The sequence below is a fragment of the Poecilia mexicana genome, unplaced genomic scaffold (assembly GCF_051168715.1).
Source record: "Poecilia mexicana isolate PSO_F unplaced genomic scaffold, ASM5116871v1 scaffold_1, whole genome shotgun sequence".
NCBI lineage: Eukaryota > Metazoa > Chordata > Actinopteri > Cyprinodontiformes > Poeciliidae > Poecilia > Poecilia mexicana.
Window position 1 is genome coordinate 25160097 of NW_028263370.1, and position 68190 is coordinate 25228286.

A 68190-nucleotide genomic window follows, 5' to 3' on the forward strand; every position below is an offset into this window, starting at 1 on the left:
TAAGTCTGGAACAGGATTTATTCTATTAATAAACTGAACCTGAATTGAATCATCAAGAACTTCATGAAGCTTGAGTGTCTTTTGGTTCTGGGTTAGGGTTGCCACCTTTCTGTGGGGGCGCAAAGCACAACCCACATATTGAGGCCTTAGTTAATGTGGCGGTGGTCGCAGGCAGCATGTCTCCCCCTTCTCATTACCCACTTCCCTGTCAAACTACTTCCAAATAAAGGCAACTATAGCCAACAAAACCTTCAAAAACCAACAGTGATCCAGAGAGCAATCATTCATACTTAGAGTACTACTCCAAAATTGTACTCCAATCAGAGCAGCACACTTTAAACACGTTTAATTAAAAGCAAGTGTAAAATGTATTTGGGAAACTATTCAAGTACTGAGTAACTGATCATAATACCTAATTTAATAATCACAATGTGTCCTCAAACTGAGCTCCAAAAGTATAAAAGTTATGTGAAAATTCTGGTAAAGAGTATTACTAAAATATTTATAAAAGTGAGGAGTTGGGTTTGGAGGCTGGTTCTAGATCAAATTTACCACGAGGGCCAGGATAGTCGGTGTTTTTCCATGGCGACACTTGAAAAAGAACAAAACAAAAAACCAGAGCAATATTTCACTATTTGATACATCAAGTGAGCCAAAGAGCCACTTGTGTCTCCAGAGATCCAGGTTGCAGATCCCTGGCAGATGGAAAGTCTGATCCCACCTCAATACAGCAGCTAAAAGTAAAGCACTATAATTTTTAATTCATTGATAAAGTAAAATTGTGAAGGTTTAAAAAAAATCCACCTCTGAATTTTAAGAAAATACATTCATTTAGCATAATTTCTTCTGTTCCCCTGAGTCTTCCCTCTCAAGTCTCCATCTTTACAAGAGGTTTTGGTTCTAAGGCCGGTGGAGAATCGGGTTGAGGACGTTTTGAAAAGACCCGAGTTGATAGCAGCTCACCGCGGCTGCGTAGTGTCCGTCTCTAGGCAACAGCGTCGGTCCGTAGCGTTCAGGGTCCCTTTAGCTCACACCACGGCAACTTAGCTGACCTTAATATTTCCTGTGTTTTATTTTGGTCATTATTGTTATAATTAGTGTTGATATGTGTGTGATAGGCGAGTCTATCGGACATTTATAGAAATACGGAACAAATCGCGTATCGGTTCAATACGGGACGGTTCCGTATTTTACGGGACGGTTCCGTATTTTACGGGACGGGTGGCAGCCCTATTCTGGTTTGTGGTTAGAACCCAAAAACAGGAACCAGAGCCGAGCACCGACAGGCGGGAATAAAACCGGAAGGTCCGACATCGACTCCGACTAAGCCCCGCCCCCTGCTCGGTGCTCACCTTCAGCCGAAAGCTTCAGTAAATCAGAATTAACGCCATTAATCTAAACATATTGTGAATTTTGTAACTTTCTATGCAACACTGGTTGATTCCTCTGACGTCATAATGATCCGGTTCATTCAGTGCTGCGGTTCCAAGCCAGTGAACGGTTCTTTCCGATCCTCTCTTCGTCCGTGAATGCCTCGCAGACAACGCGCGGTCTGGCGTTCATTAGACCTGATTGAAGTCACCTGGAGGCGCGCGCGGCCGCTTTAGCGGAAGTCACTGAGGTCAGGAACTGTTCCGTGCACGTGGAGCGCGGTTCGGTTCGGAGGGATGCAGAAAGGCCTGAAGAAGTACTTCGTGAACATGGACGAGTACCTGTCCAGTCTGGGTCTGTACCGGAAGATGGTCGCGCGGGACGCGTCCAGCCTGTTCCGGGCCGTTTCCGAGCAGGTGAGCCGGTGCGGGGGGTCAGAGGTCACCGAATGGAGATGATAGGTTTGGAACAGGACCAGTGTTTCTGTGACTGTTCCGATTTGACCCATTCGGTTCGGTTCTGTCCCGCAGCTCTACTTCTCCCAGAACTACCATCAGAAGATCCGACTAGACTGCGCGAGTTTCATGCGGGCCAACAGGTGCAACTTTGAACCGGTGAGTTGGGCCCAACCGAACCGAACCTAAGCTCCCACTGGGGTTTGCCCCAGAGCTGGATAGCATCCTCCCGCCGGAGCTATGCTATCCAGAATTGGGTCGGTGTGTCCTGCTTTTGGAGATGAAGAACCTTGGTGACCTTTGACCTGGACATGTTCTGATTGTTTGGGCTGAAAGAGTGCTGGGTTCAGTGGTTCTGACAGAACCGGAGCCCCGCCCCCTGCCAGGTGCTCACCTGTCTGCTGAGCCCCGCCCTCTGACAGGTCACCTGTCTGTTGTCCCTGCAGTTTGTGGAGGGTTCCTTTGAGAAGTACCTGGAGCGTCTGGAGGATCCAAAGGCGAGTCCCTGTGAGCTTCTGTCTCACCTGAGCTCACCTGGATCCCACCAGCTCAGTGTGTGTGTGTGTGTGTGTGTGTGTGTGTGTGTGTGTGTGTGTGTGTGTGTGTTTTCAGGAGACGGTGGGTCAGGTGGAGATCAAGGCTCTGTCTCAGCTCTACAGGTGAGGTCACATGACTGCTGCAGGTCACATAGTCACCTGGCTGCAGGTAACTTCCAGTCCACCTGCAGGCGGTGTTTCCTGATCTACCGTTACCCCGGGAAACCGGCCACCATCATCTCAGAGAACGACTTTGAGGACAAGGTGGGGTCACTGAGGTCAGGTGTTCAGATTGGCTTCTGATTGGCTGCTGGTGACCTCGACCTCTTCTTGCCTAGGTAACCCTGTGCTGCTCCATCAATGGTCACTATGACATCATCTATGGGCGGAGCTATCCAGCCTCGGCAGCGCTGTGCCAGTGTGAGTGGGCGTGGCCTCAGGCGGGGAGGGGGTGTGGGTGTTTCTACCTGCTCAGGTGTGTCTCTGTGTGCAGCTCTGCTGTACGAGCTGCTCTACACTCAGGTGTTCGGCGTGGAGGGAGGGGAGCTCTGGCAGGCCATGGAGGCCTTCAGGGCTGGAGGTCGTCGCTATAGAAACAGCCTGTCTGTGTGCAGCGATGTTGACGTGGGCTACGACGCACCTGAGGACCGGGTGCACAGGTGAGCCAACCTTCCAACTTCCTGATTGGATGTCTGCGGTCACATGATGTCAGCGTTGGTTTCACCTGCAGGGACGAGGCGGAGGCGGGCGGAGCAGCAGAGGAGACCAAGGTGAGGCTGCCAGCCTTAGGCTCCGCCCACATGTAGCCCCGCTTCCATGACAACAAAAAGAAGATGGTCGAGGAGTGATGATGTCACCGTTTAAATGCAGGAAGAAATAAAGATGGTGGCTTCTGCAGGTCTGGTACAGAATCTCCAGAACCGGATCCACAGGTCCGGCCCGGTGTCTGCTGAACCGGGAACGCACCAAGTAGGCGATTCCATCGGACCGGTTCTGGAGGACCGGATCTGGAGAAGCCCCCTAAGCCTGCATCGTGGCGCCCCCTGCTGACTGTCAGATTTTTTTTTCCTGGCAGTCTGACCGAAGCGGAGTGTCCGGCTCACTCGGACGCATCGGGAAGGTCAGACGATGAAATAGCAGCCTTGCTATACCTGTGGTGATGTCGTGTCTGCTGTCGTTTAGCCGTCTGCTGAGGCTCCACCCACCTCCAGACTCTGTTTGCCCTACAAAGTCCTGAAGTCTCTGGACGGCGACGTCTACAGGAACCTGGAGTTTGACGTGTGGCAGGACACCTGCAAAGGTAATGCAGGAAGTCACCAGGCCAACCTGTTGATCAGACCAACAGAGAAATCAACCAATCAGATCAGTAGAGCTCTGATTGGTTGAGAGGTTGGGGATGGGTTACTGCATTTTGTTCGACATCCTAAATATAAAGTCCAAACTACTGCCAGATTATTAATCCAGCGCCGTTTCTCTTCAGAACTAGACTAGTTCATCTGACTCCTCTTCAGTTTCCATCTCATTCACAACTTGCCTTTTTGCGCAGCGTGATTGGCAGAAAATGTTCAGGTTGGGAGGGGTGAGGGACCAGTGATGCATTCGTAGGGTGTCGGATAAACCATACTCAGTGATTTTGATGACTAAAGCTTATTATTTGAACAACAATTTATACTTGATTTTTGCGATAGAACCATTTTAACAATCGGAAAATGAAAAACTGCCAATACATCGTCCAAACCTACTGTGCTGTGCTGAACTGTTGGTCCCAGGTGAACCGGTCAGCTGATCACAGGTGAGACACCTGGATGAAGTCAGGTTGTTTGTAGTAATCTGATTACTTTGCTGTGACAGAGATGCAGAAGACGGACTACATGGTGTTCGCGGGTCGACAGTACTTCCTGGGAGACAAGTGCCAGGTAACGACTCACTTCCTGATTTGCTGTTCTCCAGACCTTCTGCAGCTGGTCGAGGTCCGGACTGGGAACCTGGACCGGTTCTGGAGGCTCCAGAACTAGGATCAGCCTCGGTTTCCTGATTTCAGGTTCGTCTGGAGCCCAAAGGGAAATTCTACAATGCCTTCATCCAGGAAGTGGGAACCCACTCGACGGCCGTCACCGTGTTCATTGAGGAGCTGGGAGAGAAGTAAGCTGGGTCTGAACCAGAACCCTGTTAGAACCTGGTTCTGGATCTGGCTGTTAGCAGCAGATTGAAGTTCCTGCTGATGTGACGCAGACACCTGGTTCCGCTGACGGATCTGAAACCAGTCAACCCAGTGCCTGCCTGGAACGTGGCGGCGCCAGCCAGGAAAGGAGATCCAGGTGAGGTTCTGGTTCTATTTGGGTTCTGGTTCTGTTGGGGTACACCGTGACCCCTCTGTTCTCTCAGCAGACCCAGAGTCTCGAGGTCAGCGTCATCACCGCCATCGTTACTTCAGGAAGTCCCGCGGTAGCAGCGGGGCAAAGGGGACGGAGCTACTGATACCGCCGCCCATTTCCTATGGAGGCCCCGCCCCCTCACCCCTCCCTCCTCGCTTCCAACCCACAGGTCACCCTCGCCCACCCCTCCCCCCGTCACCAGGGGCCCTGACCTACGACCCTTATGCCCCCCCACACCACCACACCCCTGCAGCAAGAGCCCCACGCTACGGCATGTCAAGGTATAACGCCGTCCAACATGTCCGCCGTCTGTTACACCCCACCCCCAGCTGCTTCATGTCTCTGATTGGCTGGTTTCTGCTCTTCTCTCCGACCCGACCTGACCTCGGGGTTCTGGTTCTACCCTGAAGTCCTACTCGGTTCCTGAACCGTCAGCTGATTGGTCCACATCTGACCTATTACCACCCAGGCAGAAGATATTACCAGGACTACGAGAATTACGCCTTCCGGTCCCGGTGAGTCCACACGACCAGAACCAGAACAGGTCTTTCAGAACCTTCTCCTCCATGTCTTTGTGTTGCTAGCCGCAGTCGGCGCCACCTGCTGGCCGTCAGTAAGGAATGTCAGTTTGGGTTTCCCGCTGAGGCGGTGGAGGAAGCGGCTGACCTCGACCCGCCCATGACCTTCTACCAGCTGGAGGACGCCGGCGATGCCGTCTTCCCCCCCCTGCAGGTGAGCAACCAGAACCAGAACCGGGTTGCTTCCAGATCACAACCGCAGTACTGAACATCGCGGACAGGAGGGGTCCCATCGGGGGTCCCATCGGTCGTGGGTGGGGTTTAAATGATAAGAGTTTGTCATTTAATTTCCTTCAGCCTGAGGTTTTTCCAGGTGTCGATAGCAGAACTGCTGCATGTTGGCATCGTCGGGGCAACGAGGCAGAGGGGCAACATACCGATATCGTACATTGGAGTATCAGGAAAGATTTGTACTGTAGAATACTTGGATATTTCCAAAAGTACTTTAGAACAACTTTTACCAACCCAGCCTTGTTTGCTAGTAGAGCTAGCTGCGGCCATTAGCGCTGCTGTTGAGTCCATTACTGTCTCCTGATTGGTTAAACCTGCTGATGGTGCTCCCACACAGGGCCCTGCTGTGGCTCCCCCCATCGGGGGCCCCTCACCTCCCTCAGGCTCCTCCTACCGGGTGCAGCGGACCGCGGTGGGCCGCCCACCAGCCTCCACGCCCGGCGCCACGCCTGCCTGCTCCTCGGAGGACGACCAGGCGGACGTCAGCACCGTGGAGGACCAGGGTGAGTGGCCGACCTTTCAGAATAAAAGCCTGGGTGAGCGTGCCGTGTGACGGCCATGTGATCGGTTTCAGCCGAGTACGCAGAGGAGTACGTGTTCGGCGCCCAGGGTGAGGATCGGCACGTTGCTGCCATGTTTCCTGCTGGGACAGGAAGTGACATCGTGTTGTGTTGTAGATCAGAGCTACCAGATGCCAGGCGTCTACACAGCCAATGAGCCCGCTGCCACTCAGGTAACGACGCTTACACCTTGCCCTGCTTCCCTGATTGGCTCCAGCTCCTCTCTCCTGATTGGTCCAATCAAACTGCAGCTGCCCTGCCTACTTCCTGTTTCTTCCAGTTAGATGGGCGGGGCTAACACTAGCCCTTCATCATTCAGCATGAATCACTACAGACACGCCCACAAACACCTCAGAGTTTCCTCCATTATGGCCATCAGTCCTCCAATGAAACCCAGACATTTCATTTTTATGACCTTTGACCTTTGAGGTTGGCTGTCAGGTTCCCAGCCATTCAGGTCGTTTTTTCTGTCTGATCTTTGATTCTTTGACCTTGTCTTTGAACTTTTTGGTTGTTTTTCCTTGCAAAGCTTTTTTGCTGCTGCATGTTGGAAACATGCTTCATAAATAAATATATTTGATTTTTGTCTTATTATGAAAGGACGAACAGGAAAGGGGTCCGACCAACTCTCCAAGCAGATCAGACATAACCTACAGCTACACTCCACAGGTAAGCACACCTGCTTCTGCCCCCAAACTCTCTGAGGAGCCTGTTCCCCTCCTGGCCTGTGGGGGCGCTGCACCAAGAATCGACACAAAAACCTCTGAAGACACTGAGGCAACTTCCTTCTTCACCAAATGGAAACAAGATGGAGGCGTCAGATTTTAGCTGTTGGAGGATTTCTCTTTCGTCTTTGGCTAAAGACCAGGAGCCATTTCTGCTGCTAGCGCTAGGCTAACACGTTAACTTTGGTTGGATTTACCCAGAATGCTCTCTCCGGTCTGCTTGGTGTTCACATTCAAACTGAACCCAGACTGAGGTTTGGAGGACCAGAGGTCAGAGGTCAATTAGCGTTCACACCAACGGAACTGGATTTTGACTAGACAGATGGACTGAAGTGGAGTGATGCAGCTTCAGACGTGAGGTCACTTCGTTCATGTAGCAGGATTCCTACATAAGGGTCGTAGTGCGTACCCACTTCCTGCTTTAGCCCCGCCCCTTTTGGGTTAGGGGTTGATAAACTGAGCAGAAATAAAAATAATAGTCACAAACTGACAGGAAAATAAAAGAAAATGTTGCAAATGCAAAACAAATTTCAGATCTTAAGATATTAACATGTTGGTTTAAATATTGGGCTTTTGTGATGTTGCAACGTTTAAGCACTCTGTAAAATAAAAAGATTTCACTTTAAAAATGGAGGTGGTTTTTAACTAACCAGAGGATTAAATGTATCATAATTTAACTCCTCATCCCTGTTAGAAGACCACATTTTATTATATTAAAACTTAAATATAGAATAGATTTCTGGTGTAATATCCACTTTTGAAAATCTTTCTAAAAACTTTAATGAAGTCAATTTAAAAAATGTTTATTGTCTGAAAATCTCATCACAAAACGCAGGAATTGATATTTATTTTTAATTTCTTCTGTAGAAAGTCGTTGCAGGGAAAACTTTATATATAATTATGAAATGAATATCTTTTTGTGGGGGTGGAATAGAAAGCTGCTTGGTTCTTATCGTCATAAGAAAACTGATGAATTATCATTGTAACAGTTTTGGTTCATAAAGTCACAACATTCATAGTTTCTCTTAAAAAGTTACTTTAGTTTTTTATTTTTCAAATGTAGCATCAGGCTTTTCTTAAATAAAATTTATATTGTCATTAATTTGACAGTTTTGCTCCGATGTCTCCAGCGATGAGTTTGGAGCAAAAATATCTTTACTGGCTGCCTCGACTCGTAACCTGAACTCCCTGATGTTCACCTCTAGAGGGCGCAGGTGGGACGGCCCCACCTGTCAGGTGAACTGCCTCAGGTGTGTTTGTTCCAGGTGGTGAAGCCGCTGCCGGTCATCTGCTCCTCCCCCTCCTCCTCCTCTTCCTCGCCTCCCTCGCCGTCCCGGGTCCCGGCCGCCACTCACCTGCCTCCGGCTGCACACGCTCAGACTCGCCCAGGTACGCCTGCTGTCAGTGGGCGGGGCCGCCGGTCAGCCGGGAGATCTGATTGGTTTTCTCTCCTCAGTTTCCATGACGATATCCGCTGCCACTCCCTGGTTGGTCAGCGAGTCGGGCGAGCCTCTGTGCACCGTGCTGGCTCCGCCCCCTTACTCCTACGACCCAAACGGCAGCGACTTGCCCAGAGGTCAGAGGTCACATGGTTCAATCTGGCCCCAGGGGTCGGCTCTAGATCTGATGATGTTTGTGTTCAGACTGCAGGGTCGTCCAGTACTACTACAACCTGGGAGTGCAGGTGGGTAACTGGGGGTAACTGGGGGTAACATGGTTGTTGCCACGTTAACCCTCTGCCCCCTGACCCCCCAGTGGTTCCACCAGAGCTGCTGGCAGCAGCAGGCCTACCCTCCCCCCACCTCGCCGGAGCCGGCCTACCCCTACCAGCACTACCCCCACTACCTGGGCCAGGAGCCCCCCCCCCACGGTGAGTCGGGTCCAGAGTTGATTGACGGAACATTCTCTGTAGAACCGGGTCGTTTGGGCCGGAGCTCAACCCTCTGACACCAGAGTCTGTTTGAAACCAGTCTGAACTGGTGAACTGGGATGTGATGACTCCTTCCTGTGCTTCTGCCCCCAGCGGCCCCCCCTCCCTTCCCTGAGGGTGGCTGTGGCCGGGCCCAGCAGCCACCCTCCTCCTACCCAGAATCCTCCAGGGCATCGGACGGCCAGGCGGAGGCCCAGCCCAGCGGTCGGTACCGGCGCCACCTTCTGACGGTAGGAACTCGATAGACAGGAAGTCTGAACCTCTGATGCTCCTCCTACTTCTCAGGCCCTGCCCCCTCAGTGGAAGGACCCGCCTCCATCATGACCCCGGCGTCTCCAGGCTCCGCCCCCTCAGGACTGCTGTACCCGGATCAGACCGCCCTTCCTGCCGCCACTCTGCTGCACCTGCCATTTGAAGCTCCGCCCCCTGCTGGCTACCTGCCAGCAGCGCCTCAGCCTCCTCTTCCTCACCCCCCCCAACTGCCCCACTCCTCCTACCATCCTTGCGTTCCTCCTCCTGCCCACTGGGGGGCGCTGTCAACCTCAGGCCACGCCCCCCGTGTCTACTGCCCCGTCCCCAGTCCTCATGTGGTCGGCTACATCACCGCCCCCCACCTTCATCACACCCCCACACACTACATGTCCCCCTCCATGTGAACGTTAGCTTGTGGCTAACGGCTCCCTTTATTTTCAGTGGGTGTCGCTAGCAGGTTCAGGTTCAGGATTTGAGTTCAAACTAAAATAAGTCACATGACTGAGATGCACTAGGATGGTTTTCTCCAACATGTCTGCCACAGTCACTTCCTGTTCAGAAGATGGAGGAATCAGAACCGGGTTGTTCTGAATAGCAGCTAATCACAGTGGGAGGCGGGGCTAAGGGGCGGGGCTAGTCCCTCACCTTTGCGAGGGATTTCTTTGTGTTCAGTTCTGGTGCCGGTTTGTTTTGGGTGAATAAAGTTTGTTCCACAGCAGAATCGGGTCAGTTTCATTTCTGGGCTGTAGGGGGCGGAGCCCGACCCGGAGTGACCTCAGCCCCTCCCCCACTTGTTTAAAAAACTAGAAATGAGCAGAAATATTTTAAACCAGTAGAAATTTATTTACAAAAATCAACACAATATTTACAAACATGATGGAAGCTGATGTTGGACCAGACCAGAACCCCTCTGTCTGGTTCTGGTCCGACTGGTCAGGGGGAGGAGCTTACACAGGAAGCAGGTCTCAGCAGAATTCTGTTGCCATGGAGACTAATGATGACCCTAATGCTACTTCCTCATTACTAACGGTGTTCTCATGGCATCAGCTCAGCGGGAATCTCCACGGTCCAGAGGTCGCGACCTCCCGGGGCCTTCAGGGGCCCCTTCAGCCAGCGGGGATTGGACAGCCGGGTCAGGTGCTTCTGCTGTAAACCAATCAGAACGGCCGACCGCTGCAACTCTGCTAGCTCCGCCTCTGGCAGGGAGGTGGGGCACTGCCAGGTCCCGCCCACATCCACCAGGCCTGGCAGGAACAGATGGAGATGCATTCATGACCGGGCTTTACACGCTGCCTCAAACGCACCACCACCCAGGGTCCGCAGGTGGGTGATCCGTCAGGACTGCTGATGCGTTCAGGGCAGCGTGGAAAGTCCAGCAGTCGCAGGTCACCACTTACCACCATGTGCTGACTGGTGGTGCATTCGGGGTCACCTACCTGCAGTGATGTCAGTAACCCGTTACTCTAATCCAGCCAGTTTTTTCAGTAGCAGGTAATCTATTCTCTTTAGTAATTTAATCTGTGCGTCTCGCCACCGTTTCTATACAGCAGCTGAACCGTGGAGGAGATGCACATCTTATCCTGGGAAAACAGGAACTACTTTGGGTTTCTGTCATCAAGTCTGATTATTATAGGCGACTTTGGGCTTGTTTTTAAATTTGCTTGCAAATTTAATGAGTTGCGTTCGGTTTTCTGGGCTTGTTTTTGAACGTGAAGCTGCTCATTTAGAAATAAGCAGAGACACAATAAACCCCAGAATTTGACTGACATCATTTCCCAGATGATCCATCCCGATGTGTCTTTGTTAATGTCCAGGCAATAGAAATATTTATATAACCTGTGAACGACGTCGAGCTTCGCGCTCCAGAAATCTTTAAACATCGAGACGAACATGAACAGATCAATAAACATGAAAACAGCCATGAATGAACGAGTTCACAGCTGAACGTCATTCGTTAATGTTAAGTGTCACTAATCTGTGCAGCCATCTGATTGGAGGAGCTGCAGGGCCGTAACACAGAGGGGGATGGAAGGGGGCTCTAAAATCCTATCTAGAGTTTTACAGACGGTGGAACAAAGAAAAACACACTAAAATTATTAAAAGTTTTTTTTGGGCTGTTGTAATCATTAAACAGTCTATTCTTCAGTTCAACCTCATAAGTAGAGACACATTGTCGATGTTTATGAAATAAATGTTGATTACGTAAGTGTTGGTGAAACTGTAATTTCTGCATTGATTGGTTGTCAGCAGATGCTGAAAGTAACTAAAAAAGTAACTTGTAATCTAACTTAGTTACTCTCCAAATCAAGTAATCAGTAATCCAATTACAGCTACTTTTTCAAAGTAACTATGCCGTCTCTGCCTACCTGCCACCACGCCGCGGCCGAAGCGTTCCCCGGACTCCAGCAGCTCCTGGACCCCGGCGGCGCTCAGCCCCCAGGCTCCGCCCAGCGCCGCCCTCCACTCCTCCCCCTCCCAGTCTTGCCAGGCGATGTGGACCGCCAGGATGCGGTTCTCCAGCGGCGCCAGCAGGGGGCGCCAGCGGCTCTCCACAGTCTTCACCCCGTCCAGAACCAAACCGGCGTATGGCTGCCGGAACGACAGACACCACAGCTGGACCGCCATGCTGCAGAGGAGCATCATGGGAGATTTGAGTTTCACTGGTCAGAGTTTACCCCACCTGCAGTCTAAAAGCTCCGGGAGCGACTTCACTGTGTCTGTGGAGGCAGCTACGGCTAGCAAACGGGAGAGAAGCCAGAATCTCGATTGAATAAAGAAGCAAAGGTCTCAGGAAGAAATGAACACTGAATGTTGAGGCTGTAGGTTCCTTGGGGCAGAAGAAAGTAGATGACCGCATGGAAGAAATTGGCTTACAAATGAAGCAGCACAGTGCTATGTTAGCGGCTATTGCTAAGTCAGTTCAGCTCCAGTTGGAGGATCTCAAAGACTTTAATAAGAAAGTGATAGAAATGGAGAAACAAGTGGATTCATTCTCCAAAGTGAGCCTGCAGCTGAAAGAGTCCTAAACAGTGAAAGATATAAAAACGGTGGAGCCTAAAAACATCTGAGAAGAAGTGGCAAAGGTCAGTGAAGAGGTCGACGTCGTCCACAGGGTCAGACAAATCATTCTGTTTGTGAGGCGAGACGACATCTGGAGGAAAACTAAACTTCTCCCGTTTGCACAGAAGGAGTTTGCTGCAAAGCAGCGGCAGCTTGGCTCCGTTGAAGGCGGACGCATCACGGATGTTTCTCAGTTGAGGACGGAGATGCAGATTAACGGTTCTGGACGGCTCAGTTACGGGAATAAAGATGAAGGGTTTTTCACTCCTAAACCTTTTCCTGCATGTGTTCTACTCTTCAGATAAAAACTGGCGACTAAAAGACAACAGGAACACTACAGCAACGTTCTGGTCGCAGCAACAGGGAATAAAATCCCTTCACTCCCAACTAGTGGCCTGCTGTGACCTCTGACCTTAATCCTACTGAGCATCTTTGTAAGAAGCTGAAACATCTGGAAAAGGTTCCTAACCGACATCTGGAGCGGAGGAGACCCGGCTGACGGGAACCGTTTGTCTTGTTTTATGAGTTTATTTTTTAAATATTGAACGATGTTTGAAAAGAAATGTCTGACTTTAATAAACTGAATTCATTATTACGTTTGTCAGATTCAAGTTGTTTCTGTTTTTTACATGTGTAATTACTGAGAAACGTGGATTATTAAATGTGAAGCTGCTAGTGAAGGAAAAAATGGCTGAAAGATAATTGGCTTCAAAGATTTGGCGTTTTTTGGTGAAACATTAAAAGTGATGCATCCAAATCTCTTAAAACAGATTTATAGAATAAATTGGAAACAACTAAACATTTGTTTAATGAATGTAACGAATAACTAAATTTATGGGAACTATTTCATAACTTTCTGTTTTCTAAAGCCATAAATGTGGATTTTGTTTTAACACCAAATATTCAGTTTGGTTTATTTCTAGTGAATTATTGTAACAAAATATGATATCCATTCATGTCAATATGCAAAACGCTCGGCTCATTCGCTGCTTTCAAACACAAACTTTCCTTTTCAAAACAAATCCGATCAGAAACGCAACACAGTTAACAGTTAATGGAAACGATTAGTTTCTAAAAATATGCTTTTATTTGATTTTTATTCATTTTACTGCTTTGTTTCATTTTTATTTGTTTTCTGTTATTGACCATTTGATGTTTTCTTTGTGTATTCAATAAATACATAAAAAACGTTCACTGCAGCAGAATGACGTCACCAGGTCTCACTGCGCCTGATTACGTCATACTGATTAATTTATTAGAATTGCAGGAAATATTGATAGTTGATCAGTTTTCTCTCCGGTCCGAAGTCTCGACTTTTAACTTCAGGTTCGGATTTTTCTCTTCATACAACCAGGACCAGGACCAGGACCAGAACCAGAACCGGGCTGTTCACTGTTCATCAGTGAACAGCCCGGTTCTGGTTCCAGCAGCTGGCAGCAGGAGGAGGAAACACTGTAAACAACCCAGTTTTGGTTCTGGTCGCTTTCAGTCTCTCTGCAAGAGGAGCTGATGCTCAGCAGAACCATCTGCGGGTTGAGGATCCAGAACACCCGAAATGGACCCGATTATAACCCACCTGAAGGTTTCGAACCCGACCGGAAGTCCTCCCCTGACCGTCAGCCTGCAAGAAACCAGGTGATTCGCTTTTGATCGCAGTTGCTAAGTCCAAGCGCACGCGCAGAAAAGCACCGCAAACCGATGCCGAACCTTCAGAATCGATCCGCAGAGTTCGGAACCGGCGGTTCCTTCTCCGTCCTGCTGTTTTCTTCTCACCGTCCCGGATCTGCGGGGCGGTGTCGCCCTCTGCAGGCCGGAAACGGTAAGGCTGAGGTTCATGTAAGTTCTGCTCCCTGACCAGAACTCAGTACACCTCGCGTAAATGGACCTCGCTGCAGCAAACAGGAAGGGGCCGGACGGACCACTGTCAGTCTCAGACCTTGTTTGGAAATGGGACCATTGTACTCCGGAAGTGAAGGGGGCGCTATTTCCTATATTTTCCGCGGTCTTCCGTTTAAATTTTCTTTTGAAATCTGTGACATATCTTCATCTGTAGGAAGGAGTTTCACTCTCACCACGTATTTGAATTTTTCTCTTTTATTTACTTCAGCGCAGCTCACAGTTTTTAACAAATTCTGTAGATTTTGGTGTACTTCTATCTCTGCTCCTTAATGTTGTAAAAGATATGTTCTTCACTTTTGTGAGAACATACCTTTTCATTTTCTTAAGGAAGTAGAGCTAATTAAATGACATAAACAAGACCTGAAAGTTATTCCAGTTTCACTTGATGGAATATCTTCTTATTTTAATAGGCTTTTATTTTGAAATTATACATCAGATCAGGTTGAGATTTGCTGGTTGTGTCTAGAGGTGTCCCTCTTTTTAGCATTGCTTAATGTCACCAACAATTCAAAACCTCCTCCCCACCCCATTGTTTGAAAAGGGGTGCGGGTTGGAGTCCCCCCTACCCCCTCCTCTCCGCTGTTTTTATTTTATTTATTTTTTTAATTAATTTATTTATTTTGTTTCGACTCGGCGGGAATTTTAATGTTTTTGATTGTTTATTCAATGTTACAGGCTTATGTTCCCTGAAAGCACCTTTTAAATAAAATATATAATTATTATAAATACTCACTGCTTCAAATAAGGACGTTGCCATGGTTACTGCTTCACGTGGTGGCAGACTTCCGGGTATTTGTACTAATTTACATTCATATGTGGAGGCAGAAAAGGTGCGCGGCCTGAAGGTTTCGAACCCGACCGGAAGTCCTCCCCTGACCGTCAGCCTGCAAGAAACCAGGTGATTCGCTTTTGATCGCAGTTGCTAAGTCCAAGCGCACGCGCAGAAAAGCACCGCAAACCGATGCTACTGGGTTTATATAAAGAAAAGGTGCGCGGCCACGTGCGCGCGCATGGCTTCATGCGTCCCAATTTTTTGTGCGCCGCACTTTTCTAAATTTTTCCGTACGCCAAGTTTTAGTGTGAAAACTGTGTCTTCTTTCATGCATCAGGCCCCAGATCTCACCGGAGGTCTTTCTTTCCCCTCGTTGGCGTTTCCTGGGTCCAAACTCCGATCCAGCCTGACGGACCCGCTGCATGCAGTCATTCATCACACCACTAGGTGGCTCCAAACATATGTGTTGATTAAAAATCTCATAAATACATACAATTATAATTATTTTGGTTAAAATTCACATAAAAATACATATAGGCTTTTCTGTTACACCTAAAATCAGCATGATACTGCCTAAAATCAGTTTTAAAAAGTGGAAATTCGGAATAATTTTAACAATGACATAACAGCAACTTTGATACATTTACTCTTTAATGTATTTATTAAAAAAAAACAACAAATAAACATAGTGGTTATGTTACAGTGTTACCACTCCCACGCCACTAGAGGCAGTAGCAGGCCCGAAAAGATGAGACTAAGGAGCAGATATAGAAATACACAGAACTACAGAATTTGTTAAAAACTGTGAGCTGCGCTGAAGTAAATAAAAAAAGAGAAGTTCAAAAACATTCTGAGAGTGAAACTCCTTCCTAAAGGTGAAGATATATCACAGATTTCAAAAGAAAATAAAAACGGGAGACCGCAGATAACATAGGGAATAGCACCCCCTTCACTTCCGGAGTGCAATGGTCCCATTTCCAAATAAGGTTTGAGACTGACAGCGGTCCGTCCCGCCCCTTCCTGTTTGCTGCAGCGAAGTGGACTTGCTTCCAGTGGAGTGAGCCAGCTGAGCTAAAGCAACTGCAGCTCATTCATTTAGGGTTAGTTAGAATTCACCTTCAGCTTCACTGCAGTTCCTCTTTTGACCGACAGGGGGAGGCAGGCGGAGAAATATTCATGATGAAATCAGAGATTTTAGAGCTCAGTGTGTTTCTGATTCATTAGCGGAGCAGAAGATCCACTGATGAAGATCCCAAGCCCAGCTCCTGAAAATCAGCCCCACAGCATGATCCTCCCTCCACCAAACTTTAGACCCAGTGCACTTCTACGTTCAATCAATCTTTATTTTATAGCTGTGTTACACAAGAACAGGCAAAAACAGTGAAATAAAAGAATTAAATCCCAGTGAGACAGGAAGCAGCAAAACCTGATGCAGTGAAATGACAGATTGTATTTTCTATACAAGGGACCCAGAGGAAGCATGAGAAGGGCTTGGGTTCCAAAAGGGAACCTTTGGGTACCCCAAACTTCAGAGGAGGAAAACTGATCTAACCAGACAGAAAATACATTTAAAGGGCTAGTAATCTGTGGTGGTAATAAATGGCACATGGTGCCATTTATTACCTAATTCAGTTGCTGTTCCCTTCAGTTGGTATAAAGATGCTGCACTGACCCAAAATGACTTGAGAGAAATTTGATTTTAGAATTTAGCACCTTGAAATTGGGCCTCTATCTCTTTAACAATTCTTGCTCTTTCTCTCCTCAACGTCTAACATTTTTACCAGCAGCAGTTCCTGCAATGGACTCAGCAGATGTTTACCAATTGCTGCTGGCTAGTCTGAAGGAGCAGCAGGTCTGAGGAGGAGCTGCGCCTGGAAGGCGGAGCTAGGTCCACCTTGGTGTTTTGCACAGCTGAAGAAAGGGATTTCTCAAACATGAACGAATCAAGGGAACACTCTAGGTTTGATTCTAACATACTGGAAAGATAAAATTTTACACGATAAAATTTTTTAAGTGTGACTGGTCACTTCACTCAGCAGGGAATCGGATTGTTATTTGATGATCAGAGCCAGACCAAAAGGTTCTCACTAAAACTCAGTCTAAAGGTTGGAAAACCTGAATCTAGAGGTATATCTTTACCTGACCTCTTCAACTGATTTGGTACTTTTACAAGAGTGTCTCTAGATGGGGTTAAAGGTCAAAGCAACCTGGTTCTTCTGTTCTGAAGGCCCAGAGGATGGAAATGTTCCCAAATCATGGTTGGTTAAGGTCGGACAGAGTTGCAGCATCAGAGTTCAGGTGTCTTGGTCAGAGTCTGACGCACTCAAACTCAGAGCTGGCCTCATGCGCAGCGGCCATGTTGATGAAGAATACCTCCTTGGCATCAGCTGGTGAAGTGCCAGGCAGCGGCGTCTCCTTGCCACTACCCAGGGCAGCAGCCTGAGGGCTCTGGTTCATCGGGGAGTACTTCTTTTCAGAGTGGTTCAGGGGACCTTTGAATCTGGCTCCTCCTGTGGCGCGGCGGCCGTGACCTTCTGCCTTTGGTCTGAAGCGCTTCAGCCTGACGGCGTCTTTGGCGTTCTGGGTGCAGGGAAGCAAGATAGCCACATCTTTACGGAACTTGGAGCTGAGGCCGAAGTAGATCAGGGGGTTGTAGAAGCTGGCGGACTTGGCGAAGAGGCGAGTGAAGATACTGGTCAGATTAGGCACGTGGAAACCGCAGGCAGACCACATGGAGACCACTGCATAGGGAGACCAGGCCAGGATGAAGGCCGTGCAGATCACTATGGAGACCTGGAGGAGGAGACCAGAGCCGTTAGACCTGCTGAGTCACAGAGACTCAGAGACTGGTGGGAACTCACGATGGTGACATCTCTCTCGATCTTCCTCTGCCGGTCGGTCAGGTCTCCGTTGGCAGAAAGGGCGTTGCCCCTCTTCACCGTGTTGATGATGGACACGTAGCAGAAGAACATGATGAGGACTGGCACGAAGAAGCAGAAGACGAAGATGGAGATGATGTAAGACCGGTAGACGGCAGAGTAGCTGGCTTTGGACCAGTCGATCTCACAAGTACCGTACCCCCGATCTGCAGAGCAGCAGCAGTGAGGGGCAGCGCCGGAGGTGGGTTTGGATCAGAACTGGGTTCCTACCTGTGTAGCTGCCCCAGCCTAACAGCGGCGCTGCGGACCAGAACCCGGCTGTGACCCAGATGTAGAGCAGAGAGATGAAGACAGAGCTCCTGGTGATGCGATGAGCTGAAACACAAAACAGAGCTACAGGGTCAGAAGGACCTTCCAACCGAGGTTCTGAGAGTACCAAGATGAGTTCTGCTGGGCCCAGACCTCTGTTGGGGTGGCACCCTTTAATGTAGCGGGTGAAGCTGATCACCGTCAGGGTGTAGATGCTGCTGAGACCAAACACCAGTGTGAAGAACCCGTCCACCTGAAAGAGAACCACAGAGGAGTTCTTTCTACCTAAAGCAGGTCAGAGGAGTCCATCTACTCCAGTAGAGATACCTGGCAGGTCCAGATGGAGGAGACGAGGTGGCTGCTGTCTTGAAAGACGTTGAAGATCTCAATGATGCCTCTGGAGTAGCCAAACACAGAGATGCTGGCATCGGAGATGGCGAGGTTAAAGGTCAGATAGTCAGTGGGCTGCAGAGACGCTCTCTGTCTAAGGAGGACAAAGAGGACGATGCTGTTCCCAAACCAGGACATCCACCCTGGGGACAGAGAGGACAGCGAACCCACCGATCAGGGTCAGTCAGTGCGCTGCAGAGGACAGTGAATGTCGGACCGAGGTCCAGGAGGTTCTGTAGAACCTCCAGAAAGTCCAGAAAGTTCCTCTGGTCCAGAACCCACCCAGTAGCAGGAGGTAGACCCCGATGATAGTCTCTCCCTGGTCAGATAGAGGGGGATCCCTGCCCCCCCCTGTGCTGAAGCTGTGATTCTTCCAGGCGGGTCCGGGTCCGGTGGCGTTGCTAAGGGACATGTTGTTGTCTGCGGTCTGACGGTCCGCTCAGCAATGGCTCTGCTGGTAATCTGAGGTAAATTTAGCGGCTGATCCTGGTTCAGCTTCCACCTGGCGTAGAACCAACACCCAGCCCGGGAGGTCACAGGTCAGGTCACCATGGAAACCAATCTCTGATTGGCTGGATGATCAGGTGGAGCTTTCAGTTCTGCTATGCTTCCTGTCTGGGTCAGAAACACCTGAACTCAGATCAGCAGCAGGTTCCTCTACTGAAACCTCCTCCTTCTCCTCTTCCTCCTCCTCCTCCTCCTCCTCGTCCTCCTCCTCATCCTCCTCCTCCTCGACTTCTATCTGCACAGCCATGCCCTCTTGCCGACCGGGTCCACTGAGTTAAGGGATACGATGGAGAGGTGGGTAAAGGAACATGATCTATTCCAGTTAGTAAAGCTAACTCTTACCCTAACCAACATTAAATAATAATGTTGGTTCATGCAGATTAAACTGATTAAAATTAAAATTTGAGGGAAAGAAAATAAGATCCAAAGGAAAGCAGGTGAGATGAGAGAAGATCAATAATATCAGCACTCAGATACAATATTTAGAACATTATAACACAGGAAACAGTGATTTTTGTGACGATGAAGAGTGAGTAGAACATGTTATGAAACATTATCAAAACCTTGAAAAGATGAAAGATACAAACAAATTGAAGAGTTGGAGAAAAAGAAATGCTCTGCCTTTATATTGGACTTTATTTATAATAATTATTATTACTACAATAATTTAACATAGTTATAATAAATTCGTTGATTTTATTATTACAACTTTATTTTTTTGGTTATCTAAAGTAGGTGTTAGAAAACTGATTGACGCTCTTCACCTATCGGTGGCAGTAATGCCGCATTAAGTTGTTTGTCAACCACAAGAAGACGAAGAAGAAAATTCACACAGGAAGTGCGGTGGTCTGTTGCTAACGACGTTGTTAGCTACGGGTGTCCGGCCGAGAGCTTGGAGCCCCGGGTAGCGAACCTAATCTGTCCGGAATGAGAACTTGGAGCGCCGGAAAACCGTACTGCATTTGTCCGCAATGAGAGGTGGGAGTCCCGGGAGACTGCCTGAACTCTGCCCAGCCGGAGGGCTCTGAGCCGGGGAACCTAACCGATCCCGTCCGGCCAGAGAGCTTCGAGCTTTTGGGAGAATTTACACCCATCGTGGCTTCAGGACTACGGAGGGCAGGAAGACTGATCGCCGTGATGACGACCAGAACCGGGGCAGGTAACGGCAGTGTTGCGGTGAGCTCCGCGGGACCCGAACCGACCGCTAGACAGGACACGGACGGCGAACCTTTCGAGGACCTGGAGTTCAGCACCGAGGTGGTCTACAGCGGCTCGGATCAGGACTCGGAGTCCGGGGACGATGAGGACGCCGTGGGTTCCGGCGGGGACCGGAGGGGCGTGAAGCGGGAGCGGAGCGAGGACGGTCAATCTGGCCGGTCCTCCGGAGGCCCGAACCGGGCTTACAGCGACGGAAACCCCGCGCTGTCTGGAGCCAAACCCGGGAAGAAGACCCGAGGCCGGGTCAAGATCAAGATGGAGTTCATCGACAACAAGTTGCGACGGTACACGACGTTCAGCAAGAGGAAGACCGGCATCATGAAGAAGGTGAGTCCGGAGGAATTCACGGGAAATCCCCGGAGTTCAACACACCGGGCCCGGTTCTCTGGACCCAGTTCGTTGATGCTGGTCATGTCACCTGCAGCTAAGATGGTGACCAGATTGTCCAACCCAGAGACACCTGAGGAGAAACAGACAGGTGTGTGGAGGTTCTGTGGTTCTGGGTTGGGAATGAATCAAGAAATAATGTTAGCTGATCAGAACTGGGTCAGGTTCTGTCCCGTCCATGGTTCTGAACCGTCGCTAGTTCTGGTTCTGACCCATCCCTGGTTCTTACCCGTCCCTGGTTCTGACCCGGTTCTGGTTCTGACCCGTCTGCAGGCCTATGAACTGTCCACCCTGACTGGGACCCAGGTTCTGCTGCTGGTGGCCAGTGAGACGGGTCACGTTTACACGTTCGCCACCAGGAAGCTGCAGCCCATGATCACCTCGGAAACGGGCAAGGCGCTGATCCAGACCTGCCTCAACTCGCCCGACTCGCCGCCGCGCGCCGACCCGTCCGGCGACCAGCGCATGAGCGCCACCGGCTTCGAGGAGACCGACCTGACCTACCAGGTGGCCGAGGCGGACACCACCGCCGAGGGCGCTAAGGTACGGGGCAGACGGATCGCCGGTCCGTCCGGGCCCGGTTCTGTTCACGGCGTCTGCTCTGTCTCGGTAGGATCCTGTGAAGCCGACCTTCGGCCCACCTTCCTCCTCTTCCTCCGGCCCCCTGCAGAGCGGCGCCCCCTCCTGGCAGCCTCCGGCCTCCTCCAGCAACGGCGCGGTGCTGAAGACTCCTGCAGGTGTGGTTCTCCCTGGAGGACTCACCTTGATGTCAGGTAGGAGGGCGTGGTCTCTTCTAACCAATCAGAAGCAGCCTGGCTGCTGAGACATTGAGAGACAGCAGGCGCAAATCGTGGCACCGGGCTGCCACGACCTGACACAGGCTGCAGCGATCTGCTACTGGCCCCTGGCTACTGGCCCCTGGGACGGTGCCTGTTGCATGAAAAGGACAGCAGGGGGAGCTCTGACTATGTATGTGACAAAATATCCTGTATGTAGAGAAGAAGAGAACACAAGAGAGAAAAGAGAACTGAAGCTGAGCTACGTCTGATTCCTGCTTATTTCCACTATTTCAACATAGCAGCACCACAACAGAGCCTCGGCCAGCTGCAGCTTAACCATCAGACTGAAAATGTATGATTTTATTTTAAACCAAAAACAAAACCAAACAAAAAATTGCACGCACCGTCACGGATTGGGTGGGATATACACCGCAGCTTCTGTCAGATTGAATATCAATGAATTTATTAAAACAAGAAAGAAAGGAAGAAGGGAAAGAAAACGTTGTTTTCTTTTGCATTTCCTCTTAATTGTTGCGTCTCTTTGCAATAAGCTAAATACGCCCTGGTCTATTTTTTACAGTCACAAATATCAATTTAAAATGTCTGATATAGACACATTTAAAGAGCCTCAGTGAAAACATGCTTATATACTCTCAACTCTGGTGCAAAAAACCTGATTGAAAATCGATTTATTTACTGCGGAAGTGTGTTGCTCTCACATTATAATAATTATATTGTACAAACATGATAATATATTGTATAACTGTAATATTCATATTGTACAAACGTAATAATTATATTGTAAAACGTGATAATTTCATATTCAGAAGGTTGTACAAAAGGGTATGGTTGTGTAGGAGATTTCCTATGCACCCTGAATGCAACACAGGTGTGCAGCTCGGTGACCCCCACAGAGAAAAATCAGCGAAAGAAGCAGCTGAATGACTGTGTTCATAAACCTGTAAGTTTAATGTTATCATTCATTATGTTTCTGTTGGAGAGGTAATGTACCAGTATAGTGTATTTACAGCTTGATTTATCTTTATGTAGCTGGTTCTAATTGGCTTGTATTATTCTGTTTGTTTACAGAACCACACACACACACACACACACACACACATACCTGCTTCATGCACATTCTGGCAACCCTAGATCAAGATTAAAAGTTGAACTGGACTCCTCCTCATCTGTTCTGCATCCACACAAATCTAATAATGGTTCTGATCGGACACTCTGAAGCGATTGCTGCCAGCTCAGATCCAGAACTCTTCCCAACAAAGGTGGCGGTATTATGCTGGTAGTGCAGGCACAGTGAAGGCTATGGCTAACGGGAGTTTGTCATGTTCATGCATGGTTTAAAATATTGAGAAATACTGATGCTGTTTTGATTCTGATTGAAATCAGTAATAGGATCCACAGTCTGAGCTGAACAGAAAATCTTCAGCAAAGACATCTGAGCCTTTATGATTGAAGAAGCTGTCATTCTGTAATAATCGCCTTCAGCCATTTCCCAAATCAAAAGCTACAACCAGCAGCCAATTTCAGCTTCGTTCCAGACGGTCAGTCAGGATCCTCCACGTCTAGAGAGTCGGACTGACGTTTCCTGTGCCGTCCCATTCTGTTCAGACTACTGCGTTCTGTTGGAGTTCAATCATTTTTATCTCTGTGCATCACCAACGTCTGTTTGCAAGTTTCTGGGACCAAAACCTCAGTTCGGGATGAGTGTACACTTAATCGATTAGATTTGAATAAGTATAAAAACTGTTTTTTAATGCTGAAAATCATGAAATGTTACAAGAAATACATGTCATACAAATGAAACAGACACACAGTTACATTCGCCGTCCAGCGCTGGGCCACACTTAGCAAACCTTAGGAACCAAGTGAAGCAGATTGTAGCGAGTTTAGCTTTTCTCCACAATCCCAAAGAGTAATCAGTGTCAGTCTGTTTACCAATGACTGGCGACAGACACACACAGCATGGTGGTAACCCTCAGCATGTGCATGTAAGCAAATAAAAGATAAAGGAAAACACAGAATACATAAAAGTTTGTACAATATAATTATTATAATGTGAGAGCAACACACTTCCGCAGTAAATAAATCGATTTTCAATCAGGTTTTTTGCACCAGAGTTGAGAGTATATAAGCATGTTTTCACTGAGGCTCTTTAAATGTGTCTATATCAGACATTTTAAATTGATATTTGTGACTGTAAAAAATAGACCAGGGCGTATTTAGCTTATTGCAAAGAGACGCAACAATTAAGAGGAAATGCAAAAGAAAACAACGTTTTCTTTCCCTTCTTCCTTTCTTTCTTGTTTTAATAAATTCATTGATATTCAATCTGACAGAAGCTGCGGTGTATATCCCACCCAATCCGTGACGGTGCGTGCAATTTTTTGTTTGGTTTTGTTTTTGGTTTAAAATAAAATCATACATTTTCAGTCTGATGGTTAAGCTGCAGCTGGCCGAGGCTCTGTTGTGGTGCTGCTATGTTGAAATAGTGGAAATAAGCAGGAATCAGACGTAGCTCAGCTTCAGTTCTCTCTCTCTCTCTCTCTTTCTCTCTCTCTCTCTCTCTCTCTCTCTCTCTCTCTCTCTCTCGTTCTCTTCTTCTCTACATACAGCATATTTTGTCACATACATAGTCAGAGCTCCCCCTGCTGTCCTTTTCATGCAACAGGCACCGTCCCAGGGGCCAGTAGCCAGGGGCCAGTAGCCAGGGGCCAGTAGCCAGGGGCCAGTAGCCAGGGGCCAGTAGCAGATCGCTGCAGCCTGTGTCAGGTCGTGGCAGCCCGTGGCACCTAAGCAGCTGTCACCGGAAGTGCCGCGATAGCTGCCGGTGCCACGATTTAAGCTCGGCTGGAGACATTAGACAGGAAGTGGTTTTCACTTCCTGTTGGCGTTCACTTCTCAGCAGCATCGTGGTTCTGTTCTCTGCTTCTTACGTCGCTCTGTGGCTCTGCCCCCTCCCTTCACCTGTCCACAGGTGCCCAGCTGCCCCCCGGCACCCACACCATCCCCCTCAGCCAGCTGCAGGGCCCCGCCCCGGCCGCCACGCTTCAGGCTCCGCCCACTCAGCCGGCCACGCTGCTCCGCCTCCCTGCTACCGTTTCTCTGACAGGTCAGCATAGGCTCCACCCCTTCTCTCTGAGTGGCTCATGGCAACAGCTTAAAGCATTCTTATTGGTCCAAACCAGCTGAGGTAACATGATTTGGATCAGAACCAGTACTTCTCCAGTCGTGAGAGGAGGACTTCTCTCACTACTTAAAAATTGTCCTTGTTCATGGGTACCTGATGAGCAATCCTCCGGCCACCAGGTGGCAGCAGCGTTCACACTGATCCGGTCCCAGTGCTCGTGAAGCAGTGAAGCATCTCAGCCCATTGCTTTGCCTCTTTGCTCATCTGCTTCTGTGTTCGGGGATAAGCGGCTCGGTCGCTTCCGGTCTTTTGATCGATTTCTCAGTAAAACAATTCATACAATCAGGTCAAGATTGTAACTTTCAGTTTAATTGGCAGCTAACAAAATGGTAAGATAAATAAATAAACACATTCTTGTGTGCAGGAACGAGTTTTTCATTGGGGGACACTTACCGGAAACCTGAGAGAACCGTAAATAGTTGGCAGAAATGTCATAAACAACGATGTCATCATGTTACTAAGTAACACATTACTGTAACCTGACCCCTTGTTTCAATATTATTGTAGGCTCCTGACCTTTGACCCATTCTGGCCCTGCTGTCTTTGGTCCATGTGGACTCAAGTGTGATTCTGGTTCTGTCTGTTCTGCAGGAGCCGGAGTCTCTCAGCAGCTGCAGACCATTCAGGTTCAGCCCAGCAGTCAGCAAACGTCCAATCACAGCGGCTCTGACACATGCAACCCCGCCTCCTCCACAGGTAACCCCTTACCCACAGGCAGGTGTTCAGAAAGAAAAAGACTTTTATTGTGACAGGGCTCTGATCTACTTCCTGTCTGTGTCTTGGCAGCCGGTCTCTCTGTGGTCTCTTCCTCCTCCTCCTCTTCCTCCGCGGCGGGTCACATGATGTACCCCAGCGGTCCCACGGTGATGTACGCCACCCCAAGCCCCTCTCTGGCCGACGGCGGCTTGACCGTCCTCAACGCCTTCCCCCCCAGCCATGCCCCGTCCCACGACCCAGGTATGATCCGTTCACGGCCGGGCCGGGTTGGAACCAGAACCAGAACTCTGATTGGTCCCTGCGGCTCTGTGTGACAGGTGCAGTCCAGCAGGTCTTCCTCACATCTCTTCCTCCGGTTGCTGCTCAGATTCCGGTTTCTGCTGTGCAGCTGCACCCGGTAACACACACACACACTCTCTCTCTCTCTGCCCCTGTGGTACCGGGTTGAACTGACCCCAGAACCAGAACTCTGACGACTGCTTGTTTGTCCAGATGGTGATCGGCGCACCCGGCAGCGGCGGGGGTGGCCTGGCGGAGCTGCAGGTGGTCAGTCTGGACGTTCACCAGTCCAAGGAGAATTGAAGGTCATGTGACCTCATCACCTGTCGAAGGAATCCTTTCCATTGGACTGATGACTACGTAAATTATACAGGAAATTTTCAAAATAAAAGCCTCGATAGAGGAAGCTGGCTGGAAAATAATGGAATCATGATGTCATCATGATGTCAGACCGACACAGACCTGAAGATGAGCAAACTTTATTTACACACTGCTGTTTGACGGACAACACTCCTGAAACCAGCAGAGACTGAGTTCGGAACTGGTTCAGGGACTGGGACGGACCAGTTCTGATCCTGTTCTGACTGCTGAGTGAAGAAGAGCAGTTTCACTGATGATGTAGCAGAATGGATCAGTGCATGGTTCTGATAATTCTTCTCTGACCCGGTTCTGACCCAAACAGCTGATCAGGTTTACATGAAGACTGTTGTGTTTTTACTGAAACGAATAAAGTTTTTATTGCTTCTGGAAACTTATTCATGCTCTTCCGTTTGTTCCTTCTAGGCTCTGATTGGTTGATTCTATGGTTACCAGAGAACTCTGACTGGGTTAACAAAAGGTTAGCCTCAGCTAGCTTAATGCTGACCTTTGACCTAATTTAGACAAACGCCAAAGGCAGAACTCGGTGCTGGACCGGTCCTGGCGGTCCGACTCTGGACAGGCAGACATGTTAACATAGATAGTCATCAGGTAGATCTGCTGTACAGATGAAGAACTTTGCATTCTAGATGTAAAGACCCAGGATGGATCTCAGCTGCTCTGGTCAGTCAGTGTAAATAATAATTAACTTTTGTAATTGTTCATTAGGGCACGTCTGTGGAGTGGGTTAATATTTATTTAATAAAGAAAGCTACATTATTCAAGTGGTAGAGGGACCATTTGATTTAAACATCCTGAGCTTTGTGTGATTAGGTGGGCTAGGGCGGAGTGGCGAGGTATATGTGTGGAAGTGTTTTGTTAATTATTTGACTTGTATTGTAAATATTTGTTCTTTGACTCGTGGTAAATATTTGTTTGTGAGCGAGCCAACGGCAATTAAGCGCAGCAACGGCTGGTCAGCGAAGGCGCTCACTGTCGCTCTCATGTTTCCACAGCATTTGTTAAAATAAAAGAACCTGCGCAACACCACACTGATTAATTTTCAAGTGTGCAACATTTGCATGAGTTCTAAAATATTGCAGAAACAATCTTTAAATTGTGAAATGTTGTTCAGTTTGATGTATTTTTCATTATAAAAGTGCACAAAGGAGCATTATAGTAGATTCTTCCTGCCAGCAGCTGTTGGATAATCACTGTTCCCAACAGAATCATTAACTGTTTACATCCATTCTGTCATTTGCTCTTATTTACTCATTTTTAAGCGTTTCGGCTGTTATTGCATATCTGTTTGGTGTACTGCACTTATACGTTGTTCTGTAACCAGTATGTCTTTTTTAATGTTCAGTACACATGAACATACATTTAAGTCATCCCACCCAGTAGCACATTCCTTGAGTTTGATAAATGTAGTGTTTTTAAGTTATAATACCGTACACTCTTTTATCTTTGTGTATATCTGATCAGAATTTTGCCACTGTTGGGCAAAAATAGCTATTTCTATTTTAGTGTTACACAAGCCTCTCTTTCCTTCCCAATATGGCTGATTCGTATGTGCCGCAGTCGCGTTATGATTTAACCTGCTTAAGATTGGCGGCAAGATGGCGGAGGGAGCGGCAGCGAGATGCTGAGCGCTGGGTAGGAAGCTCCTTAAATAAGTAGTTGAACATCTATGAAGTCCGGACTTGACACAAAAAAGGAGTATCGCCGTGAACTAATAATAATAACTTAACGCGTCCAGTGATTACGGGAAAGAGAACAACGTCAAGCAAGAGAAAAACGACGACGATAATGGCTAACAACAAAGCTAACAAGGATCTGCTAACCACGACTATTGCCACGCACAAAATATATGGACACTAGTGGTGGGTCCGGCAACACCGATGCGTCGGCGCATGCGTCAAGCCCATAGACCAAAACGTGTCGGTGCTCGTATTGGTTTCAGCAAGTCACGTGACCGATACAGGAACTGTTTCGAAATGACATTAAAGCGCCAAACCATAGACATAATATATCAAAAAAACTGTTCTCAACAAGCATGTTTGCAAAAATAAAAGTCGCATCGAATTTTCACTTAAGACTTATAAAATAGTTTTATGATTTTGGTTATGGCTGTAGAATTTAAACTGAGGCAACACTGAACAATAAATTGTTGGGTAAATAGTGGAAAAAGAGGAGATATTAAAGACATGCTAACCTAAATGGCTGCAAATGCATCCATTGCTCAAAATGAATCAAACTCATGTAACACAGATTCACCTCTGCAACACTTTGAGACACCAAGCTTTATACTTTTCAAACCCTTGTTATTTGGTCAGTTTGATTTCAGAAGAGCCGATGACATTTTTATCACAGAAACATAAAATTTACTGTATTAAAATGTACTCATCTTGAAGAAGACTAGAAGAAGACTCACTGCGTTCACTGATGGCGATGAGTTCAGCCAAAAGTAAAACATTCAGGAATCCCAAAGCCACACAGAGGCAGAGCCTCTTTGGAGCCGTTCGAACCTTAACGAAAACCTGAACCTTAGCAGAATCTAATTAAATACATACTAGATTTCTCTGTAACTTTATTCTTACCTGTGTGTTTAGATGCAGTTTGTCCAACAGGTTCCATGTTGACGTAAATTTCCTCCATGGCTTCAGACTCTGTGCTGCTTTTAACACTGACTATAAAATCCACTGCAGTCGAGGAACTAAATGAAAAACTGGGAAAGAGGTGAGATGTGTCTGGTGTTCAACATAAAAAGTAACATATTTTAGAGATAACAGCCAAATAAAGTAACTCATGAGTGCGGTTTCACTATTATTTTCTTAAATATCTTACACAACATAAGATTCTTGAAGGTTTCAATAGTTTCCTAAGTTCATATTTGCTGATTCGGTTCTGTATCAATGAATATTTCTCCTTTTTCTTTGTTTTCCTTCAGCTCGGTTAATCCTACTCATAATAAACACGTTACACTTTTCTATCAGTGAAGAAAATAAATTAATTTTACATTCATGCACAACTTTGCAGCCTGCCGTATGGTATCAGAAATTAGAAATGGTTTTAAATCACTGATATAAGGATGAAAAATGAGGATGTTGTGATGTTCCTGCTCCTGGTGTCCAAAAATAGTTCCTAAAGGGTAATAAATTGTTGGAGAAGATGACTGGTTCGCTCGTTGGATCATATGGACCCAACAGTTTTACGGGTCTCATTCTGTCCTGATAACTAGTCATAGCCCAGTAAATACAACTATCATCTTTGTAGTTTTATTTCTAAATCCTCGTTTAACCCTGTTCCTTGTCTTCTTACTGTCTCACTCCAGTAGCAGAAACACTGACATTAAGAAACAACAATCCCTGTATTGCATTATTACCAAACTTCTATAACCGCTGGATCGAATAATTATGAAATTGTACATATTTATTCATAATTTAAAGACATATACTTTTAGGACTGCCGTTTAGTAAAAAGCTGCATGAGCTGCTGGCTACTAGTGTCTAAAACTCAGTCACCATGTCTTCTCGTCTTCTGAGGGAGATCAACAGTTTGACAAACAGTTTGCTTTGTGAAGCACCGCCTCACTGGGAGGGAATGGAAAGGCTAACAAGCCAATCAGCTGCATGTTGGGCGGGTTAAAGTAAGAGAAACCTGATGCTGCATTCAAAGCATGAAGAAGACCAGCAAGCAAAGCATTCACAGAGTGGATGTAGTAGAATATCAGAGTACAGGAGACACAGGATAGAAGATTTGACTGAATCGAGACGTGCAGAAGTTCAGACTGGGAAGCTAACTGGAAAATTGCTAGCCAAGTATGTGGAGCAGGAAAATAGGTTGTAGTTACTTAAATTTATGCAAACCAATTGCCCCAAAAGATTCAATTACTGCAACGTGTAAAAGACAAGTGTAGTTACATTGTGTGATTTTGGCAAACAATATTCTTAAACTCATCCAAAATATTATTCAATGCAAAATTTATTTTACTTTCTGCCAGCAGCAGCAGCAGCAGCAGCAGCAGCAGCAGCAGCAGCATGTGTTTACTGCATGTCGTTACTTGACATAGCGGTTCTGTTCCAAACCTTTTGGTTTGCTTGAGTAGAAATGGAGTAATGTCTGTGAATGTTAAAATGTTAAACATTTACCACCCAAAATCCTCACTACTTTCAAATAGTTCACTTTGTATTTTATTCTAGTTGTTGCAGACTCAACTTAAATAGATTCACTTATAAAGCATCTTTTTTCTTTTTTAAATCCAAAAGTTTCTGCCGCTTGTTGAGAGACAGCAGGCGCAAATCGTGACACCGCACCTACTACTGGCACTTCCGGTGGCAGGTGTGACAGCTGCCACAAGTGCCACTGCGTTCGGGACTAGCTGCCAGTGCTGCCGCTGCGTTCGGCTGACTTCGGCTGACCTCGGCACCTCTTACTGGCACTTCCGCTGACACCTGCCACAAGTGCCACTGCTTTCGGGACTAGCTGCCAGAGTTGCCACTGCGTTCGGCTGACTTCGGCTGACCTCGGCACCTGGTACTGGCACTTCCGCTGACACCTGCCACAAGTGCCACTGCTTTCGGGACTAGCTGCCAGAGTTGCCACTGCGTTCGGCTGACTTCGGCTGACCTCGGCACCTCGTACTGGCACTTCCGCTGACACCTGCCACAAGTGCCACTGCTTTCGGGACTAGCTGCCAGAGTTGCCACTGCGTTCGGCTGACTTCGGCTGACCTCGGCACCTGGTACTGGCACTTCCGCTGACACCTGCCACAAGTGCCACTGCTTTCGGGACTAGCTGCCAGAGTTGCCACTGCGTTCGGCTGACTTCGGCTGACCTCGGCACCTCGTACTGGCACTTCCGCTGACACCTGCCATTAGTGCCACTGTTTTCGGGTCTAGCTGTCAGTGTTGCTACTGACTTCGGCTGACTTCGGCTGACCTCGGCACCTCGTACTGGCACTTCCGCTGACACCTGCCATTAGTGCCACTGTTTTCGGGTCTAGCTGTCAGTGTTGCTACTGACTTCGGCTGACTTCGGCTGACTTCGGCACCTTCCAAGGGTTGCCACGACCTCATACTGGCACCTCCCACGCCTCACGGACCGCTCTCGCCTATTTTTGCTGACGAGATTTAGGGCGGCCATCTTATAGCGGTCGACCGCTCCACTCAGCGTTATATGTTTAACAGGCACAATGACGTATTTGAACATTTAATCTTTCATAATACGCTGTTTTGTTACTGGAAACCTTATACATGCAGCCATATTTATAAACAGTTGTATTTTTAAAGTATTTTAAATTGTATTATACATACTTCAGCATATTTAAATATGCTTAGTGGGGAAAACAATAGAATAGGAATAGAATATTCTTTGGTGACAGCTTCTGTGTCAGATTTAATATGAATGAATTTATAATTAATGAAAATAATGGTGGATCTGGCACAACGTATTGCATTTCCTCTTAAGCGTTGTGTTCCCTTAGAAAAGCAAATATACCCTGGTCTATTTTTTATACAGTCTCAAATTTCAGTTTCCAATAAACAGCCTCAGTGAAAACATGTTGACAGTTGCCATAAGCTGTCACTTGTGCCACGGGCTTCTGGGTAAGGTGCCACTTGTGCCACCTTACCACTGGGTAAGGTGGCACAAGTAAGGTGGCCATGAGTGCCACAGGCTGCTAACCTCATTCTCTATCTGTTTCAGACAGAATGTAGCATATGAATAACTTTAGATCAAACAAATAGAAATAAAATATATCTTAATTACAACATAATTCTCATACATATTTAAATATACAGCCGGTGTTCAGACTTAAACAGAGAAAGACAACTCCTGCACTGTCAGATGGGACCTCTTCTGCAACAGCTGATAATAGCTACCACTAGGTACCTACCACTACAACTGACACTCGGTTGCCATGGTATGTCAGTGCTGACAAGCTCCTGTCAGTTCCGGATTATAATTATTTTCATACAGGGACCTTAATATAATGCTATTGATTATTAAACCGGGTAAGTTCACTAATATTGACTTATTAGTTAATATTAGTGACAGTGGCAACATGAGATATTGACAATTCCAGAGTGACATTATGTTCAGCCTGGTTCCATGACAGTGCAGGATGTCATAACTTTAAGTGTTTTATTTAAGATAATGAAATTTTTCAAAGAACATGTTATCATAATTTTCCAAAAATGCCTGTTAACCAGTTTTAAAGAGTTATTGCTTGTTATTATTTAATAAATTTAATCTGCTATTTTTCATTATTTGTCAAGTTTATTACAGATTTGTGTGGCATACATGAAGGTTGCTTCTCTGTGTTTGTTTCTGGTTCTGTTCATTGTCTTCAAAGTTTTCTTATTCAAAGATGAGAAAATGACTAAAATCTGAGCTACAAAATGCATTTCAACAGCATTTTCAAGGCAGCAGGAGGACTTTCACTTTCAAGTTAAACCACCTTCAAATTTTTTTTACACCAATATTGAATATTGATAAGTCAAAACACAAAGTATTTACACCTCAGAAACTTTGACAATGTGTGAATCTTCAGCAGCATTAAGAACAAGATTGTTACATATTTTTGGAAATAAAAATTACTTTGGGTTATACTTAAGATGAAAATGCTTTTTTCAAAGAAAATTGTGCTGCTTACATATTATTTTATTTGGCAGATATGTTTCAACATTTTTTCAAGTTTATGTCACAAAGTATATGCATAGTAATTGATTTGTCAATATTTATTAGCCATTGTATGTAAATACTTTAAACAGCAATTTGAAGTCTACTGTAAAATTCATGTTTAGTCAACGTGTGAATTTACTACATCAGGATCAAATAACTTATTATTCCTCCATGAGAAATTATGATCATTAAGCTTAAATTTATTTTTCAAACTTTAATAATTTCTACAATATACGTTATACAGAGTCTGATTATTATTACTATTATCCAGTTGCAACATTTGGCTTCCTGTTGCACTATCTCAGCCACTGTTCTGCGATATAAACATGGGCAAGGGTTGAATGTCTTTTTGATTAAGTAAAAAGTCCTATTAACTATCAGTGATGTGTGATTAACCAGATGTGTCCTTGAACATAGTGACAGGTTCCACTGTAATAGTGACACTTTATAGTATATTCAATTGGCCATCTTGCTTGAATTAAACTCAGTCAAAAATATTCAAAGTGTTAAATGGATAAATAACCAATTACCATTGAATTTTTTTTTATAAATACGCATTATAAGTAACACGTTTTCAAAAAACTGTCATTGCCATCCCCCAAAACATCGGCACCAGTTGTGACAGCTCTGAAACATCCTGGACACCTAACGGTAGCTCTAGTGGAAGCCAGACTCAGCTGTTACAAAGGTGCCGAAACCAATGGCATCCCTTATACCTGCTGTGTATTTAATTAATACAAAGACGAAAGGAGTCGGCTGGATTATTCAGATGAACTTTAGTGAATAAATAGGATGAACGAATCATACATGATATACAAAACGTGTAGGAATTCAGCTAACATAAGTATTTCTGCGAAAAAAACCTCTTATTAAATTCTGTCTTCTTCGTCTGTCTTTAAGTTCTTCTTCTACTAGTAATAAAGCATCATGGGATATGTAGTCCATTTGCCTAAGTCAGCGGCAACACTGACAGCTAGACCCGAAAACAGTGGCACTAATGGCAGGTGTCAGCGGAAGTGCCAGTACGAGGTGCCGAGGTCAGCCGAAGTCAGCCGAACGCAGTGGCAACTCTGGCAGCTAGTCCCGAAAGCAGTGGCACTTGTGGCAGGTGTCAGCGGAAGTGCCAGTACCAGGTGCCGAGGTCAGCCGAAGTCAGCCGAACGCAGTGGCAACTCTGGCAGCTAGTCCCGAAAGCAGTGGCACTTGTGGCAGGTGTCAGCGGAAGTGCCAGTAAGAGGTGCCGAGGTCAGCCGAAGTCAGCCGAACGCAGCGGCAGCACTGGCAGCTAGTCCCGAACGCAGTGGCACCACCGGAAGTGCCAGTAGTAGGTGCGGTGTCACGATTTGCGCTCGGCCCTGCTGCGCTTGTTTAAGATGAGTACAAACAACAAGTTGTTGAGAATGAAGTGATGTTCACTTGAACTCTTTTATTAAGCAGAATGTTTTATTTTACAGTGAGGAAGGCCGGAGCTTTAGCAGACGGCTGGAGGCATCTGATCCACTTCAAACTCAGTACCTGTTTGCTCTACAGCGAAAATTTGGTAAGATTAAATTTAGTCGACTAAAGAAAGGCAGACGGTTCGTTCTCCAACGAGTGAAATCTCTTGAGGTAGTCAAGTTTCTTGTTTGTTCAGATCTTGGTGGTCATTTCCACAGTATTTTTACTAATTAACAGTCGATTCTTTTGTGTCTAGATACAATCTGATCATTCAGTTCACAATTGAAGTTTAATCATCAGGATTCTGCAAATTGAATTTTTTCATAGTATATTTTATTCATTCCTTTCACAGTCAAAGCTCCCTAAAAAGGATAAATTACCTTTCTGTGAACTATAATTTTGATTCCTTTGAGTTTCATGATATTTTACGAAATCTGACTGATATGATCTTCTTGAACGCATACTGATGCTTCACATTGATCATTTATACACTTATCAGTTACAAGAGGTGTACTGTCTGTTAGTGAACATTAATGAACAGGTAGCATCATTAGGACAAAGGAAAAAATAAAGCTGTAGATAATTTTAAAGGTAACAAAACAATTTACCATGTTGGAGCAACTCTTGGAGTGAGGTTGTACAGTGTAAAAAACTTTAAACTTTGGGGAAAACTGAAAGATAAATATGAGCAGCAGCCTCACCTGGGCCTGTTTAGTCTCTGTCACATATTCTCAAAAAATAAAATTTACAGATGATGAACTTTTACTGAAATGTATCACACTAGCAGGTGTTACAGAAAGTATCTGTAGAGTTTAAAATTTAAGTGACTGTTTTCGGAACGGAGGAAGGAAATTACAAACTCATAGTCAGCACCGACTAGTCGTGCTGCCATAAATATTGCAGTAAAACAGATAAACTGTTGTTTTCCTTCAAAAGGATTGCCTGAGGCAGTCATGAACAGTTGCAGGGTCAGAGGTCAGCCCCTCTTGCCTAGCTATAAGTCTGTTGTCCAACATCAAATAACGCACTGTAAGCTAACACGCGCTGGACGCATAAATGGTATGGTGTGGTGAGGAGGGTAAAGGTCAGTCCTCTTCCCTTCTGAGATGGTCAAAAGCAGAGAGGTTTTTTGTTCAACTGCATTTATTATTATTATTTTTATTATCCCTCATATGACCGTCCCGAGTTGGTCATGTCAGCTCACACAAATGGTGTGGTGAATCTATAGGCTGCTTTATGCTTGGGGACACACGCACACACAAATGCCATGGTGTGCAGGGCCGGGGTCACTCCACTTTGAATGTATTCACCATCTCCACTCATCCCTTTCACTTCTCAAGCTCAGCAACCAATATTGTTTGGAATATAATATATTTATTTATCTGTTTTGTTTGGGATATAATATATTTATTTATTCACTGCTAATTTACAAGTAAATTATTCCGTTTCTATTGACAAATTCAAAGTCTAAATAAAGTCTCTGTTCGGGGAGGGGATTCAATCACGAGATGGTCACGAGGGGTGGGGGGAGGAAAGGGGGGACATCCGGTCACGAGGTAGGACATCCGGTCACGAGGTAGGACATCCGGTCACGAGGGGTTGGGGGGAGGGGTTTGATATCAATTAATATCAATTAATTAAGGCCATCAATCAATCATCCGATTAAAATTTGACAGAAGGGTGTCTATATATCTCTCTTTTATAGATTTCTCCCTCTTCTTCCTCACATCTTGTCTTTAGGAAACTTTCAAAACAAAAGCAGAAGATTTAGGATGTATCTTACTTTGACAGAGTGAAAGAATATAAATAATAGTCTTTACCACCTGTGTAAACTTTGCCGGTGAATGTTATAACACATAATATAAGTTTTATAATATGTGTTATATTGTTTCATTTCTAATATAGGCTCTTGTGTCAGATAATCTAAGTCAATGTTAGAGAATAATTAATTTCTTTATATTAACAGAATCTCAGTTAGCCTTCATAGCGGGGCTGAACCCGTATCACACCAAGCACTGTAGCTAATATTAGCTGGTATCTCGCCGGTGGACATAAATACAGTAAAGTAATATTATAATCACAATATATACACAATAATATGTCCATCTTACTTGTGAAATGTTGTCTGCGGAGCCCTCACATCAATAATCCATCGATCAGAACAACAATATCCCTCAGTGCTGAGGCATCTTCTGCTGTTTTGGTTGAGCAAAGTAGGAGGGTATACCGCTCCAAGATGGCCGCCGTATTTCCTGCGCCGGAGCGGTCCATGAGGCGTCTATGCTTATATTATGTCTATGCGCCAAACTGTGTTTATGAGGAAGCGAATCTGTCAAAAGCATTTGCCAAACGAATTATTGATCTTTTACGGAACAGCGTCACCTATGGCGCAGCCTCAAAGGAAAGGTTTCCTCAGTGTGGGAACATTTTGATCTTATATTGGAAAATAAATGTGTTTTCATTTTGTTTTCATCCGGTTCTTGTCAGTTTCTACTTGATCTATCTGAATCCAAATTCAGCTGAAACTGACTCTTAGTTTACTTTCATATCATGTTCTGCAGGTCAAGTGTCGCATATGTTTGACTAAACTGTCTTATTTAAATAAATCCACCTCCTCAAAGCTGAGGCATCATGAGAATGAAGTCCCAGATAAACTCATATGCAGCTGTTCTACAAATTACTCAGTTGCTTTTTATAAATTATTTCATATACAGTGATCCTTGGCTGTAACGCGGTTCACCTTTCATGGTTTCGCTGTGTTACGACCACTTATAGTGCAATAAAAACAACCAGTATAAAAGGGACAATATTTATTACAAAATAAGAGGATGTGTATTTGCAAAAAACAATAGAACAAAAATAAATGAAAAACAATGGAAAAAGAAAATCAAACAAACAGCAGGGTGCAGTGACAACTGCAAAAAAACAAAAAAAATTAACACCCATTAAATCTTTGCAATAAAACCATTCAATTCAATCCAGTTAAAAAAATACACAAAGCCTACCTGCAGCGTTGACCAACCACAGGTAGGAATCATCAGCTCAAAACATGAAGTGTGGCCCTATATAAAAACATCACACAAACTAAATATAATCAAATTAAATCAAATCAAATTAAGAGTTTTTTCTTTACAACAAAAAAAAACAACTGACAAACAGTGGGACGTGTGGGCCAACACACCTGGTCGAACACAGAGGAGATTGACAATCTGACAGCTTCCCTTTTATGGGAGCTCAAAATGTGGAGGAAGCGACCCCTGGTGGTTCCACCTGTTACAGCTGCTTCGCAGATTTTTTTATCCAGTTTTTTTTCCACAGTGTTCTGCGTCCTGATTGACCAGATGATTGGTAAAAACAGTCTCTGCACTTCTTCTCTACCTGAATGCCAATAAAGTTACGGTGTTTAATACAGATTGGAAACTGAAACTTTGAATGCCAGCTGGAAAAAACTGGCCAGAGGCAGCAGAACCGGACCAGAGGCTCAGATCCGTCGCTCTGCTGTAGATCCAGCTGTGAATCTCTGGGCAGCTTGGAGGAGACGCTTTACTGACACTCCGGATCACATTAAGGCCCGATTGATGAACATCCGCTGATCTGAAAAAAGGTTTTATTATTTGGTTTCAATGTAGAGTATTTATTTATGCTGTATGTGGCGACACTAGATGGAAATTCAGATTTTATGGAAGTTTAATTTTAGTAAATTGCTCAACAACGCCACCCTGGGAATTTCACCCAGAGAATATTACCTCTTGTTTAAGGCACACAGGTTCAGTCATGCATAGATTAAAACATCTGAAACCATTTCAAAATTATAAAAAAACGTTTATTAAATTCTTTTGAAAAATGTTTTTAAAACAAGTTTCTTTTTAAAAATTAAACTAGAGAAATCAAAGAAAATAAAAGAGCTGCAGCAGTTGAGGTTACCGGCCGGAGAGGGCGCTATGGGGACGACATCCAAACACAGCAAATAAAAAAAAACCTTTAACACCAGACGCAATGAGACAAGCCAAACTCCAGAATCACAGCACACAGATGAGGAAGACACCGTTACCACACAAACACCGCCACCGGACCTCAGCAACTGCAAACAAAAAACAGTTAAATATAACAATATCAGCCCGACTAAATAAAAGGGCTGTGAACAAAAGTAGAAAAATAAAAATCAGACAATACAAGTTGAAAACATTAAGACCAGGCGTGGCCCTGCCACGCGACAGCGGGAGATGAAACGGGCGCGCCGATGCCACACCCCAAACACCGCTTTACTTCCGGTGTGATTTTGCCTTGGGAACCAAGCTGAAAAATTCCCGCAGTCTCATAATCTTAAGGATATAATAAAAGCTAAGTTTAATAACAACAGCATTTGTTGTTATTAATGCTAAGGAAAAAAAAGTCTGGGTTCTGGGACATTGTACGGCCCAGTATTTTAACACTCAAGGCCAAAGTAGCATTAATAGCATTAATATCTGTTATTACAGCTATCTGTAATAACAGATAGCTGTTATTACTCTTTGTAAATTCACCATTCTCTAACTGTGTATAAAATAAACAGCCTCCGATCGGAGAGTAAACCAGCTAGCAGCAGCTTTAGCCACATTTAGGAAAAAATATACTCTCTGTCAGCGCTGTAACGTTTAGAGGTTCACTTTCTGTATTTTATAAAACAGTGTTTACGTGTTAGATAACCGTTATTAGTCATTGTCAATTTACCATTCTCCAACCAGCCTCCGATCATGAGTAAACCAGCTAGCAGCAGCTTTAGCCACAGTTAGGAAACATATACACCGCCGCCTGTCAGTGATGTAACGTTTAGAGGTTCATTTTCTGTATTAATGGAAAATAAAGGACATAAAAATAACTTTAATCTGATTACTGGATTTGAAATACGAGCTCGTTAGATTATTCGTTACCGAAAAAGTGGTCCGATTAGAGGAAGGCATTACAAAGCAGCGGCGGCACCGGACATCTCTGCTTATAACAAACAAACCCCTATTTTATGGGATGAGTGGCAACTCCAGTCTATAATTTAAGAATCTGATCCAGATTAGAGCCTAAAACGTTATAGTTCAAAAACAGTAAAAAGTTCTGGTTAAGGAACAGTTATGTCTCGTAGTTAGCTAGCTAACAAAATTCACTAATGCTAAGCTAACGGTTATGCAAAACAAAAATACCTACCTTCATAGTCAAACAGGTTTTGTTCGCTGAAGAATTTCTAGCCTTTGTCTAATTTAGATTTTGTTGTCAGAGAAAATTGGTTTGCAAATCGTGATCTATCTTCAAATCTTATTTTAGGCAAATGTTTTAGAGACTGTGTAAACTCCATGCTCCGGTGTTCTGTCTGATCGACATATGCTGTCAGAAATATATATATATATATATATATATATATATATATATATATATATATATATATATATATATATATATATATATACATATATATATGATATAGACAACTTTATCATTACTTACTATGTACACCGGAACTAAGGATACACAGCTAAGAGCCAAAACGGAGGTTGTGTGACGTCATGTGAAAAGGGTCTATTGTGCAGAAATCCGGGAGATTTACGTAGGATTTCTTACTATTTATGCAGCGCTATTATATTACTGACATTAGACAAACATTTTCTGCCGCTGAGAGGAAACCACTGCGCATGTCCTGGAGCGCCGCGTGCGAGTGAAAGGAGGGGAGGGGGAGAAACACGTAGTTGCTTGGATTTTAATCGGTGTGTTTTGCATCCACTGAAAACAAAGATGTTAACAAATAAACTGGACAGAATGCTGCACGTTTAGTGATATTTTCACAGTTGCGGTCTCGACTGGTCTTGAAATAAAATGCCGAGTCCTCAGAGCCCGAGACCATCAATAAATGGTCTTAAGACCAAGACGAACTTCGAGTACCACAACACTGCTGTTGAGAAAATAAATTTAGAATAAGCTAGTTTTAAAACTTAACATGTCTTGATTCAAATGCCCTAATTGTGGTTTTGAAATTAGTAACGTATTCTGGCTCTTTGACCTTTATGTTACCTGTAGTTACAGCAGATGGTTTGCTAGGATCGTTTGAACTGCCTTTTATCTGTGGGAAAACAATACAGTGGAAGTTCCAGCTTTTCACACTCATCTGTGAAAGGCCGTAAACACAGCAGGGGTTTCTGGCTTGAGAGAGGGTCAGAGATAGCTCCTGGTTGGAGGAGCAAAGATACGCCTTGTTTGAATAAATTAAAGAAAAGAAGATAAAACTTTCTACACAGAAGTAACAAATCAGATTTTGCTCTTGCAGCTCTCCAAAGACGTCTTTGCACATCTTTGCTTTTCTTTCTTTCCTTTTTTCCATTTATGTCAGGTAAATGAATGTATGTCTCCGTTGTTCTGCAGTTTCTGGTGTAAGTTTGTGCATTGTCTTATATTGGATTAAACTCTGTAATTCTGTGTCGTCAACACGCATTGTTGTTTTCCTTGTGGCTACACGTGGCCCGCCGAGAGGACCTGGGATCCAGAGGAAGAGAGAGCCAAACTTTTTCCAAAGTTAACCAATTTAAATTATTCTTCCTTAACACTGCTCACCTTCGTATCAGTGAATGTATAACGAGGCGAACATCTTAAAACCTTTCTCCAGCTGACTTGTTGGGGCTTCTGATCGATGTACAAACCTTGGCCAAGCCCTGAAAGCACCTGATGTAAAAGGCCATTTTCAATAGATCGGAAACAATCGAGCCGCTTTTCCCCAAACGCAGAAGCTGAGGTCCAAAGAGTTCATTTCAACAAAGGATTTTTCTGACAAATGTTGACCTAGTCTTACTTATATTGATCTATCTTGAAAAAATCTTTTATCCAGTAAAACATTGAACCTCTAACTCCCATTTTTCTCAATTTAATTAAAAAAACCTTCTTTCCACATCATATCATTTCTCTATATCATAGAAAACAGCCACTACTCTCCTTATCAACTGGCCCTTTTCTAATTTCATGTTCTAAACATAAAACAGGATCCATAGTGTTTCTACCTTTCCTAAATCCACTTTGGAATTTTGATAAATATCCCGTCTTCTCAACAAAGTAGCTCAATCTTTCATTTATCATTCTTTCCATTATGTTACATTTATATGAAGGTAATTATGTCTATAACTTGCTGGATTTGGCCTCTTTACCTGGTTTTAAGATTGGAACCATGATTGCTTGTTTCCATGCCAAAGGTAAAAATCCCACTTCCCATAACTTATTACAGAATTCCAATAAAACCTTTTAGATGACTTACTAATCTTATTAACCATTATATCATAAATATTATCTTTTCCTGGAGATTAATTTTTAGATTTCCTTAAAGCATTGTTTAATTCAAATAAAGAAAAACGACCATTTAATAAGTCATATATCTTACATTTCCTTCTAATAAATTAACATTTTCATTAATTGTGCAAACTCTTCTCCTTTTTCCTTCTGTGCTTAAATTATTACAGTTATAAACTTTAACAAATTTTTAGCCAACATGTTTGCCTTCAGTCACAGCAATAACATCTCCATCTTTCTGAACTGGATATCCATATTCACTTCTATTTCCATTCATTCGTTTTATCATTCCCCAAATTTTTTAAATGTTTGTTTCTCTAGCGAATTACAAAAGTTTCCCCAATAAACCTTTTTTGCATTTTTCACAGTTTTTTTAACAACAGCTTGTAACCTTTTAAATTCAAGAAAATTCTGGAAATTCTGATTTTTTTTCACAATCTAAAAGCTTTATTTCTAGATTTAATTGCAACATCACATTCCTTTGTCCACCATGGTACAATCTCCTTGTATTTTCCTCTTTTGGATTATTTCGCCTAAAATAGCTTCACAAATAGAAGAGTTTATATTATCAATATCCAAATCTATATTAACCTTCTGAATTTCTTCATCACTTATTATTTTATATTTTTCCCAATCAACACTTCCAAATATTCATCTTTCTATACTTTCCTTATCATTTTTTTCCATTTCTAGACCAATTTCAATAAGTATAGGCTAATGATCACTTCCTATAGTTCAGGGGGCCAAAGTGGGTCCTGGAGTTCCGGCATCCTGCATGTTTTATTCTCTCCCTGGTTTAACGCACCTGGATCAAATGACGGCTCGTTAGAGGCCCTAAGAGGAACATTGACAAGCTGAACAGGTTGTTACTCCACCAGGGAGAGAACGGAAACATGCAGGGCCTCCAGGACCCACTTTGGGCCCCCTGCTATCGTTGATTCTCTTAATATTTTCCAATTACTAATCCAGGCAAAAATCTCTGAAACTAGTTAAATCTAATGCTGATTCATTTCCATTTCTAATATTAATCCTCGTCCCTTCTCCATTATTAATGCAAACCAATTTGTTGTGTTCCGTGTAGTTATTTTGAGGTTTTCTGTTATTATTTTGAGGTTTTCTGTTATTATTTTGAGGTTTTCTGTTATTATTTTGAGGTTTTCTGTGTTTAGTCCTGTTTCCTTGTTTGATCCCAGCTGTGTCTTGTTCCTTGATTTCCCTCCCTGTGTCTTTAAGCCCACCTGTTGTCTTTGTCTCGTGTTTGTCACAGGTAGTCTAGTCCAGGCCTGGAGGGCCGGTCTCCTGTAACCTTTAGATGTGTCTCTACTTCAACACACCTGAGTCCAATAATGAGGTCCTTAGCAGAACTCTGGAGAACCTGATGCACTGAGGAGGAGATTCAGCTGTTGGACCAGGGAGACATTAAGAGCTGCAGGCCACCGGCCCTCCGAGACCAGGACTGTCCTGCCCTGATCTAGTCAGTTGGTCGTCCACAGTCCACTGTGAAGTCCTGTGGCGCCTTCAGCTCTCTATGCAGTCGTTAGTCAGTAGCTTCCAGTGTTAGCGTTGCCTTCGCTCCCTGTGCTGCCTGCTTGTGTAGACTCCTGTCATTAAATCTTCATCATCATCTTCCATCTGGGTATCTGCATTCTCTCTCACCACCACAACCTCACCAAATCATGACACAATTATTTCATATCCATCATTTGTTCCACTTCTCCATTTGCATCATTCCTATAACCCCACAAAAGTACTAAAAACATTAAAATCTCCATAACAAATTAGCTTTCTTCCTGTTTTTAAACATTTCCTCCATTTGATCTAAATACAACCTTTTACAAGGATTATAAACATTTAATATTTTAATACTTTCTTTATTAATCCAGATTAATAAAGAAACCATTCTAATGTTGCTCCTTCTCCTAAAATCTATACTTTATTCCTTGTTTAATAAATATTACTCCTCCACTTTCTTGTTTCCTATCTCTTCTAATACTATCATATCCTGCTATCACAAAATCTAACTGGTTTAGGCCACATTTCTTGAACACAAATATCTGGTTTATTTTCCAAATAATTTAAATATCCTTTAAATTCTTGACCCTTTGCTAATAAACTTCTTGTGTTCCATTGTAAAATAATCATTAAATTCTTCCTCCACCTTGTTTTCCATCCATTTCAACTCTTTTATTTATTAACTCCCAAGATAAATCCTTCACAGCAAAAATATTTCTCTGCACCTTTCACTATAATTTATATTTTTTCAGTTTTCTGCTTCACTTGATCAGTGCAGTTAATAACATAACCCATGAATAAAATAAATGTATCCATTGTGATCTCCATTCCTGACATTGTTCTTTGATTGGACTAGAAGACGTTCTTTTTTCTTGAACACTTGTTGCTGCCTCTGCATAATAAACGTTTTTAACTACTTTCAGCTGTTGTATTTCTGCTGCCTTTTCCTTGCTTCACAACCTCCATATGCTACATTATGCTGACCACCTCAGTTACATTTCAACTGAACATTCATCATATTGATGATCTTCACCACATTTAGCACATCTTTGCTGCAATGTGACCATACCTCTGACACTTGAAACAGCGCAAAGGATATAAAGTCTAACAGAAAAACTCATGAAACCAATTTTTATCTTCCTAAATGTGTTTCTAGAGATATGGTAACTTTTGGAGTGTTATTAAAAAACAAAACAATAGAACTCTGCTGTAACCTAATATTTTGTTTGGGAAAATTCTTTATTCATAAACAAAGAGTGCTGAGATCATCCCCAGTTTTTAACATTTTTTAATCTGAGTTCCAGTTATATTTGAAATCTCTGAAATGTATTGAGTCATATGAATACCTGACTGAATTATTAATGGAATTGCCCACCGATGTATGTTAATCCTAACATATGAATCCCCTTGTTGCTATTTTAGTTATTTTATTATTTATTTTATTTTATTTTTTTCAATATTACCTTGTATTCCATTTCTAAATCTGCCTTTACTATGTTGCACTGTTGTAATTGCCTTACTCGTTTGTATTTACATTGTTTAAATAAAGTTTTTTAAAAATAGCCTGCTTACGTCCCTTATATACGTCATCTAGGCGACACGTGGGCTAGTGTTAGCAGTTAGTTGAGCGTTGTGACGGGTCGTCTTTTAACCTGATTCACCGAATTTCAGCCGAAGCAGAAACCCGCATATCGATGGCTGCTGCCGGGGTACAGGGCAGGAAGAGGCTCCTAAAGGAGGAGGACATGACTAAGGTGGAGTTTGAGACCAGCGAGGAGGTGGATGTTACCCCCACCTTCGACACGATGGGTCTCCGGGAGGACCTGCTCCGCGGGATATACGCCTACGGTACGATCGGGGCTGGTCTGCGGCCTACTGTGGAGTTAGCTCGGGATGCTAATGCTAAGGTTCTTTTTCTGGTGAAATTGGTCAACCTGCAGGAAACCGAACCTCTAGGAACCGGATTAAAGACGGATGAACCGCAGATATTCTGGTGGAAGGAAAAGTTATTAATTTGTGCGGACTTTTTGCGGAGGAGGGTGGGTCGGAGAAACCCGCTCCACTAACATCGCGGTTCGGACAAAACGCGGTCATGGGAGAACAGGGGCTGCTTCTACCGATAACCAGGGACCGACTCCCGGTAGCATGTTGGGACCAGCGTTGCTGCTGTGAAATTGGCAGAAATTTCAACGGAGTCTGGCGGGAACACCGCAGTACTAACGGACGGAGGCAGGCCAGGGGTCCCGGTACAGCTAGCATCAGGACGCTGGGAGCTAACGCTGCGTTCAGCTGTTTCTGGTTCAAAGGAGGAAAACTGGTGGAGTTTGTTTGTTTTGGTGCTAACTAGCGTTAGCAGCGACAGAATATTTACTGTCCAGATGTTAAATGATGCTAAAGCACGGTGTGGACCAGAGACTGGACCTAACTGGTTCCACTCCTGGTTCTGGTTCCAGTCTTGGTTCTGGTTCTAGTCTTGATCCTGATTCTAGTTCTGGTTTTGGTTCTAGTCTTGGTTCTTGTTCTGGTTCTAGTCTTGGTTCTGGTTCTAGTCTTGGTTCCGGTTCTAGTTCTCGTCTTGGTTCTGGTACTGGTTCTAGTCTTGGTTTCGGTTCTGGTCCTCGTCTTGGTTCTGGTTCTGGTTCTAGTCTTGGTTCTGGTTCTAGTCTTGGTTTCGGTTCTGGTTCTGGTCCTGGTTCTGACCCGGTTCTGTGTTCCAGGCTTCGAGAAGCCGTCGGCCATCCAGCAGAGAGCCATCAAGCAGATCATCAAAGGCCGTGATGTCATCGCTCAGTAAGACGCCCAGCTCATCACCGGCGCCGCCCGTCGTCATGGTGACTAACGCTGCTCTCCGCTCTGTGCAGGTCTCAGTCTGGGACGGGGAAAACCGCCACCTTCTGCATCTCTGTGCTGCAGTGTTTGGACATCCAGGTCAGTGGCCCGATTCCGACCCGATTCTGCTTTGGTTCTGTTTCGACCCAGTTCCGACCTCTTTGCTCTCTCTGCAGGTGAGGGAGACCCAAGCTCTGATCCTGGCTCCGACTCGGGAGCTGGCGGGACAGATCCAGAAGGTAGGTCCGCCTCTTCCGTCCTCCAGGTGAGTGTTGTCTGTGACGCACTCTGATTGGCCGGTGGTCTCACCTGTGCAGGTGCTGCTGGCGCTGGGCGACTACATGAACGTCCAGTGCCACTCCTGCATCGGTGGCACCAACGTGGGCGAGGACATCAGGAAGCTGGACTACGGGCAGCACGTGGTGGCCGGCACGCCGGGACGCGTCTTCGGTGAGTCTGGGAGCAGGCGGAGCTTTGGCCGAGGCCCCGCCCCCTCTGACCCCTCACCTGTTCCTGCAGATATGATCCGGCGCCGCAGCTTGAGAACCCGAGCCATCAAGATGCTGGTTCTGGACGAAGCCGATGAGATGCTGAACAAAGGTGGGTGAGGGAGAACAGTTGGCACGCTAACTGAGGCTGTCCCTCCATGCTAACCCATGTTAAAGGTGGCTGTCCCTCCATGCTAACCCCATGCTAACTGAGGCTGTCCCTCCATGCTAACCCATGTTAAAGGTGGCTGTCCCTACAATTAACATGGCCTAGCAAGTTAACAGCAGCTAGCCTCTCTATGCTAATCCATGCTAACGGCGGCTGTCCCGGCAGGGTTCAAGGAGCAGATCTACGATGTGTACCGCTACCTGCCTCCTGCCACCCAGGTGGTTCTGATCAGCGCCACGCTGCCTCACGAGATCCTGGAGATGACCAATAAGTTCATGACCGACCCGATTCGGATCCTGGTCAAGCGGTGAGTCTGAAACTGGGCCAGTTCTGATGATTTGGCACTAGAACTTTGGGTCCAGACAGGAAACAGAAAAAATTGTTGCAAAAAACTATTGCAGCTGGGTCATTACTGAACCAGAATGCAGACCAGCACTGGGTCAGAACTGGTTCTGGTCCAGTTGGAGCCTGTAGATGTGCGAAGCGGGTTAAATGAATGAAAACAATAAGTTGGCTCCTGCCTTTCCTCCTGCGTCGTTTCAGGTGGTAAAGTGAATCGATTCTGTTTCTCTCAGTTTGCAGATTATTTTTCTGCTCCAGGTTTGGTGGTTCAACCCTGTGGTCTTAAGAGGCGGGGTCATTAAATCCCAAAAGATTTTTACTGCACGCTTTTATCCCCCGCTGACCTCAAGACGATCAAACCAGAACCGGGTCCAGATGATTGGTGTTTTTGGACCTGCCTTTGTAACGAGCTCTGAGCTGCGCTGCTATCTGCTGCGATGGCGGCCGCTCCATCAACGTGGCGGTTAGCTGGGAAATCTGGGTTGCATATAGGGCTGTTGTAAACAAATATTTTAGTAATCGAGTAATCTATCGATTATTCTTACGATTAATCGAGTAATCGGATAAAAAAAATTATAAAATGAAATATTGGTAAATCTGGCATAATACCGGTGTTACTATCAGATATCAATATCAGTCCAATTTTTCATATTTGAGCATCCCTAACAGTTGCTTTTTTGTAGTTTAGAAAACTAACCTGTAACAATAATAGCTCACTTTCTAAGTTAACCAGAAGAAAAGTTATAGAAAAATCTGAAATTATATTGAATTTAATAACAAAGAGGAAGGCTCACAAATATGCTTATAAAAATGTCTACAATCCAGCTTTTAGTTTATGTATTCATCTTCAGTGAGTTTAATAGATTAATTAAACTCACCTTGCCACCTAACCTGTCACGCTTTGGGTTTGAAAATACGGGAAATGCCGCCTGGAGTGGGAGGAGAGGGCGAATGAACGAACGTAAGATAGGGTGGAGGGGAGGAAATAGACCAGCGGACTGACGAACCGTTAGACCGGGGGACGAACACGGGGGGAAGCAATACGGGATATTTACGACACCTTCACTGGTCACACTCAGAAACTCATCTACCAGCCATGTACGATGCGCTCCGCCACCCGTTTCTTCTGACCGGGATATGAAATTTATTGTGCGGTTCGTCGGTAAAGCTACATTTACACGGTAAGCATCAGCTACTCAGCCGCCCGCCCTGTTCAGTCTATCCGCTCACCTCAGCGCTCTTCCCGCCGTTCGCTTTCAACCAGCAGCCCCGGAGGAGAAATGCTGCCGTACTCCAGGCATTCCCCCAGTCATTTTAAGGATGCTTATTGGTTCCCCAAAAACGATAAAAAGTCGGGCATTATCATCAATCCATAAAATCCCCACGGGCCAATCTTGAAGATTGGACTTTATGCCGCTGAGACTTAGCTTTTGTCAACAACTCAGAGGCGGAAGTGAGAGCTCCGCGCAACGCAAATGAAGTCCCGGCCGGAACACGGTGCGCTAACTAATAAAACATAAATTAACGAAGCTTCGAGGCAGGTAAATTTTCCTCGAGGAATTTTAGTAATCGAGGTACTCGAATCATTCGAGGAATCGTTTCAGCCCTAGTTGCATATTCCTACTGCTGAACCAGAACCAGTTCCAGCTCCTCTGATTCTGGAACAAACTGAGAACCTGAGATTATCAGAACCTGCTTGTTCTGTTGGACATGGACTGACCCAGCCTCTTTCCCCCAGTGATGAGCTGACCCTGGAGGGCATCAAGCAGTTCTTCGTCGCCGTGGAGAGAGAGGAGTGGAAGTTCGACACCCTGTGTGACCTTTACGACACGCTGACCATCACACAGGCCGTCATCTTCTGCAACACCAAGAGGAAGGTCAGACACACTGCTGCTGTTGTTTAGTGACCAGAGAGCAAAGAGAATTTCACGGAGGCAGAGGCTGAAACATTTCTGGTTGCCACGGAGACCTACCCCACATTTCTGTTTACATCCAGAAATTGGGCTCATTAAGACTTTTGTTTACCTTCCCATCCGTAACAGCAGAGCCGCTAGCAGAGCGACTATTTAATCAGTATTATTTATTTTATATTAATACTATTTAATATTTAATATTATTTAAATCAGATCTCCGCAGTACAGCAAAAAATGACACTAAAAAAACGGACAAAAAAAAACACTTTTTCCTCACTGTATGTAGACTACACTACGCACAGTCACGTCGCCATAGCAACTGACGCCATTAAAAAAACACTCAAACATTTCTACACAAAGAACAGAACATTCAGTCTGTTGGGTTTATTTTTTCAGGCTTGATGTTTATTTTGTAATTGTGGTAGATTAGCTACTGCTGCTATTATCTAAGCTAACAGTGGTGGATTAGCTACTGCTGCTATTATCTAAGCTAACAGTGGTGGATTAGCTACTGCTGCTATTATCTAAGCTAACAGTGGTGGATTAGCTACTGCTGCTATTATCTAAGCTAACACTGTGATAGATTAGCTAATTAGTAAAATTTTTAACCAAATTCCTTAGCATATCTACACGTTGTGTCAAAGTCAAGCTAGCATAACTGAGCTACTTCCCTCTCCCTCGATATTTTTTCTTAAAAGTTTTTCCTGACCTTGTGATCTACTTATCATAGCGTAGGAAAGTGCTGCATCCCGTTGATTTGATATTTAGCTAAAACCAATGCTAATCATCGTTAGCCAGCAGCTTTTTGCACGTCTAACCTCACGCTGCATCGGATCTGTGGAATACTAATGAAGCGCCCCCTGTGGGCTATCGTGGCATACAGCATCAGTATGGACCAAAGCCTGATGGGAAATGTAGTTAGCGTGTTTCTGCTGCAGGTGGACTGGCTGACGGAGAAGATGAGGGAGGCAAACTTCACCGTGTCGTCGATGCACGGAGACATGCCACAGAAAGAGAGAGAGTCTATCATGAAGGAGTTCAGGTCTGGCGCCAGGTGAGACTGGGAGGAGACTGGGGGAGAATGAGGCAGACAGGGGGAGACTGGTAGACCTGTCCCCACTGACCCGTGTCCCCCGTGTCCCCAGCCGGGTCCTGATCTCCACAGACGTGTGGGCGCGTGGTCTGGACGTCCCCCAGGTGTCGCTAATCATCAACTACGACCTGCCCAACAACCGAGAGCTCTACATCCACAGGTAGGCCGCGGCGCAGCGACCCCTTGGGCAAAACATTATGCCTGCTGCAGAACAGGTCTGAGGTTCTGACCGGTTCTGATTAGTCATGTGGCCTGTTGTCTCTCCCAGGATTGGCCGTTCGGGTCGATACGGCAGGAAGGGCGTGGCCATCAACTTTGTGAAAAACGACGACATCCGGATCCTGCGGGACATCGAGCAGTACTACTCGACCCAAATCGACGAGATGCCCATGAATGGTACCGGCCCGTTTCCATAGCAACACTGATGGCTCTGCTCCCATCGGCTGTTTCCACATTAATACCTTCTCTGGTTTTCTCTGTAGTGGCGGACCTGATCTGACCTGATGACGTCACAGCCCCGCCCCTTCCTGTTTACTTCTCATCGGTCCCTCAGATGCTTCCTGTTTTACCTGTTTTACCTGTCCAGGTGACGTTCACTGTTGGACGTCAGCTGTTTTTGTAAATAAATTTGCTTTGGTTTCATGTGTTTTGCTGATATCCTGTTTCCATGGAAATGCTCCACAGCTGGTGTGGGTGAGCAGCAGCGCCCCCTGACTGCAGGTAGAGGAACTCAACATACAGCCAAATTTGTTGAAATATTTTTAAATGAAAAAGGAAAAAAAACAAAATTCAGATTTCATGAACAGACATTGAATGCATCAGAGAGGCGGAGCTCTGTGGATCAAGCTCCGCCTCCCAAGATTTTAACACTTAAAAATAAAAACTTGAGTACAGGAAGTAATGTGCCGCTAGCAGGAAGTGATGCCATTGTGTTGGAGGGACTTGGAACCCAACATCAATCAGGAAGTGACTTCACTATATTGGAGAAAAGGAGGTGATGTCAGACTGTCTGGGAGAAGGAAGTTAAAGCTGCTTCCAGCAGCAACCAATCAGATGAAATTTCCCGTACGTGAGAGCCAATGACAAGCAACGGTTTACAAAAGAGTGTTCTGATTGGTCCATCGACAAGGTGAGCTCTGGGCGGAGCCTACTGCTCTCTGCGGATGAACCAGATCTCGTTGCGGCGCTGCGGCGCTCCAGGATTGTCGTACACTGCGACCATGTAGCGGTCGCCGTGGACGATGGGGTCACCGGGGTCGAGCAGCTCTCGCAGGACGCGTATTTGCCAGCCCACCGTCTGCTCCGTGGTCGTCCCGTAAAACGTCCTGCACATAATCAGAGAGTCAGGGGCGGGTCAGATGACGTCCCGCAGCAGAAGGGGCGGGGCTTACCTGGCAATCACTCTGATTGGCTCCCGGTAGGTGACGCTGATGTCTGGGTCGAGGGAGCTCGGCGCGCTACTCTGGAACTCTGAGGGAAGGAAGAATGCCGTCTCCACACTCTTCTCAAACGTCTCGCCGTCCTCCATCACCTGGACGCTGCTGACCACAGGTACGGTCATGCCCAGGTAGCGCCCTGCGACCACAGAGACGCTGTGATGTCATCGCGTGCGCCAGCTGACAGGTATGAAGGCGGGGCCTCACCTGCAGAGTTCTCCTTGCAGATGAAGCGCATCAGCTTCATGAAGGCGAGGGAGATGCTCTGTTCGTACAGATCCTCGCCGCGCCGTGCGCTCACCCAGAACCCGGCCGGGTACCGCCGCTCCTCATACAGAACCTCGCCCATCTGGACACACAAAGGCCGTCACCACGGCAACAGCTACACAGAACCAGGGGTTCCCGTTACGGTCTGTACCTTCTCATGGCGGGAGATCAGGACGAAGGGCAGCGGCTCCCTCTGCTGGCGGTTCCGGGTCATTTCCTGGATCGGCCCTGTCATTTCTGGAACAGAGAGAAAACAGGCCTCTGATTGGATGAGTGTTTGGCCCCGCCCCCTCAGCAGGCCTCTGATTGGAGGTGCGTGTGGCCCCGCCCCCTCACCTGCAGGGACAGACACCTGGTGGGTGCTGGCCACCGCCTGCCAGTGGCTCAGCAGGCCGTCCTCGTCCCCCATTGGCTCGACGTTGTCGGTGATGTCATCGTCCAGCTGCTCGTCGTCCAATCCCTCCAGGTCATCCAGTGAGATCAAAGCCATGACGGCAGCGCACCGGACCTGCGGACCGCACAGAACCAGAAGCATCAGAGTAGGTGACCCGGAGCAGCCAATCAGATCCCTCCACCTGCTGCAGTACGTCACCTGACCAGCAGGGGGCGCCACGCGACCGCCCAGGACCAGAACCAGAACCTCTGGGTTCTGTGAGCCGTCACATCATATCCCTTTGGACCCAAACTTTTGGATCGGTTCTGTTGAACGGACCGGTCAGAACCTTTTGAGTTCTGACCGGTCACAATAATCTGTGACGTCACGAGCTATGAAACGCTCTTCACTCTAAATCGCTCTGACGTCACACTCTGACCTTTAATGTGATCCCCCTCCCCGGCTTGAACCGGTTCTGACCCGGCACCGAAGTTTCGGCCCAGACAGGTTTACTATGTCAGCACAAAACCTGAACCGGACCAGGTTCGGTTCAGCCGGACTGGATCGAAACAGAAAGTAGGTCACGAACGGAACGGGTCCAAACAGAACCAAACTCGCTGCGAACTCCGCTCAGTGATGGTTCCGAGATTCTGCTGCCCCTCCTTATTCTACAGGCTGACAGAGCCGGTCCAAATCCGAATGGAACCGAACCGGAGCGGGTTCTGTACAGATTAGCTCTGTTAGCAGCAGGTTCGGACCACCGGCAGCACCGAAACCCAAACCGGACCGCTGCTGAGCCCGGCACTGGGCAGGTTGGCTTACCGGGTTCTGGTCGCACCTGTTCCTCAGGTGAGTTCGGAGCTCTGACAGTCCAAACAGTTCAGAAGCTTCTCTGCTTCCGGCTGCTGGTCTGCGCCAAGACTTTCACAATAAAAGCCTGAGGTCAGCAGCTGAGTTTAGAACTGATCTGAGTCGAACCGAACCGCGTGACCCGTTTATAGACATGACGTCATATCATAGCAACAGTAATAAAGACTTTAATCATGTTTTTATTTTTACTGTTTACTGCTCAGAACCAGAACTTTCTCTGGGTTCTGCAGGTCAAACCGAACTGCGTTCTAAGTTCTGCTGTTTAGAACTCCAGAAGCGGTTCTGCAGAGACAACAGAACCGAATCGGAACCTAACGACAACAAGCTGCGGGTAATTTTTCATCATCTTGGATCACTAATAATGAATAATTAAGCAGCTCAGCTCCTCCTCTCTGCAGCCCGACTTTGCAGAACCAGAACCGATCCAGAACTGGTTCTGTTAGGGCTTCAGACATTGTCAGCTGATTTTTTTGTTTGGTCTTTGGACCTTTATTTCTCCAGAACCTTTAACGGGTCAGAAGCTCTACTGAATCCATCTGGTTCTGTTACAGAAAACTTCAGTTTGGGTCGACCAGAACCAGAGGGAAGTCCTGCCTGCAGAAGAACCTGGTGCTATATAACCCTGCAGAACCCTGGTGGTCGGGTTGGAACTGGTTCCGGTTCTGCCTGCTCATCTCTAGATGATCATGATTGGACCTGTTTCCCTCTGGACTGGGTACACCAGAACCAGGAGTTCTCAGGTTCTGACCCGGCTGACATTCATCATCTGGAATATTTAGATGAAAACTGAAGCTGGAGGGAAATTGAAAGTTCTGGTTCTGGACTGGTTCTAACCCATAATACAGCTGCTTAAACCCATTTAGTTGCTGTGATGGTTCTGGAAGCCCAGGAGACGTCTGCAGGTTCTGGTTCTGTTGGACCAGAGGTGGTGTTCATGCTGGGTTCTGGTTCTGATTCTAAATGGTCAGAAGGAGCAACATCAGTCAGAACCGGTCCAGATCCTGGTTCAGTTTCTCATCTGTGGCTTCAGAACCCGTAAGAGTCCCTGCAGGTACCAGAGAGCAGGTCGGACCCGATCCAATTAGGCGGTGACTCCGCCCCCTTTTGGTGGGAGGAGCTTCCCCTGGAGGTGCTGCTGCTTTGGGTCCAAACAGAACCGGGTTTCAGTTCAGAACCTCAGCTTGAAATCAGTAAAATCACTGAACGTGACTTTCCTGCATTGTAAATGTTTATTTTTGATGCAGTTATCGGTTATTATCAGTTATTATCGGTTATTATCAGATATTATTAGTTATTATCAGTTATTATTGGTTATTATCAGTTATTATCAGCTATTAGTTATTATCAGTTATTAATTATTACTCACTACCAAGTTGGACTTGTTGGTGTCGGACTCCAGCACTCTCATTTGAACTCTAATTTTTAGATCTCAGTTTTTTAAACCAAGCTGTCACTCACAACATGGCGGTGTCCGCTTCTCTGCGCTGCTGTTTTTATAACCTGTTGCCATGGTAGCACTCTTCTGGCTGTTGACCTTGATGCAGTTCAGATCTGAACAGCATCAGCAGAACCGGGCACTCTGAGCGCGCTCAGTTGGCTCAGCACTGCCACTTCCTATCACAGGTGATCGATAATATCCTCATTATCAGTAATCAGCTGCAGAAACGCTTCTGGTGTCGACAGTACCCACTCCTCTTTGCATTTACACAAGTCACCATGGCAACCATCCGGATCCACTGTGACCGGCCACATTAACGTCATCCTTGAGACATGGGAGACTTTTACTTTGAAAGTGCCATAGGAAGTTGCCTCACCTGGTGGCTCCAGCTTAGTGACATAGGCATGAATACGTAGACGCCTCATGAGGCGCTTCGGCCCGTTGCTGCGATACGTAACAGCGTCCGCCATATTGAATGTGGCATATGTGCCAGTAAATGGACCGAACTTCACAAAGTGCCGTTCGACGAAGTATTTTAAATTAATTCCTGTCATTGACACATTTTCTCACACACATTAATATATTTGGCAATCCAAGAAATGACTAAAGAGAGTTTCTAACTTTTGATGTGATTATTTAATTGTTTTGGGGTATTTCTCCATGCCTAGGTGGGCCCCATGTGGGGGGAAAGGAGGGCTGATATATGGGTCCCACATAGGTTTGTCCGCAGGTTCCATGATGGCCCCACATGGGTTTGTCCATGTAGGCCCATGTAGGGCAAACCCACATGGGCCTACATGTGGGTTGATATATGGGACCCATATATCAGCCCTCCTTTCCTCCCACATGGGGCCCACCTAGGCATGCTGGCAGGGGAGCACAATGTTTTTATTTGATAGAAAGTATTCTGATAATTTTCATATTAACATTGATGAACACACTTTTACAGTGTTTTATTAAAGAACATATTTACATAATTCCATAATTTAATGTACATTTTAACGTTTCAAGACAAGAAACAGATAATTTTCTTGTATTTATTTTTTAATACATTATAGAGAAATGACTTTTGATTTATAAATCAGTCATTGTCAAACATTAAACTACATATTTTCTTACTTTTTTCCAGAGAAAAATATTTATTACTGTATACATCAACTCTGCTATTGACAGCAAAGAGTGAAAATAATTCTAACAGATTGAGATATTTAAAAATACACAAAGTGAAAGAATAAAACATTTATTTGTTATACTGGGAGCACTGGTCACAGGCTTCAGTCTGCTGGTCTCACTGGGAGAACTCAATGACTTCTGAGACGTCCTGGTTCTCAGGCTGAAGCCGAGGATAAAAGAGAAATGATCCAAAAGTGAAAATACATATATGTTTCCTTCACCTTCATAACAAGCCATTTTCAGCATGTTGGGCTCTGACTCGTAGCATCTTTATAGCTAAATACCGACATGGAGAAGCTGAGCTGGAAACAGACTGAAGAGCAGCAGCTCCAGCTCTGATCCTGACTGATCTTTCCTCACTAAATCCTCTGGTTTCTAATGAACTTCTCCTCTAACAGCGGTTTCTCATCAGCTCTCATTAGAAAACAGTGTGAAAACGTTAGCTGCTATGCTAACAATCAGCGGTTATTTCGGGCCAATTTAGCTACATAGGAAATATTTCTCGGTTGTTTAGAAGCGAGTTTCTGGCTGCAAAGTAATTCTGATCTTTCATCCTTACCTGGGGAAGGTGATGGTGAATCCAGTTTGTTTCGTAAAACGGTTGAAACACACAGAACAGGACTGAAGGAGCTCCGATCTGCTGGCCACATACAAGATGGCGGACGCTGTTACCTACGACTCAGCGCTCAGTGAGGCGTCTAGTATTCATGTCTATGCTTAGTGACCTCCATCCTTCTGCTTCGTCACCATGTCACACCTCTGGGGGGAGGGAACATCCTGGACTGGGTGCACACACACACACACACACACACACACACACTGCATAGACATTCCCCCCCATCAGCTCTCCTCCAAGGTGATCTGGACCCGCGGGTCGATTTGAGCTGATGGAGCTTCGGGATGATGATCAATATCTGCTGTGGGGAGGAAGAGGAGGAGGAGGAAGAGCTGACAGGAGGCAGCAGCTTCTGTCCCGGTGGAACCTGAGCTACTCTGGTTCCTGAGGTGGAGGTTCTGGGTTGACTGGGTGGAGTTGGATGTTAAAGGATCCACAATTATTTCTAATCAACTTTATTTGGGAAATATTTACTGTAGATGTAAAAATAATACAATAATAAAGCTGTAGGTTATTTAGATGTAGAGCTCTATATGAACTTTTTGTTTTTTTTGCTGGCCAGCTTCTTTTAATTTTTTTTTTTACCAAGGACCCTGAAAGGATTCCTTACGATCTAAATGTTTTTTCTTTTGTTAGTTTTCCAAGAAAACTGTATGACGAAGTTGGATGTGTTTCAGTCCAGTAACTTGTAATAAACATAACTGGTTGATACTAAACTGCTATCTGAACCCGAGTAAATTCTGTTCTTTGGTTACATTAGCAAAGTTTTTTATTTTGAAAAATTAAAGACTTCTTCCTCCATTCAACTTCTTTCAAGCTAACAAGTGCAGCTAATATAACTGGTCCACTGTCCTGCACGAGAGATGAATTAATGTCATTTAAGTACATCTAACATAGACCAGCCCTAACCCTACCGGCATGCAGCATGCTGTGGGGAGTCAAACCCGGACCGGAGTCTCATGACTGTTCTACCAATTGTGACCAGGAGGGGGAGATTCTTTTAAAAGTTAAACAAGATGCACCAGAACACAAACTGAATCATACACAATATTTTTATTAACAATTCTCTTAAAACACTTCAAACAGTGGAACAAATAGTCATGTCCAGTTCCAGATGCCCTCCAACAGGGCCAGGGAGAAACGCCCCGTCCAAACAAACGATACAAGACAGCAGAGCCTCCGAAGCGCCGCAGCTCCAAAACACAATCAGCTGCCAAGGAGTGGAAACAGGGTTGTGGAAAGTGCCTCCACTGTATGTGATGATTTGCTCAGTGAGAGGTCTGATGTTGTGTGTGGGTGGGTGAGACGCGTGGCAGCCGTCCTCCGGTCTAAAGGGGGCGCTGTGTGCTGAAACCGGCACGCTTGAGGAGCGAGTGGGAGACGGTATGTGAGGCGGAGTGAGTGTAGACGACTTAAGAAAAGTCTGCAGCTTTCACCTGTTAGCTGGAGCTATTAAAAGTTAACCGGGAGTTAACCCCGAAGTAGACTTCACTTCGGCCCTGGAGGAAGACCTCCCCTGTGTCTTCAGACCACGGTCAGCAGGCTGAGCAGGAACGGTTAACCGCAGCATAACCCGGGAGGGAGCCGGTCAGCAGGCGAGGACTGGATGGAAGCAACAACCTCCAGCCGCAGCCGGTAACACCAGCAGAGCGACGGATCTCAGACGAGCCGATCAAGAACACAAGCCAACAAGTAGCAGCAGTGGGAGAAACAGACACACACACCTTGCAGCGACCTGCCCAACTATAACAGCCTCTGCCCCGCCCACCTGCCCCGCCCACCAATCAACGCTGCGCAGAGGAGGAGGGTGGAGCCCCATCCCACCACACAATCAAACAGGTTCTTTCACAAAACAATATTATATTATTTATTAGGCCTGTCCACAATGCCCAGTGGTCAAATGATGACATCACTTAAGCCACGCCCCCTGCTAACAGGAAGTGTCAGGTTTTACTGTAAATGGTCTCTGACCCTTTTCATCTAATCAGAATGAAACTGTCCAGACACAGAAGACATGTTGGTGTGACAGGATTTCCAACCTTGACCAGTTTCGGTGGAGCGGGTGGGCATCCAGGATGCCGGGGCTCCAGGACCCCCTGTTGACACCACTGGAGTAAACGCTGGCTGAACCATGTGGGCGTGGCAGAATCCCCTCACCATACGGTTGTCTCTAAATCATACATGAATCATCTGATTTACACCAAACTGGAGATGTATGACCTTTGTTCACCTCTAAAGAGGCCAATGCTATTATATTGGAATTTGGCTCAAGGGCGCCCCCTACATTGATCCAAAAGTCATCACCAGTCCAGACAAGGTTGCTTTCAGGTTTAATTATTCTGTGTTTTAATTTTTATTATCTTGTTTATGTTTTTACTGCAGACCTTCTTATGAGTCTGGAATAAAGAGATGATGATGATGATGATGATGAATACAGCTGATCTTGGGGGCTAGGGGCGCTGCTGCCCTGGGCGAGCCACCGCTCTGTCCTCTGCTGGACATTTTCAGTCGTGTCCAGGGGCCGTAAAGGGGGGAAAAGTTAGGACCATTCCAAGGCCCCTCGACCGACAGGAGTCACCCCACAAAATAGTTTGGTTTTTTTTTGTTTGTTTTATAGAAATAGAAAAAATTGGGGGCCCTGTCGACTACAAAATTAATCATATAATGTTTTTACATTTGTTTTTAGTAATAAAAATTAAATGCTCCCCTCCCAAACTAAAAAGCACATATCCGTATTTGCCCTGAACCCCCCTATCTGCGTTAAATGGTTCCTTCCTGCTTGGAGCTTCACCGTGACTGTGGCAGTTACTATGCTAGTCAGGTTTTCAAAAAAATACAAAAGTGTCTATTTGTAACCCAGTTTTTATCCAAGACAGGTGAGTAGACTGTGTGAGATTATCAACCCCGCATAGTTTAGCATAGTTAGCTTAGCTACAGACTACTGTTGGCCTCCATAGCATTTAATGAATTAAAGAAAAGAAATGCCAAGATATTCATATATTTAACTCTTCCCTGTGCCTTTTACCACTTAACAACAGATGAGTCAGTCAGCAGCAGCTCTAACCACATACCAGCATAAACCCTCTTCCTCCCCGTCCCAGTGAAAAAGGTGAGCAACACTGTGTTCAATGACAAGCTAGTTAGCATCGTTCCAGGGAATCTATAGGGATTTCGCTGTCTTTGCTCTTTTTACAATTACACAACAAAAACAATATATTTATTACTGACAGAAGTTCAAACAAACTTTATAAAATGATAATAAAAAAGAGCCTCCTGTCTGGACAGCAGCCAGTCCACACAGTTTTACCTTGACTTGCTTTTAAAGTACAGGTATCTGTTACCACGTCCCTCCTGACCCGTCCTCTCCTGAGTGAAATTAAAGCTGCAGTGTGTAACTTTTATAAAAAATATATATTTTTACATATTTGTTAAAACTGTCATTCTGTTGTGAGGGTACGGTATGAGAGATAATCTGTTAAAATCTGTTTCCTCTGCCTTCTGCCAGTGCTAGAAACAACCAATCAGAGACAGGAGAGTTTTAGTGCTGTCAATCACAATCTCATGGTGCTGCTCATCCCTATGCTGCAGCTAGCATAGCCTGTTGTGAATGCTCAGTCTAGTTAGCATAGCTACCAGTGACGGCAGATAAACGATTTTCCTGTAACAATAAGTTGTTTCTCCACCATTAGCACATTTAGCAGTGAGTGAATGAGGATAATTGACAGCGCTAAGACCCTCCTCCTGCTTCTGATTGGTTGTTTTTGGTTAGAACGTTGCATTCCTTTAGCTAGCAGTAGCAGCTCAGGTGGAGGAGATTGATTTTTTTCACAGATTATCTGTCATAGCAAACTGTCACAACATGGTGACAGCTTTAACAAATGTGGAGAAAACAGATTTTTATTAAAGTTATACTGCAGCTTGAATAAAATGCATCTACATAGCATTTTTTGAGAAGTCTGGATTGCTTCATGTATATTTTGCATGTGGCTGGTGACTTCAGCAATTTAAAAAATGAAATCACCCTATTTGCATACAGCATGGGGACTGTTGCATCTAAAATTCATTAGCAGTAAATATTGTGCTAGTATCAAAGAAAGCAAGGCATTTTCAAGCCTTTAAAATTTGACGTTTTTTTGGGTCAAACTGACACAAGAAATTGTGACAGCAGGGGGCCTCCAATTTATTTTTTTGTCATGGGTCCCAAGATTTCTGGCGGCGCCCCTGAGTCCAGTGGAGCTTCTTCCTTTCAAAGCCTTCTGCTTTTAGTAACTTCCTGTTTTATTTTGGAAACTGTGGGGTTTTCTCCTCACTTCCTGTTCCTGAGGCTCCTGTCAGTTCTGTTTTATCTGGTTGGGTTTGGGGGGAGGTGTTGAGTTACAGGAAGCAGCAGAGGCCAGCAGGGACGCTCCTGAATTATTGATCGCTTTCATAGCTTTTATTTTCTTCCTGGGACGACGGCAGCAGCATTCACCTGAGATTTCCCAGGAGGCCTCAGTCACCAGGTCGCCACGGAAACAAGATAAAGCTGACAAAGACGAAGATGAGTCCAGTCGAAGCACATGACCCTGACTCTCTCCAACAGGAAAACACACCCCGACCCCCGACCCTCCCACCCGCTAATCCCCCCCATTGATCTGCAGACTCAGCACTAATCTGGAGTTTCCTTCACAAATGAATTTCAAAATAAAACCACTGGATTATATCACCTGCTCATTAAGGTGCCTGTGGTAACCATATTTATCTCTGAGCCAAATATTTAGATTTGACACTAATTCGCTTGCTGATAACCGGAAGTGTACCACCAAAATAAAAGCTGGGTCTTCATAAACCATCATGTCTCAGATCATCGTCGTTCAGCTGAAAAAAGAACGAGTCGAGATGCTTCAGCATCTCACCACCAGGACTTATGGAGAAGTTGGCCCAGCCTTTATTTTGAAAGTCCCCCTCCCTCTCACCTATCTCAAAGTAAATTTCCATTTTGGCTAAACATTTAGCTCTGGGATAACTGAATAGTTTGGAGCTGAATATTTAGCTATCAATCAAATGTAATTTGTAGATCACATTTCAGCAACACGTCGTTTCAAAGAGCTTTAAAAACAGAACAAAGAATCGAAACATTACATTTAGTCCCATCGATAAATTATTAAACCGTTTTAGGGTTAGGGTTTAAAGGAGCTCAGGGTTTCGGTTGTTTTCCAGTTTTCAGGAACTTTGTTCTAGATCTGTGGTGCATAGAAGCTGAATGCTGCTTCTCCATGTTTGGTTCTGATGCAGAACCAGAACCAGCAGGTTGATCCAGCAGCAGATTTTTACTCCGTTCAGCGATTTATAAACGACCAGTGAAGGAATGTAGAACCGGGTGGTGTAGATCTGGACCTTCCTGGTCATCTACACATTTCTCTGATCTCTGTTCAGTTATGGATGGGGTCAAAGGTCACCAGGTGACATAACGTGGAGCTGTGTATCGTCTGCGTCGCCATGGTAACTGATCTTGCTTCCTGCTGTATCCTGAGCCAGTGGGAGTTTATAGATATTGAATCAGAGGATGGAGCCTTGGGGAACCCCACATGTGACCTCTGACCTCTTGATGAAACGTTTCCTGTTGAAACAGAAATGCCAGTTCTTCAGGTCGGACTGGAAACACTGGAGTTCTGGACTGGAGAGTCTGACCCAGTTCTCCAGTCGGTTCAGTAACATGATCAGAACCAGAACCAGTTCTGTAGTTCTTCCACCGTCTGTGTTTATATGGATAAACTAGGCCTTTGACTAGGCTGTTCTCAGTTCTGTGGTAACCATGGAAACCAGGTCACTGGAAGCAGCTGCAGGTTGGAGATCCAGACTGATTCTACCAGATTTGGTACCTGCTGCTTCTGAAACACCTGACCAGGTGAGATGATTTATAATTTCTTCTAGGGTTTATAATTAAATAGTTGAAATTGGGTTTATGTTGGATAAACATTGGTGCTGGATTAGGGTGGATGTTGAGATTAATTCTCTAATTTCTAAAAAGATATCTCTAACTGGGATTATTGCTCTGACTTAAACACATATTTAGTCTGAAACTTTATAAATGAATCCAGCAGGGCGGCGCTGTCTCTGAAAATATGACTTTGTTTTTTCCTCTTTAAAGAATTAAATAATCTGAATAATCCAGATTAACTGAACATGATGATACTTAATCAGAGGGACTCTCGGTTCTGTTGGACTGGACTCACAACCAGCAGGTGGTTAGAACCTGTTGATGACGTCAAACGTTGTTGTTGCAGCATCACCTGGACAGGTGTAGGTCAAAGTTCACTTCGGTTCTTTGATGCCAGCAGGAAGGGAGTCACTGGAAGTTTCTAGAACAATAATGACGTTGGAATTTTATTGTGAAGGGCCGGCTTCCGGTGCAGCAGCCCACCTGCACGCACCTTGACGCAGCTCAGAGGCCAGTCGGCATGACAACGCGCTCTCCAGGGCAAACCGGGAACAGCTGATGGAGGAGGAGGATGGCAGCTCAGCATGTCCAGTAACGGAACCCGCGCAGAAAGCAGAACCGCCGCCGGTTCGGTCCAGCTCCCGGCCATGGAGAGAGCGCGGCCCATCACGGTGAAGGTGTCCGCGGTGAGCCTGGCGCTCAGCTCGCTGTCCCTGCTGCTGCTGGTCACCGCCATCTCCACCGACCACTGGTACCAGACCGACACCCGCAGGCACAAGCAGAACTGCGACGGTTCCGACTCCAACGACCAGAAGAACCGGGAGATGCCCATCTACCACCTGCCGCTGGTGGACACCGGCGGCGCCGCGGCCCGGCAGCGCGACGTGGCGCTGATGAAGCCCGTGCATGTGGGCAGCAGAGAGGAGGAGCTGCTGGAGAACTGGCGGGCCATCCTGGGGATGGGCATCCTGGAGACGGAGTGCGGCAGGCCGCTGTTCTCCACGCACTCCGGCCTCTGGAGGAAGTGCTACTTCAAGGGACTGGACCCGGACATCGACAAGCTGATCGACCGGGGTGCGTGAACCACACACACACACACACACACACACTGATAAATGCACCACGGATGAAGGATGGATGGGAATGGTTAATCACGTGATCTGCTGCTGCGGATGTTCCGTTCAGACACCTGAGCTTCCTGAAGCTGTGACCCCCTGATGACATCACAGGAGGTGATAGAACAGAAAGCTGAGGACGTCAAAGGTCACCTGATGATGTCATGAGCTCATTAATGTGTGTGTTGAAATTGAACTGGAGTGAGAAGGAGCTCAGTTTGGACTCAACCCAATACCTGCTGGTACCAGTGAACTGGGAGGACTGGTGGGACTGGCAATCTGTCCTTGGTGTCAGCAGTTGAGAGCTGGTTCTGGATCTTCTGGTTCTGGTTCTGCTGGTTCTGGACCCACTACCTGCAGCTTTTCTCCAGCCTCCTGCTGTGGCCAGTATTTCCCTAGAAGTTCCTCTGGTTGGATGGGTTGTTCTGGTTCTGGATCCGATCCCGGTCAAACTCCTGTAGAACATTTTGAAGAACATCCAGCCCACAGAGCGGTCCAGACGCAGGTTCCAGAACCATCTGGGTTCCAGTTCCAGTCCAGGTGTTGAAGACGTGCAGCTGGATAATGCTGAGCTCTGACCCGATCCAACAGTGGCGGGCCAGGACGGATCAGAACCAGGGTTCTGCTGACCTGAGACCAGCAGACTGGGTCCTACCAAACGCTCTGACCCGCTCCGGAACTGGCAGAACCAGAACCACAGATTACATCAGCCTCCATTGGTCACGTTAGAGCCACGCCGCATCACGCATTTCCCATGATGCACCAGGAACTCTGACCCTGAAGGTTGACAGGTTATCAGGGAGCTTCTGCCGGTTGATGAAACCATCACAGGTGTGTCTCACCTGTGTGTCTGCAGGTATCGCAGATCGCTGCACGGCTGTGAAGTACCACTTCTCTCAGCCAATCAGATTAAGGAACATCCCTCTGAACCTGACCAGGACCATCCAGCAGGACGAGTGGCACCTGCTGCGTAAGCACACACACACACACACACACACACACACACACACACACACACACACACACACACACACACACACACACACACACACACGTCTGTTTCTCCTGTAGGTTCCTCTGGGTTCCTGTAGGTTCCTGTAGGTTCCTGTAGGTTCCTCTGGGTTCCTGTAGGCTCCTGTAGGTTCCTGTAGGCTCCTGTAGGTTCCTCTGGGTTCCTGTAGGCTCCTGTAGGTTCCTGTAGGTTCCTCTGGGTTCCTGTAGGTTCCTCTGGGTTCCTGTAGGCTCCTGTAGGTTCCTGTAGGCTCCTGTAGGTTCCTCTGGGTTCCTGTAGGCTCCTGTAGGTTCCTGTAGGTTCCTCTGGGTTCCTGTAGGCTCCTGTAGGCTCCTGTAGGGGTGGTTGGCAAAGTTACAGTAAAATGTGTTTTTTTTGTGTGTGTTTTCAAGCTGCACCATCAAAAATGACAAATAAGTAGCAATGAATAATAAAAATGTTTTTCTCTGTAAACAACCTGTTGAGACCCATAGAAGTCAAACTGAGATTCAAATGTTGCTTACATATGTTTGGCCCCCAAAGTCTTGGTCAGAACCAATAATATCTATAATTCCCAAAGAATCAAAAACCATAAATTGCTCGTCCTACAGACCAATAAGTTTGCTCTGCTGTGATTTAAACATTTTAAATAGAATACTGGAAAATCGAATTCAAAAATGTATCCACACAATAATTAAACCAGACCAAACAGGGTTTATATCAGGTCGTTTAGGGATAAATTAGGAGAACCTTAAATGTGATCTCTGTGGCGAGACAAAAGCAGGATCCTGCAATGCTTCTCAGCCTTGATGCTGAGAAGGCATTTGATAGGGTGGACAGGCATTATCTGAAGCACACACTGGAAAAAATGGGATTTCGTAGAGATTTTATCAAGTGGATTAGTGTGTATATTCTGGACCCACATCCAAAGTACGGGTGAATGGACACTCCTCAAGGAAATTTGGTTTAAAAAGAGGAACTAGGCAGGGATGTCCCCTTTCACCTCTATTAGTATCGAGCCCCTGGCAGAAAGGATACGGTCAGACCTGAGCATTCGTGGAGTAACAGCAGGAGGAGTCACCCATAAAATCTCATTGTATGCAGATGACATGATTCTGTATATTTCTAACCCTTTGAGCTCAACCCCCAGTCATAAGTCTAGCTTAAAAGAGTTTGGAGAAATCTCAGGCTATAAAATTAATGAAACCAAGTCTGAAGCTATGATGTTGGTGGGCAAATGGCCTGCAGGCTTAGATAAAGAGGTCACTTTTAATTGGTCCAAGAGGGGATTCAGATATTTAGGTGTGATGATTACACCACAAACCTTGGAACTATTTAATGGAAATTATAGTAGATTAATCACACAAATAAAATCAGACCTGAATAGATGGGAGATTCTTCCTCTGTCCCTTTTGGGCAGATTAGAAACAGTGAGAATGAATTTACTCCCACAATTAATGTATCTATTTCAGGCACTACCTATTTGGATACCTGCCCCCACTTTTAAAATTTTGGATAAAATTATTAATGACTTCATTTGGCAAAGGAGGAAACCAAGAATCAGACTATTATTAAGCCTTGGTCTGCCTAATCTGAAACTACTGGGCAGCACAACTTGGTGTTGTGGTCGAGTGGCTGGTACCGACGAACTGGATCGGTCTGGAGAACAACGCCTGCCCCCTGGTACCTCCTGAAGCGATGCCATTTATGGAGGGATTTTTTTTAATTAAAAAATGGAAAACGAATGCATTAATTGTACATACAGAGTTTTGTCTCTAGTGAGGAAGAAAGTAGGAGCACCTTTAACAATATCATGCATAATAAAAATAGCCAAGATTTCTGACTTTTTTCCAAACAAACTGGATGCGGGTTATTAGGGATGGGCACAGAAAGGGTTAATAAGAATTAATCAGTTATTCAGTGGAGAAACAGTTGCAAGATAAACATGGTTTATGTTCTAAAGATTTCTATAAGTACTTACAATTAAGGGATTATCTTTTATCGCACAAAAAATGGTCTACTTTGAAACAAAATACATGACCTTTAGAAAACTTTATGATAAAATGTGTAGAGGAAAATAATGAGAGGAAGATTGATCTAATTTATTTAAACACCTATAGATACATTTCTCTGATAATTCTATAGAAAATGTGGGAACTAGAAATGAATATTGTTGTTGAAGATGGGGAATGGGAGGAGATTTGTGAAAAAGGTTTTAAGATCACCCACAGTCCAGTCTGGAAGGAATTTGACTGGAAATTAAGAATAAGATTCTTCAAAACACCTTTCAGTATTTCAAAATATGACAGAAATGCTACAAATTTGTGTTGGAGGGACTGTAATCAGATTGGGAACAGAGACAGACAACCATGCACACACACCTAGAGAGAATTCAGACAGACCAGTTAACCTGACATGTTTTTGGACTGTGGGAGGAAGCTGGGGTACCTGGAGGAAACCCACCATGCAGACTCCATGCAGAAAGACCTGGGGTGGGAATTGAACCCAGAACCTTCTTGCTGCAAGGCAACAGCGCTACCAACTGCACCACTGTGCAGCCCCAATACAAGTCGTGTTATTTAAATTATAACTTCAGTTGCTTTAAACGTTTATTTCTGAAGGGGTTGGAGGGGGGGTCTATTTTAAAACCATATAAATATGTAGGTATTGAATATTTGGGAAGTATCATAACTTAAACTTAAAGGTCAGCACCAGAGTTTTCTAGAAAAATAATCAGATTTTATTTTGTGTTTTAAAGGCTCTACGTTGAAGATGATAAGAAATAAAGACATACTTTAATTTGTTTTACTACCAGCTGCAGTCGCCGCTCTGCTCTCGGCTCCCATACTGTCTGTCGGCTAATGCTAACGCTCAGCCGCTCCCATTTCAAACTCTTCTTATTAAAGTAAGAGTTAGAGAGCTAAATATAACTGAAATATTGTCTACCTTCTACAGAAAAAGGAGCTGAGTCAATGTAGCAGTTTAGCTCGTTTTGATTTCCAAGACATAAGGAGGCATTTTATCATCATTCAGCCAAAGTAATGAAATAATGAACTGTTTATTGTTAATGTGTTTCTTCCTATTGAGCAGTGAAAGTCAATAAAACGTGTTACATGTCTTTTGCTGTAATTCAGTGATTCTTGAGAATAGGGACAAAACAGGTCCTATGGATAAAGCACAAAATTTGAATAAAATATACACAAAATATAATTTTTCAAATATCTGACTCAACTAACCTGGGTCATGTGAGCACAACAATGTGTATTTTTCTTGTGTTTGCTGAATATTTTTTTATTTTAAACATTGTAGTCGGTGGATGATGCCTGTAAAAGCCCTTGTCCAGGAGCAGAACTCAATACATTCTTATAGTTTAAAATAAAGAAATACTAAAATTATATATTATGATAATTAAGTATAAGTAGTCATATAAATAATTATAGAGGTATCAATAAATTGAATTAAAAATATTTTTTATATATTTTCCAATTCCACTGAAATTTGTCCTTAGTTTTTGTCAACACCGTCAGACATGAAAAGAATGTAAAATTAAAGCTCCGCGGAGCCTCAAGCGGCCCTCGCAGCTAGCGCTGCTCCGGCCTATAGCCACCGCGGGGGTACCAGCACCGCCACCCGCCCGCCACCGCCGACGCTCGCGCGCCCTCATCCACGCTATCCGCTTTTACGGCTTCGGCAGAGCTACCTGGCGATGAACCAAAAATCTGGAGCACATCGGGCCATGTAGAGAGGAGATACAGCTGTTTGATTAACATAGGGGGCGCAGTGGAGTCAAATTGCAATTAAACTCCACTGGGCTCCTTAGAGGTTCACAAGTGTCACTCATAAAAAGTCTGGTGTAAATCGGATGATGTGTCTGTGAATAAGAGATGATCGTATGCATATGGCGAGGGACAGCCATTTTGCGACGCCCCCACGCATCAGTAGGCATTGACAGAGTTCATCTTCATGTCATTTTATGTCAGTCTGCACAGGATGAATCCCATATGACTTAGAGTGTAAAAGTAAGACATACAGTAGAAAAAACAGGTGACTTCCTGTCGGAAGTGGGCGGGGCTAAGGTTATGTCATCAATCGACCACCTAACCGTGATGAGGACTGGTCTATAATGAGACATAGAAAGTCTGATGCAGCTGTGACCTTGTATGTGCATGTTATGTCACTTTGATGCTTAATGGTGAATAGTCAAAGTTTGGGACTTTGCCACGCCCACACGCTTTGACACACAAAAATTCCTGTGATAACTTCAGACCTTTATTGTCTCAACTCTCTGCTGACTGAGTTTGAAGTCTGTATCTCGAAAGCTGTAGGAGGAGATGGATCAGATGTGACGTCTATGAAAAACAGTAAATGGCGGATTTTGATCCAAAATGGCCGACTTCCTTTTGGGTTTGCACCATGGCTCCAAGAGACTTTTTTGTAGGTCCTGACATCATACACATGTG

At 45.4% G+C, this 68190-nt stretch overlaps 7 protein-coding genes across 11 annotated transcripts; 4 read left to right on the top strand and 3 right to left on the bottom strand.

Annotated features, from left to right (window-relative positions):
* Nucleotides 1-1441: 1441 nt before the first annotated feature.
* alg13 (ALG13 UDP-N-acetylglucosaminyltransferase subunit) lies at nt 1442-9417 on the top strand. The gene is made up of 25 exons (XM_088007035.1): nt 1442-1787; nt 1902-1985; nt 2273-2323; nt 2439-2485; nt 2554-2626; nt 2701-2782; nt 2856-3021; nt 3093-3132; nt 3545-3662; nt 4214-4278; nt 4404-4504; nt 4595-4680; nt 4751-5018; nt 5148-5252; nt 5322-5469; nt 5884-6049; nt 6121-6156; nt 6224-6279; nt 6707-6775; nt 8097-8220; nt 8288-8407; nt 8475-8515; nt 8587-8701; nt 8855-8965; nt 9047-9417. Exons 1-25 carry the CDS (start codon nt 1668-1670, stop codon nt 9415-9417), a joined length of 2763 nt encoding a protein of 920 aa, XP_087863161.1. The 5' UTR covers nt 1442-1667.
* A 416-nt stretch (nt 9418-9833) lies between these two features.
* On the bottom strand, nt 9834-14004 carry LOC106931784 (protein EOLA1). 2 transcript variants are annotated; one of them, XM_015010127.2, is made up of 4 exons: nt 13781-14004; nt 13650-13694; nt 11380-11639; nt 9834-10257 (listed from the first exon to the last, which is right to left on the bottom strand). In XM_015010127.2, exons 3-4 carry the CDS (start codon nt 11636-11638, stop codon nt 10049-10051), a joined length of 468 nt encoding a protein of 155 aa, XP_014865613.2. In that variant the 5' UTR covers nt 11639; nt 13650-13694; nt 13781-14004; the 3' UTR covers nt 9834-10048. The 2 variants fall into 2 exon arrangements, with proteins under 2 accessions (XP_014865613.2, XP_087863155.1); XM_088007029.1 differs by lacking the exons at nt 13650-13694; nt 13781-14004 and having other exon boundaries at nt 11380-11671.
* A 2501-nt stretch (nt 14005-16505) lies between these two features.
* On the bottom strand, nt 16506-19213 carry opn6a (opsin 6, group member a). Its single transcript, XM_015010104.2, has 6 exons — nt 18605-19213; nt 18260-18465; nt 18086-18185; nt 17894-17998; nt 17606-17829; nt 16506-17537 (listed from the first exon to the last, which is right to left on the bottom strand). The coding sequence occupies exons 1-6, from the start codon at nt 18732-18734 to the stop codon at nt 17052-17054; spliced, it is 1251 nt and encodes a 416-aa protein (XP_014865590.2). The 5' UTR covers nt 18735-19213; the 3' UTR covers nt 16506-17051.
* A 429-nt stretch (nt 19214-19642) lies between these two features.
* On the top strand, nt 19643-26169 carry LOC106931781 (serum response factor-like). 2 transcript variants are annotated; one of them, XM_088007019.1, is made up of 8 exons: nt 19647-20374; nt 20708-20977; nt 21048-21207; nt 24206-24340; nt 25010-25114; nt 25205-25375; nt 25453-25532; nt 25628-26169. In XM_088007019.1, the coding sequence occupies exons 1-8, from the start codon at nt 19967-19969 to the stop codon at nt 25715-25717; spliced, it is 1419 nt and encodes a 472-aa protein (XP_087863145.1). In that variant the 5' UTR covers nt 19647-19966; the 3' UTR covers nt 25718-26169. The 2 variants fall into 2 exon arrangements, with proteins under 2 accessions (XP_087863149.1, XP_087863145.1); XM_088007023.1 differs by lacking the exon at nt 24206-24340 and having other exon boundaries at nt 19643-20374.
* An 18111-nt stretch (nt 26170-44280) lies between these two features.
* Nucleotides 44281-50173, top strand: eif4a3 (eukaryotic translation initiation factor 4A3). Its single transcript, XM_014978058.2, has 12 exons — nt 44281-44545; nt 45415-45487; nt 45559-45625; nt 45703-45765; nt 45844-45976; nt 46046-46126; nt 46349-46490; nt 48264-48402; nt 49377-49492; nt 49584-49691; nt 49800-49927; nt 50014-50173. Exons 1-12 carry the CDS (start codon nt 44392-44394, stop codon nt 50028-50030), a joined length of 1221 nt encoding a protein of 406 aa, XP_014833544.1. The 5' UTR covers nt 44281-44391; the 3' UTR covers nt 50031-50173.
* A 104-nt stretch (nt 50174-50277) lies between these two features.
* On the bottom strand, nt 50278-55771 carry soul4 (heme-binding protein soul4). Of its 3 annotated transcripts, none has more exons than XM_088007055.1 (6): nt 55648-55771; nt 51571-51742; nt 51386-51471; nt 51175-51316; nt 50923-51106; nt 50278-50856 (listed from the first exon to the last, which is right to left on the bottom strand). In XM_088007055.1, the coding sequence occupies exons 2-6, from the start codon at nt 51722-51724 to the stop codon at nt 50679-50681; spliced, it is 744 nt and encodes a 247-aa protein (XP_087863181.1). In that variant the 5' UTR covers nt 51725-51742; nt 55648-55771; the 3' UTR covers nt 50278-50678. The 3 variants fall into 3 exon arrangements, with proteins under 3 accessions (XP_087863181.1, XP_014833545.2, XP_087863183.1); XM_014978059.2 differs by lacking the exon at nt 55648-55771 and adding an exon at nt 52430-52548; XM_088007057.1 differs by lacking the exon at nt 55648-55771 and adding an exon at nt 51827-52392.
* Nucleotides 55772-62208: 6437 nt separating this feature from the next.
* LOC106911284 (transmembrane protein 178A-like) lies at nt 62209-63980 on the top strand. Its single transcript, XM_088007740.1, has 3 exons — nt 62209-62698; nt 63596-63709; nt 63961-63980. The coding sequence occupies exons 1-3, from the start codon at nt 62209-62211 to the stop codon at nt 63978-63980; spliced, it is 624 nt and encodes a 207-aa protein (XP_087863866.1).
* The last annotated feature ends 4210 nt before the right edge of the window (nt 63981-68190 follow it).

What these genes read in the sequence shown, in the direction of transcription:
- alg13 (XM_088007035.1), top strand. Translation starts at nt 1,668, where the DNA reads ATGCAGAAAGGCCTGAAGAAGTACTTCGTGAACATGGACGAGTACCTG. An exon ending in CTCGGCAGCGCTGTGCCAGT is followed by an intron (nt 2,783 to 2,855) that starts GTGAGTGGGCGT and finishes CTCTGTGTGCAG; the next exon opens with CTCTGCTGTACGAGCTGCTC. An exon ending in TCCTGGGAGACAAGTGCCAG is followed by an intron (nt 4,279 to 4,403) that starts GTAACGACTCAC and finishes TCCTGATTTCAG; the next exon opens with GTTCGTCTGGAGCCCAAAGG.
- LOC106931784 (XM_088007029.1), bottom strand. Translation starts at nt 11,656, where the DNA reads ATGATGCTCCTCTGCAGCATGGCGGTCCAGCTGTGGTGTCTGTCGTTC. An exon ending in CGGCCGCGGCGTGGTGGCAG is followed by an intron (nt 10,258 to 11,379) that starts GTAGGCAGAGAC and finishes TGTTCCTGCCAG; the next exon opens with GCCTGGTGGATGTGGGCGGG.
- opn6a (XM_015010104.2), bottom strand. Translation starts at nt 18,734, where the DNA reads ATGTCCCTTAGCAACGCCACCGGACCCGGACCCGCCTGGAAGAATCAC. An exon ending in GGTCTACCTCCTGCTACTGG is followed by an intron (nt 18,466 to 18,604) that starts GTGGGTTCTGGA and finishes CTCTGTCCCCAG; the next exon opens with GGTGGATGTCCTGGTTTGGG. An exon ending in AGGGTGCCACCCCAACAGAG is followed by an intron (nt 17,999 to 18,085) that starts GTCTGGGCCCAG and finishes TTTGTGTTTCAG; the next exon opens with CTCATCGCATCACCAGGAGC.
- LOC106931781 (XM_088007019.1), top strand. Translation starts at nt 19,967, where the DNA reads ATGACGACCAGAACCGGGGCAGGTAACGGCAGTGTTGCGGTGAGCTCC. An exon ending in CAACCCCGCCTCCTCCACAG is followed by an intron (nt 25,115 to 25,204) that starts GTAACCCCTTAC and finishes GTGTCTTGGCAG; the next exon opens with CCGGTCTCTCTGTGGTCTCT. An exon ending in TGCCCCGTCCCACGACCCAG is followed by an intron (nt 25,376 to 25,452) that starts GTATGATCCGTT and finishes TCTGTGTGACAG; the next exon opens with GTGCAGTCCAGCAGGTCTTC.
- eif4a3 (XM_014978058.2), top strand. Translation starts at nt 44,392, where the DNA reads ATGGCTGCTGCCGGGGTACAGGGCAGGAAGAGGCTCCTAAAGGAGGAG. An exon ending in CCGCGGGATATACGCCTACG is followed by an intron (nt 44,546 to 45,414) that starts GTACGATCGGGG and finishes TCTGTGTTCCAG; the next exon opens with GCTTCGAGAAGCCGTCGGCC. An exon ending in ATTCGGATCCTGGTCAAGCG is followed by an intron (nt 46,491 to 48,263) that starts GTGAGTCTGAAA and finishes TCTTTCCCCCAG; the next exon opens with TGATGAGCTGACCCTGGAGG.
- soul4 (XM_088007055.1), bottom strand. Translation starts at nt 51,724, where the DNA reads ATGGCTTTGATCTCACTGGATGACCTGGAGGGATTGGACGACGAGCAG. An exon ending in CCAGGTGTCTGTCCCTGCAG is followed by an intron (nt 51,472 to 51,570) that starts GTGAGGGGGCGG and finishes TCTCTGTTCCAG; the next exon opens with AAATGACAGGGCCGATCCAG. An exon ending in TGATCTCCCGCCATGAGAAG is followed by an intron (nt 51,317 to 51,385) that starts GTACAGACCGTA and finishes TTGTGTGTCCAG; the next exon opens with ATGGGCGAGGTTCTGTATGA.
- LOC106911284 (XM_088007740.1), top strand. Translation starts at nt 62,209, where the DNA reads ATGTCCAGTAACGGAACCCGCGCAGAAAGCAGAACCGCCGCCGGTTCG. An exon ending in CGACAAGCTGATCGACCGGG is followed by an intron (nt 62,699 to 63,595) that starts GTGCGTGAACCA and finishes GTGTGTCTGCAG; the next exon opens with GTATCGCAGATCGCTGCACG. An exon ending in GGACGAGTGGCACCTGCTGC is followed by an intron (nt 63,710 to 63,960) that starts GTAAGCACACAC and finishes GGGTTCCTGTAG; the next exon opens with GTTCCTCTGGGTTCCTGTAG.